The 54,044-nt window shown below is 29.0% G+C and overlaps 3 protein-coding genes across 3 annotated transcripts; 1 reads left to right on the plus strand and 2 right to left on the minus strand.

Annotated features, from left to right (window-relative positions):
* Positions 1–15,003: 15,003 nt before the first annotated feature.
* Positions 15,004–51,013, minus strand: LOC119613604 (formin-binding protein 1-like; the record flags this gene model as incomplete). Its single annotated transcript, XM_037969633.1, is given in 15 exon segments — positions 15,004–15,193; positions 15,261–15,427; positions 18,981–19,115; positions 19,182–19,531; positions 23,674–23,866; positions 23,948–24,126; positions 24,945–24,977; positions 24,980–25,005; positions 25,008–25,038; positions 25,041–25,063; positions 25,066–25,119; positions 25,122–25,236; positions 25,309–25,453; positions 30,733–30,783; positions 50,898–51,013. Coding segments are annotated over 15 exon segments (1,782 nt in total), but the record flags the coding sequence as incomplete, so codon positions are not given.
* Positions 43,177–44,114, minus strand: LOC119613605 (serine protease 1-like). The gene has a single exon (XM_037969634.1). It carries the CDS (start codon positions 44,041–44,043, stop codon positions 43,231–43,233), a length of 813 nt encoding a protein of 270 aa, XP_037825562.1. The 5' UTR covers positions 44,044–44,114; the 3' UTR covers positions 43,177–43,230.
* Positions 47,704–48,673, plus strand: LOC119613606 (serine protease 1-like). Its single transcript, XM_037969635.1, has one exon. The coding sequence runs from the start codon at positions 47,735–47,737 to the stop codon at positions 48,545–48,547; it is 813 nt and encodes a 270-aa protein (XP_037825563.1). The 5' UTR covers positions 47,704–47,734; the 3' UTR covers positions 48,548–48,673.
* Positions 51,014–54,044: the final 3,031 nt, after the last annotated feature.

Genomic DNA, 54,044 nt, shown 5'->3' on the forward strand with positions numbered 1-54,044 from the left:
GGGAATATGAGTGATCACAAAATAAGCTTATTTTTCAATTTAAACGTGTTTTAACGGAGTTATAAGGGTTTTAAGTTTCTTCAAGGTTTTCGGTAAAAATATCGATTTTTGAAGGGGAATATGAGTGATCACAAAATAAGCATATTTTTCAATTTAAACGTGCTTTAACGAAGTTATAAGGGTTTTAAGTTTCCTGAAGGTTTTCGGTCAAAATATCGAATTTGAAAAGGGATTATGGGTGATCACAAAGTGAGCTTATTTTTTAATTTAAACATGTTTTAACGGAGTTATAAGGGTTTAAAGTTTCTTCAAGGTTTTCGATCCAAATATCGATTTTTGAAGGGGAATATGAGTGATCACAAAATAAGCTTATTTTTCAATTTAAACGTGTTTTAAAGAAGTTATAAGGTTTTTAAGTTTCCTCAAGGTTTTCGGTCAAAATATCGAATTTTTAAGGGGAATATGGGTGATCACGAAATAAGATTATTTTTTAATTTAAACATGTTTTAACGGAGTTATAAGGGTTTAAAGTTTCTTCAAGGTTTTCGATCAAAATATCGATTTTTGAAGGGGAATATGAGTGATCACAAAATAAGCTTATTTTTCAATTTAAACGTGTTTTAACGAAGTTATGAGGGTTTTAAGTTTCCTCAAGGCTTTCGGTCAAAATATCGATTTTTGAAGGGGAATATGAGTGATCACAAAATAAGCTTTTTTTCAATTTAAACGTGTTTTAACGAAGTTATGAGGGTTTTAAGTTTCTTCAAGGTTTTCGGTCAAATTATCGAATTTTTAAGGAGAATATGAGTGATCACAAAATAAGCTTATTTTTCAATTTAAACGTGTTTTAACGAAGTTATAAGGGTTTTAAGTTTCTTACGATTTTCTGTTAAATTATCGATTTTTAAAGGGGAATATGAGTGATCACAAAATAAGCTTATTTTTCAATTTAAACGTGTTTTAAAGAAGGGGAATATGAGTGATCACAAAATAAGCTTATTTTTCAATTTAAACGTGTTTTAAAGAAGTTATAAGGGTTTTAAGTTTCTTCAAGATTTTCGGTCAAAATATCGATTTTTGAAGGGGAATATGAGTGATCACAAAATAAGCTTATTTTTCAATTTAAACGTGTTTTAACGAAGTTATAAGGGTTTTAAGTTTCCTCAAGGTTTTCGGTCAAAATATCGAATTTTTAAGGGGAATATGGGAATAAGATTATTTTTTTAATTGAAACATGTTTTAACGGAGTTATAAGGGTTTAAAGTTTCTTCAAGGTTTTCGATCAAAATATCGATTTTTGAAGGGGAATATGAGTGATCACAAAATAAGCTTATTTTTCAATTTAAACGTGTTTTAACGAAGCTATGAGGGTTTTATGTTTCCTCAAGGCTTTCGGTCAAAATATCGAATTTCGAAGGGGAATATGAGAGATCACAAAATAAGCTTATTTTTCAATTTAAACGTGTTTTAACGAAGTTATAAGGGTTTTAAGTTCCCTCAAGGTTTTCGGTCAAAATATCGATTTTTAAAGGGGAATACGAGTGATCACAAAATAAGCTTATTTTTCAATTTAAACGTGTTTTAACGAAGTTATAAGCGATTTAAGTTTCTTCAAGGTTTTCGGTCAAAATACCGATTTTTGAAGGGGGATATGAGTGTTTACAAAATAAGCTTATTTTTCAATTTAAATGTGTATTAACGAAGTTATACGGGTTTTAAGTTTCTTCAAGGTTTTCGGTCAAAATATAGATTTTTGAAGGGGAATATGAGTGAACACAAAATAAGCTTATTTTTCAATTTAAACGTGTTTTAACGAAGTTATGAGGGTTTTAAGTTTCTTCAAGGTTTTCGATGAAATATCGATTTTTGAAGGGGAATATGAGCGTGAAACGTGTTTTAACAAAGTTATAAGGATTTTAAGTTTCTTCAAGGTTTTCGGTCAAAACTCCTATTTTTAAGGGGGAATATGAGTGATCACAAAATAAGCTTATTTTTCAATTTAAACGTGTTTTAACGAAGTTATATGGGTTTTAAGTTTCTTCAAGGTTTTCGGCCAAAGTACCGATTTTTGAAGGGGAACATGAGTGATCACAAAATAAGCTTATTTTTTAATTTAAACGTGTTTTAACGGAGTTATAAGGGTTTTAAGTTTCTTCAAGGTTTTCGGTCAAAATATCGAATTTCGAAGGGGAATATGAGTGATCACAAAATAAGCTTATTTTTCAATTTAAACGTGTTTTAACGAAGTTATAAGGGTTTTTAGTTTCCTCAAGGTTTTCGGTCAAAATATCGATTTTTGAAGGGGAACATGAGCGTGAAACGTGTTTTAACAAAGTTATAAGGATTTTAAGTTTCTTCAAGGTTTTCGGTCAAAACTCCTATTTTTGAGTGTTTTAACGAAGTTATAAGGGTTTTAAGTTTCCTCAAGGTTTTCGGTCAAAATATCGATTTTTGAAGGGGAATATGAGTGATCACAAAATAAGCTTATTTTTCAATTTAAACGTGTTTTAACGAAGTTATAAGCGATTTAAGTTGCCTCAAAGTTTTCGATCAAAATATCGATTTTTGAAGGGGAATATGAGTGATCACAAAATAAGCTTATTTTTCAATTTAAACGTGTTTTAACGAAGTTATAAGGGTTTTTAGTTTCTTACGGTTTTCGGTTAAATTATCGATATTTGAAGGGGAATATGAGTGATCACAAAATAAGCTTATTTTTCAATTTAAACGTGTTTTAACGAAGTTATAAGTTTTTAAAGTTTCCTCAAGGTTTCGGTCAAAATATCGATTTTTGAAGGGGAATATGAGTGATCACAAAATAAGCTTATTTTTCAATTTAAACGTGTTTTAACGAGTTATAAGCGATTTAAATTTCTTCAAGGTTTTCGATCAAAATATCGATTTTTGAAGGGGAATATGAGTGATCACAAAGGGGAATATGAGCGATCACAAAATAAACTTATTTTTCAATTTAAACGTGTTTTAACGAAGTTATAAGGGTTTAAAGTTTCTTCAAGGTTTTCGATCAAAATATCGATTTTTGAAGGGGAATATGAGTGATCACAAAATAAGCTTACTTTTCAATTTAAACGAGTTTTAACGAAGTTATAAGCGATTTAAGTTTCTTCAAGGTTTTCGATCAAAATATCGATTTTTGAAGGGGAATATGAGTGATCACAAAATAAGCTTATTTTTCAATTTAAACGTGTTTTAACGAAGTTATAAGCGATTTTAGTTTCTTCAAGGTTTTCGGTCAAAATACCGATTTTGTAGGGGAATATGAGTGATCACAAAATAAGCTCATTTTTCAATTTAAACGTGTTTTAACGATGTTATAAGCGATTTTTACTATTACCATCTATATTGTTGTGTGTAAGGTTTTTGAACCCGCTAAAGGAGGAAAGACAATTGTAGAGTGTTTTATTGTAGTTTGTTTAACCGAATGATGTAAACAATGCGGACATGAAATTTCTGAAGATTTGATGAAAACAATGTGGACATGAAATTTCAAATTATTTGCAGTTAGTACTAGAACCACTGTTTCCATTACATTCTATGTCCATAATTTCAACAAACAGATAACTAGTGTGTAAAATATCTAGTAAGTATTTTTACCTATGAGGTAAATTGACATGTTTTTCAAATCAGTATGGATTAAATTTACCAAATATTTTTACTTTAAGATTAACTATGAACTTATAAAAGTACTTCAATCTTGGTGTTGCCATATATGTTTTTGTATAAATAATGCTAGGGGTGGTGGTATTGGCTAAGTCACGTAATAAGTAAATTTTAAAATCTTGGTAATCCCACAAGAACAAATGTGGCAACACACTTACTTTATGCATTTACACCACTCTAAAAGTGAACTTGTTATATGTTTCCTTCATTTATTGTTGTGTTTAAATTTAAGTTTTAAATTAAAAATATAAATTAAAAAGTATTTATAACAATTACAATTATCATATTTTTATGCAAATTTTGTTATAATTTTTTTAAAAATATTCGGAAAGGAACTTTTAAAAATATCTGGTTTGGTTGCTCTTCTCATAACCAGTGCTCTAAATAACAACTCCCGCAAAGGCATTGTGTGCTATACTCAACTGGCTTCCAGTAGATAGCAAATGGCAATAAATCTTCATTGAAGATTTTAGGACCAAAATCTATTTTAGACTCAATGATAACTTGAATGATACAAGCCGAAATATTAGCAATCATGAAGGCATCAAATTGCCTAAGGAACTATTAAAAAATATCGAACAGGGATTTCAGAATTTATAGTGATAGTCAAGTTGCTATTATATTCCTTATTGGTGTGTTTTCCACATCTAGACTTCTCCATGAATGCCGGACATTTCTCAATAAGATTGCGAGACATTCAATATATGAAACAGCTCGTAACTGATCTCTAGGATCAACCTACAACAAAAATCTGTATGACCAATCTAAAGATCAATACATATGTCTATATTCAACGACGTGTTCATCCTTTCTTCTCTATCCTTTCTTTGAAAGTAGAAAAGAGATTGAACATCTTTTCTACTATGTATTTCTATTTTTCTTACAGAATTTTTTAATCAATTAGTTAGTCAATTCTTGTTCAGTTCTAGAATAGGGAATAATTTTCTTAAAGATTTTAGTAATAAATGTTTGACTTACCGAAAAACTGCAGCTAACTGCTACACCAGACACACTCGGGTATATACATATGTATATTAAGATCATAATAAAATCAGCTTTATATTGTTCAAATTGACACTTTTTTTTAATTTTTATAAACAGGCCATATTTGCAGATTTACATTTTTTATTATATATTAATTTTATTAAAATATTAAACTTTTTTAAAACCTACTTTTTTAATAAATCTGCTCTTTTTATTGCATTTTTTTACACTCTTACTTATAACAACAAACACTCACTCACAAATAAAACCGGCTCCATTTTAAATACAAAACCTACAATGATAAAAATATAAAAGAAATTAACAAATTTGCTAAATTTCGCAAAATTCTTTTTTATATTACATATAAAATAATAATACATATAAAATAAATAATTAAGTAATTTTTTATTAATTTTTGCTACATAAATTTGCCCTTTTTCTTACTTTTACTTATTTACGACAAAAAAAAAATACTCATATTCGCTTTTCACTAAACAATAACAAAAAACTCGGGGGCTCCATTTTTACAACAACAATAATAACGGCTTGAATAAAAAAACGAAACACACGAAATTTTGTCGTTTTGCTATAAGAAATTTGCAAAATTTTACATGAATTTTTTACGCTTTATCTTCATAGATTTTTTGCAAAAAACACTCAAATTTTATTAAAAATTTATTAAATTATACAATTATCACATTTTTACCGCACTTTAATAACTATTTCTTAATATTTTTATTAATTTTATACGACACTTTCATTTAACGATCTAATTGCAAAAGCCGATCTATAACAACGAAAGGAAATGTCAAAAAGTTAAGTGAACGAGTAGTTCATAAGGAGGTGGTGAAAAAAATTTGGGTTGCCACACTTATATATAAAAATGGTAGTTGTATTTGTTGATTTATACGAGTTTTTATTAAAATTTTACATATATTTTCTTATATTTATTGTTTTATTTTAACAAATAAGGTTTTGTTTTTTAATATTTAAATAATTTCTTTTAGCAAATTTTGACACCTTTTTGCTGTTGAAAAACAATAATAAGTATGGCAACTTTATTTTTATTTTCTCACCACTTTATTTACTTATTAAAATTGCTTTGGTTTGACAGTTACTTTAGTAAACGTTAGTATAGTAGTTTGTTAAATTTTGTAAAAATATTAATAAATTTACATAAATGTTTAATTTAAATAAGATAATTGTAAAATGTATTATGTTTTTAATCATATTTGAGCTTTTTTGTTGTAAAAATATTAGGGAAAATGTTAAAAAACATGTGCCAAACATTTGATAGCTAAGGGAAAGCAGACCAAAATTGTTAAGAGTTTGTTAAATCAGTAAAAATTTTAATAAATTTGTATTAAAGTTTTAATGGAAATATGTTAATATCAAAATTTAATATGTTTTTAATAATATTTGTGTTTTTTGTTGTAGAAATTTTTGTGAAAATGTTAAAAAACAAAACGGGAGGATAGCTAAAATTGTTAATGAATTGTTTAAATAACAAAAATAAAATAAATTTTAATTAAATCTTTAGAAAACTATGATTAATACAAAATATAATATGTTTTTAATAACATTTGTGCTTTTTTGTTGTAAAAATTGTCGAGAAAATGTTTTAGGAGACTGACCACAATTGTTAATAGTTAAATCAGAAAAATATTAATAAATGTGTATTAAATTTTTATAAAAATATGATAAATGTAAAGTTTAATATGTTTTTCATGATACTTGAGCTTTTTTGTTGTAAAAATAGTTGAGAAAATGTAAAAAACTTATGGTATACATTAGACAGTGAGAGAATATATTGTTTAATTTATAAAAATATTAATAAAAAAAAATTATTGTTTACTTAGAATATGATAATTGTAAAATTTATTAAGTTTTTAATAATATTTGTAAACTTTTTTAAAAAAGACTGCTCCTTTTTATTGCATATTTAATACTTCTACTTATTAACAAAACTTACTCACTAATAAAACAGACTCCATTTTAACAATAAAACTTTAATGATAAGGAATAGAATAGACATTATCACAATTTGCTAAATTTCGTAAGAATTTTTTACACTACATATTCCCAGATGAATTTTTATTTTTATATTTTTACTTTTTTTTAAACAGGCTATATTTGCAGATTTGGATTTATATACTTTTAATACTACATATATTATTTTTTTAATAAATCTGCTCCTTTTTCTTCAATTTCATCATAAATTAACTTACTTACCACAAAAAACACTAAGCCGGACTCCATTTTAACAACAACAACAATAATCAAGAATTAAATGTAAAACACGAAATCTTGTCGTTTTGCTATTAGAAATTTCCGAAAATTTACACGAATTTTTTAAGCTTTATCTTCATGGATTTTCTTCAAAATACATTCAAATTTTATTAAAAACTTATTAAATTACACAATTATCAAACTTTTACGGCACTTTAATAACTATTTCTTAATATTTTTATTAATTTAATGCTTCGCGACTATTTAACGAACTCATTGCAAAAGCCGACATTTAACAACTAAAGGGAATGTCAAAAAAGTTTAAAGTTAACAAGGAGGTGGTGAAAAAATCAGGTTGCCACACTTATTTAATTGTTTATATATAAAAAAGTAGTTGTCTTTGTTGAGTTATAGGAATTTTTATTGAAATTTTACATATCTTTTCTTATATTTGTTGTTTTATTTTAACAAATAAGGTTTTATTTTTAAATAACATGGTTATGTTTTCTTTGCAAATTATAAAACCTTTTTAGTATTACAAACGAATAGCAAGTATGGCTACTTTAATTTTTTTCTTCACTTCATATAAATATTAAAATAGCTTTTGTTTGACAGTTACTTTAGTAAACGTTAGTAGATTGTTAAATTTTATAAAAATATTAATAAGTTTACATTAATGTTTAATTAAAATAAGGTAAACGTAAAATTTATTATGTTTTTAATCATATTTGAGCTTTTTTGTTGTAAAAATTGTTGGAAAAAATTTTAAAAAACTTGTGCCAAACATTTGACAGCTAAGGGAAGGCTGGACAAATATGTTAATAGTTTATTAAATCAGAAAAAATATTAATAAATTCGTATTAAAGTTTTTGGAAATATGTTAATGTCAAAATTTAATATGTTTTTAACAATATTTGTGTTTTTTGTTGTAGAAATTTTTGTGAAAATGTTAATAATCTTATAGCAAATATTAGACAGTTACGGGAGGATAGCCAAAATTGTTAATGAATTATTTAGTTAACAAAAATATCAATAAATTTAAATTAAATCTTTAGAAAACTATGATTAATAAAAAATATAATAAAATTATATATATAATAAAATTTGTGCTTTTTTGTTGTAAAAATTTTTGGGAAAATGTTAAAAAACTTGTGGCAAACATTTGACTGCTTTTAGGAGGCTGACCAAAATTGTTAATAGTTTGTTAAATCAGGAAAAATATTAATAAATGTTTATTAAATTTTTATAAAAATATGATAAATGTAAAGTTTAATATGTTTTTTATGATATTTAAGCTTTATTGTTGTAAAAGTAGTTGAGAAAATTTAAAAAACTTGTGGTAAACATTAGACAGTAAGATAATGCTGGCTAAAGTTGTTAATAGATTGTATAATTTATAAAAATATTCGTAAAAAAGATTATTGTATAATTAAAATGTGATAATTGTAAATTATATTATGTTTTTAATAATATTTGTGATTAAGTACTTTTTATAAACAGGTATTATTTCCTTTTTATTGTATATTTAATACTTCTACTTATTAACAAAACTTACTCACAAATAAAACAGGCTCCATTTTAACAAAAAAAAAATTAATGATAAGGAATAAAATAGACATTATCACAATTTTCTAAATTTCGTAAGAACTTTTTTACACTACATATTTCCAGATGAATTTTTTATTTTTCATATTTTTACTTAATTTTTATTTTTTATAAACAGGCCATATTTGCAGATTTCGATTTATATATTTTTAATATTATTTTATTCTTTTTTTTTTAATAAATCTGCTGCTATTACTTAAATTTTTTCATACTTTTACTTATTTACCACAAAAAACACAAATTTTCACTTCTCACTACACAATACCAAAAAGCCGGACTCCATTTTAACAACAACAAATATCACGAATTAAATGCAACACACGAAATTTGGTCGTTTAGCTTTTAGAAATTTTCCAAACTTTACACGAATTTTTTACGTTTTATCTTCATGGATTTTTTCCAAAAAACACTCAAATTTTATTAAAAACTTAAAAAATTCTACATTTATTATATTTTTAAGGCACTTTAATAACTATTTCTTAATATTTTTATTAATTTTATACGACACCTCTATTTAACGAACTAATTGCAAAAGCCGACATTTAACAACTAAAGGAATGTCAAAAAAGTTAAGTAAATGAGTAGTTAATAAGGAGGTGGTGAAAAAATCAAGTTGCCACACTTATTTAATTGTTTATATATAAAAAAGGTAGTTGTATTTGTTAAGTTATAGGTATTGTTATTGAAATTTTCAATATCTTTTCTTATATTTGTTGTTTTATTTTAACAAATAAGGTTTTATTTTTTTAAATTTAACCATTTTTCTTAGCAAATTTTAAAACCTTTTTTGGTATTGCAAAACAATAGCAAGTATGGTAACTTTATTTTTTTCTCACCACTTTATTTACTTATTAAAATTGTTTTTTTTTTTTGAGTTACTTTAGCAAAATGTTAGTAGATTGTTAAATTTTGTAAAAATATTAAAAATTTTATGTTATTGTTTAATTAAAATGTTATAATTTGAAAATTTAACATTTTTTAATCATATGTGTGCTTTTTTTACTGTACAAATTGTTGGGAAAATGTTAAAAAACTTGTGGCAAACATTTGACAGCTTATGGGAGGTTGACCAAAATTGTTAATTGTTTATTAAATTAGCAAAAATATTAATAAATGTGAATTAAAGTTTTAATAAAAATATGATAAATGTAAAATTTATTTATGTTTTTAATCATATGTGAGCATTTTTGTTGTAAAAATTGTTGGCAAAATGTTAAAAAACTTGTGGCAAACGTTTGACAGCTAAGCGAAGGCTGTTCAAAATTGTTAATTGTATATTAAATTTTATAAAATATTAATATTGTGAATTAATTTTTTAATAAAAATATGATAAATACAAAATTGAATATGTTTTCTATAATACTTGTGCTTTTTTGTCGTAAAAATTGTTGGTAAAATGAACTTGTGGCAATCGTTTGACAGCTTACGGAAATTTTATAAAATATTAATAAATTTACATAAATGTTTAATTTAACAATTGTAAAATTTAATATGTCTTTATAATATTTGTGTTGTTTTTTGTTGTAAACATTATTTGGAATATGTGGAAAAGAATGCAAATAATTGTTAGTTTACGGCAGGCTAGCCAAAATTGCTTAGATATTATTAAATGTATAAAAATATTAATAAATTTAAATGAAATAAATAAATATAAAATATAATATGTTTTTAAAAATATCTGTGCTTTTTTGCTGGAAAAATTGCTGAGAAGATAGTGAAAAACTGGTTGCAAATATGTGACAGTTTACAGGAAATTGGCCAATATGGCTTATGTTGTTAAATCTATAAAAAATATTAACAAATTTGAATTAAAATTTTATAAAAATGTTATAAATTTAAAATTTAATATGGTTTTTATTATATTTGTTTATTTTTCCAACAAATTTGTTGGAAAAATAGTGATAAACTTGTTGCAAACATTTGTCCACTTACAGTTTACGCAAGGCTGGCCAAAATTGTTAATAGATTGTTAAATTAATAGAAATAGTAACAAATTCAAATTTAAGTTTAAGAAAAATATGTCTAACGTTAAGTTAAATATGTTTTTAATTATTTTGATGTTTTTTTTATAAAATTTGTTGAGAAAATAGTAAAAAAAAACTTGTTGCAAACTTTTGACAGCTCATGGCATGCCGTCCAAATATTTAAATATATTAACTATTCTGACTTAAATTTTAATAAATATAAAATAAAGAGGTTTGAGCATTTCATTTGATCACTTTGGTACGAAATTGTCCCGCTTTACAGGATACCGGTCAAAAATTGTTATGACTTTTTAATTAATTAATTTATTAACTGAAAGTTTAGGGTTATTTTTGTTAATCCTTTATAAAATAGTAATAAAATAATAACAATTTTGTTTGTTTTTTTTTCGTTTTTAATATTTTTTATTATTTGTTTTTCTCTTTCATACACAGGGTTTTAATTTTTTTTTCATCTTATTATTGTGTAAACTTTTTCTTATTTTTCTTTTTTTTTTTTAATTTATATTTTTTAATACAATTATTATAATATTAATATATAATGTATACGTATATAATAATCAATAATAATAAGAATAATATAAAGTATTATATAATTGTTTTTATTATTATTATTATTTATTTATATTAAATGGTAAATTTAAGAATTTTGGAATTATTTTTCTTAGTTTTGAGTTGTTTTGAAAAAATGTTGTGTTTTGTTTAAATAAAAATTATATAATTTTAATTTATTTTAAGCCAAAAACTAATAAGCATTTTAATTAAAATAATAAAATTATTATAAATCATTTATTTATAACATAATAAAGGCAACGTATTGTTTTTTTTATTATAACTAATGCTAATTTATATAAAAAATTATTATTTAAAAGAAAGAAACAAAAAGAAATTATATTTTCAAGGACGTTTTAGGTTAAAATATACAAAGTATTGGTTTAAATTATAAAATTAATTATGTTTTTCTTTTTTTTTTTAAGAATTTATAAAAAAATAGTTTGTTTTGTATAGTAGATTTTCAAATAATTTAAGCATAACTACGTTTTAATTATTAAAATAATGTTGCTTTATTTTTAATAATTATTATTTTTTTTTTTTAATTTTATGTTATGTTTTTAATTATGTTGTAAATTATAAAAAAAAATTGACTTAAACCTTAAATGATAATTGCTATTTTGTATATTTTCTTTTTTTGTTATTGATTTAACTTATTTTTTTGTTATAATAAAAGAAAAAAGTTTTAGAACTATTAAGGGATTGGGAATAAATGTTTTAAAAACTGAGAGATGGAGGAGGGAGAGTCAGAGTGTAATGGGTAGATTTAATACACAAGAGTTGTAAAGAAATTAAAGCGCTTAGTAAGGATGAACCTAAACTTAAGATGGCAAAAGAAAGCTGTATCAATGTTGTTTGTGCTATGCAAGAGCAAAACATCTAAAAAAAAAATTTCTTTTGAATTCTACACAAAAATATATGAGTTTGAAGAAGTAAATCTCTTATCTAAGGGATTTTTGTTTAATTTCGCCTCTTTAAGTAAACTCTTAATGGGGACTTTTATCTTTTCATTACTTTTTTTTAATACAATAAGTTTTATTATTCATTTTATAGGTATTTTTTTTCTTAAAGGTGCAAAGTTCTTTCTTTTCTATCAGGTCAGTGAAGATATTTTTAAGTTTTCTTTATAATTTTATGTATATTTTTGGTTTGATTTCTAGATTTTTCTGTTAAGTGGGTTGAAATGTTTGTGGTTTTTTTGTTTTCTTGAGTAATTGCTAGTACAAAAAGCTTTTTTTAATAAAATATTAATACAAAAGTTTATAAATTTTTGTTTTATTAATAATAATTTTTTTAAATTTGTGTATTTTCTTAAAAAAAAGTTAAACAAATTTTTTGTTATTAAGTCCTTTAAGGCTTCTTTTTCTAGTTTTTTTTTTTCTTTGTTGTAATTATTGGCATCTTTATGTTTGTGTACAAAAAAAGTGGCAGTTTTATTTCAAAATATAAAAATTAATTTGGTTTTCTTCTTAATTTTTTTAATAAAATTTGATTCAACATAAATTTGTTTAATTATTTAGACAAATTGCCAAATGTATGCAAATTGTTTGTAATTTTCAAAATTTTTAGAAAAAATTGTTTGAGCTTTAAAATTACAAGTTTTACTACAAGAAATTGTAAGTTTTTTGTTAAATAATAAAGTTGTAACAGTGAAAGTTATAAGTTTTTTAGTATAATTATAGATTTTTATATGAAAATAAAGAGTTGATTTCTTTTGCAACTAAAGATTTGCCTTCAATATGGAAAAGTCTTCAAAACAATTGAAATAGAAATCGATTTTCACTAAGAGATATCTCTATTTGGCTTAGAAAATCTTAAGTCATAGTTTGTTTATAGTTTTAATTAGCAAACTTTTAGTTTGAATCAGTCTGGCTATAGTTTTCTTTAGAAATCATTGTTCAGAAATAGTTTGACTATAGATAACTTTTGTTCAGAATCCGTTTACAGTTTTAATTAGAAAACTTTTAGTCGAAATCAGTCTAACTAGAGATTTATTAAGAAAACTTTAATTCGAATCAGTTAGACTATAGTTTTCTTTAAAAATCTTTAGTCAGAAAGAGGTTGAATATTCCCTAGATAACTTTAGTCAGTTTGTGCACAAAAGTTTAATTACAAAATTGTTAGTCCAAATCAGTCTAACTAGAGTTTTCTTTAGAAACCTTTAATACGAATCAGTTATACTATAGTTTTCTTTAAAAAACCTTTAGTTCGAAACAGTTACACTATAGTTTTCTTTAAAAATCATTAGTCAGAAACAGTTTGACTATAGTATTCCTCAGAAAACTTTAGACAGAGTTTGTGCACAGTTTTAATTACAAAATTGTTAATCTGATTCAATACGAATATAGTTTTCTTTAGAAATCTTTAATCCGAATCAATTAGACTAGTTTTCTTAAGAAAACCTTTAGTTCGAAACAGTTAGACTATAGTTTTCTTTAAAAATCATTAGTCAGAAACAGTTTGACTACAGTATTCCTTAGAAAACTTTCGTCAGAGTTTGTGCACAGTTTTAATTACAAAATTTTTAATCTGATTCAATACGAATATAGTTTTCTTTAGAAATCTTTAATACGAATCAGTTATACTATAGAAAACTATAGGTTTCTTTAAAAATCGTTAATCAGAAATAGTTAGACTATAGTATTCCTTAGAAAACTTTCGTCAGAGTTTGTGCACAGTTTTAATTACAAAATTTTTAATCTGATTCAATATGAATATAGTTTTCAATAGAAATCTTTATTACGAATCAGTTATACTATAGTCTTCTTTAGAAAACGTTTAGTCCCTTTCAGTTTGACTATAGTTTTCTTTAAAAACCATTAATCAGAAACACTTTAACTATAGTATTCCTTCGAAATCCTTAGACAGTTTGTGCACAGTTTTAATTAAAAAATTTTTAATCTGATTCAGTGCGTCTATAGTTTTCTTTGGCAACTTTAGTCTGAATCAGTTAGACTACAGTTTTCTTTAAAAAACCATAAATCAGTAACAGTCTGGCTATAGTTTTCTAAAGAAAACTTTAGAAACTTCTTCATAATTAATCTGCCTCGAGTTTTCTTTAGTTTACTAAAGTTCTTCAAAGAAAACTTTTGTCGTAATCAGTTTTCTTTTAGAAAACTTTATTCAGAGTCTGTCTTTAGTTTCAAGAGACTACTGTATCCAAAGTCAATCTAATCAGAATCAAAAAAGTTTTCCATTCTGACAAGAGTTTTTGATAGAAAACTTTTTCTTTTGGAATTTTTATTCGAAAACTTTTCCACTGTTAAACTTAAAACTTTTCTAAAGCCAATATAATAATTTTGTTAATATTTTTTAATATTTCATAAAAATTATTACAAAATACAAAACAAATAGTATGAAATAAAATATCAGAAAAATGGATGGAAAAAAGTTTGTATGAAAGCTTCAAGTTTATTGGAAAAAAAAGACAGTCAAACTTTCGTCTACCAAAAACACATAAATTATTTAATAAATAACTTAAAAAGCGCTATCTTTTCTTTAAAAAGTTATAATTGAAAAAAAAAAACTAAAAATTACTTTATTTTAAAAATACAGAAAAAATAATACGTTTAATTTTTTTTTTAAAGGAGGGCAGGAAATAAAAGAAAATTATTTATATGTTTCATACATAAAAGAAAGAAAATCAATCAAAAAAAAAAAAGCATTTTAAAAAGTAATTTAAAAATAACTAAATATAGAAAACAATTTGTTTAAATATACAACTTAAGCGCGTAATAAAAAAAAAAAAACTTATTTATATAAAAAAATTAAATGAAAATAAAAAAAAAATTTATAGTTTTCTGTTTCAATTTGCAATATATAATAAAGAAAACTACTTTCTCTATTAATTTGTTATTTTAATTGTTGTTTTATGTTTTGTTTGTTTTAAGTGTAGTAAATTGTATTAATTAATATTTGTTTTCTGTTATATATTTTTTAAATATTTTGCGTTTTCAACCTTTTACTCAAATTGTTTCTTATTTTTTTTTGTTTGACTTAAGAATATAGTGTACAATCAATATAACTGGTGGGCACAAAACCCTCATCCCAACCATTTGTATTATTCATGCGACGCACACGCGTCCAACCATCACCTTGATCTATTTCTATAACTTGTAATTCTTCGCCCTCATTCATGGGTATGCTGCCCTCACTGGTGGCTGTGTTTCATAACAAAAAAAGATCGATTAATAAAATTTGTATCTAATTATATATTCAACAACTTACCTTCAAATGGATATAAGGCTCGACATGTACCCAGAGGTTGTAGTGGTTCTAGTTCACTTTCATAATACGTTTCTTCACCCATGGCATTTTCGTTTGCACTTCCTTGTCCCGAACCCGGCAGTGAGGTGTGTGATGTTCCTAAGCCACTTTCAGGACTAGCCGAACTGCTGAATTTAAACCGTTTAGGGGGTGGTCGTGAAAAGAATTTAAGGATATTCGTTAAAAGATTTATTTTCTTAAGTTGGATTTTTATATCTTTTATATAGAAACAAATAATTTTAATCTTTTAATTTTGTGTTTATGTGTGTTAAATGTTTAACAACTTTTGTTTAAAGTTTCAGAATTATTTAAAATCTATAACGGGTTAATATTTTATTTAGGGCCTTATGAAACGCAAACACAAAATATTTTTCAGTTCTAGTTCGATTTAAGTAAAGTTCTAGTTCAGTTCTAGTTCAGTTCTAGTTCAGTTCTAGTTCGGTTCTAGTTCGGTTCTAGTTCAGTTCTAGTTCAGTTCTAGTTCAGTTCTAGTTCAGTTCTAGTTCAGTTCTAGTTCAGTTCTAGTTCAGTTCTAGTTCAGTTCTAGTTCGGTTCTAGTTCAGTTCTAGTTCAGTTCTAGTTCAGTTCTAGTTCAGTTCTAGTTCAGTTCTAGTTCAGTTCTAGTTCAGTTCTAGTTCAGTTCTAGTTCAGTTCTAGTTCAGTTCTAGTTCAGTTCTAGTTCAATTCTAGTTCAGTTCTAGTTCAGTTCTAGTTCAGTTCTAGTTCAGTTCTAGTTCAGTTCTAGTTCAGTTCTAGTTCAGTTCTAGTTCAGTTCTAGTTCAGTTCTAGTTCAGTTCTAGTTCAGTTCTAGTTCGTTCTAGTTCAGTTCTAGTTCAGTTCTAGTTCAGTTCTAGTTCAGTTCTAGTTCAGTTCTAGTTCAGTTCTAGTTCAGTTCTAGTTCAGTTCTAGTTCAGTTCTAGTTCAGTTCTAGTTCGTTCTAGTTCAGTTTCTAGTTCAGTCTAGTTCAGTTCTAGTTCAGTTCTAGTTCAGTTCTAGTTCAGTTCTAGTTCAGTTCTAGTTCAGTTCTAGTTCAGTTCTAGTTCAGTTCTAGTTCAGTTCTAGTTCAGTTCTAGTTCAGTTCTAGTTCAGTTCTAGTTCAGTTCTAGTTCAGTCTAGTTCAGTTCTAGTTCAGTTCTAGTTCAGTTCTAGTTCAGTTCTAGTTCAGTTCTAGTTCAGTTCTAGTTCAGTTCTAGTTCAGTTCTAGTTCAGTTCTAGTTCAGTTCTAGTTCAGTTTCTAGTTCAGTTCTAGTTCAGTTCTAGTTCAGTTCTAGTTCAGTTCTAGTTCAGTTCTAGTTCAGTTCTAGTTCAGTTCTAGTTCAGTTCTAGTTCAGTTCTAGTTCAGTTCTAGTTCAGTTCTAGTTCAGTTCTAGTTCAGTTCTAGTTCAGTTCTAGTTCAGTTCTAGTTCAGTTCTAGTTCAGTTCTAGTTCAGTTTCGTTCAGTTCTAGTTCAGTTCTAGTTCAGTTCTAGTTCAGTTCTAGTTCAGTTCTAGTTCAGTTCTAGTTCAGTTCTAGTTCAGTTCTAGTTCAGTTCTAGTTCAGTTCTAGTTCAGTTCTAGTTCAGTTCTAGTTCAGTTCTAGTTCAGTTCTAGTTCAGTTCTAGTTCAGTTCTAGTTCAGTTCTAGTTCAGTTCTAGTTCAGTTCTAGTTCAGTTCTAGTTCAGTTCTAGTTCAGTTCTAGTTCAGTTCTAGTTCAGTTCTAGTTCAGTTCTAGTTCAGTTCTAGTTCAGTTCTAGTTCAGTTCTAGTTCAGTTCTAGTTCAGTTTCTAGTTCAGTTTTAGTTCAGTTCTAGTTCAGTTCTAGTTCTAGTTCAGTTCTAGTTCAGTTCTAGTTCAGTTCTAGTTCAGTTCTAGTTCAGTTCTAGTTCAGTTCTAGTTCAGTTCTAGTTCAGTTCTAGTTCAGTTCTAGTTCAGTTCTAGTTCAGTTCTAGTTCAGTTCTAGTTCAGTTCTAGTTCAGTTCTAGTTCAGTTCTAGTTCAGTTCTAGTTCAGTTCTAGTTCAGTTCTAGTTCAGTTCTAGTTCAGTTCTAGTTCAGTTCTAGTTCAGTTCTAGTTCAGTTCTAGTTCAGTTCTAGTTCAGTTCTAGTTCAGTTCTAGTTCAGTTCTAGTTCAGTTCTAGTTCAGTTCTAGTTCAGTTCTAGTTCAGTTAGTTCAGTTCTAGTTCAGTTCTAGTTCAGTTCTAGTTCAGTTCTAGTTCAGTTCTAGTTCAGTTCTAGTTCAGTTCTAGTTCAGTTCTAGTTCAGTTCTAGTTCAGTTCTAGTTCAGTTCTAGTTCAGTTCTAGTTCAGTTCTAGTTCAGTTCTAGTTCAGTTCTAGTTCAGTTCTAGTTCAGTTCTAGTTCAGTTCTAGTTCAGTTCTAGTTCAGTTCTAGTTCAGTTCTAGTTCAGTTCTAGTTCAGTTCTAGTTCAGTTCTAGTTCAGTTCTAGTTCCGTTCTAGTTCTAGTTCAGTTCTAGTTCAGTTCTAGTCATTCAGTTCTAGTTCAGTTCTAGTTCAGTTCTAGTTTCAGTTCTAGTTCAGTTCTAGTTCAGTTCTAGTTCAGTTCTAGTTCAGTTCTAGTTCAGTTCTAGATTCAGTTCTAGTCGTTCTAGTTCAGTTCTAGTTTCAGTTCTAGTTCAGTTCTAGTTCAGTTCTAGTTCAGTTCTAGTTCAGTTCTAGTTCAGTTCTAGTTCAGTCTAGTTCAGTTCTAGTTCAGTTCTAGTCAGTTCTAGTTCAGTTATAGTTCAGTTCTAGTTCAGTTCTAGTTCAGTTCTAGTTCAGTTCTGTCAGTTCAGTTCAGTTCTAGTTCAGTTCTAGTTCAGTTCTAGTCAGTTCTAGTTCAGTTCTAGTTCAGTTCTAGTTCAGTTCTAGTTCAGTTCTAGTTCAGTTCTAGTTCAGTTCTAGTTCAGTTCTAGTCAGTTCTAGTTTAGTTCTAGTTCAGTTCTAGTCAGTTCTAGTTCAGTTCTAGTTCAGTTCTAGTTCAGTTCTAGTTCGTTCTAGTTCAGTTCTAGTTCAGTTCTATTCGTTCTAGTTCAGTTCTAGTTCAGTTCTAGTTCAGTTCAGTTCTAGTTCAGTTCTAGTTCAGTTCTAGTTCAGTTCTAGTTCAGTTCTAGTTCAGTTCTAGTTCAGTTCTAGTTCAGTTCTAGTTCAGTTCTAGTTCAGTTCTAGTTCAGTTCTAGTTCAGTTCTAGTTCAGTTCTAGTTCAGTTCTAGTTCAGTTCTAGTTCAGTTCTAGTTCAGTTCTAGTTCAGTTCTAGTTCAGTTCTAGTTCAGTTCTAGTTCAGTTCTAGTTCAGTTCTAGTTCAGTTCTAGTTCAGTTCTAGTTCAGTTCTAGTTCAGTTCTAGTTCAGTTCTAGTTCAGTTCAGTTCAGTTCTAGTTCAGTTCTAGTTCAGTTCCAGTTCAGTTTTAGTTCAGTTCTAGTTCAGTTCTAGTTCAGTTTTAGTTCAGTTCTAGTTCAGTTCTAATTCAGTTCAAGTTAAGTTGTAGATCAAATGACTTGAGTTACAAAGGCACCTTAAATATCGTTGCAATGTAGTTGTGTTTGGAGTGTAACTGAGTTTTGTAGAACGAAAAAATTATCAATTTTGAAAACATGAAACGTATAAAAATGAAATGAACAAATGAAACGTATAAAGAAGAATATAAAGGAAAAAGATAACAAGAAGAAATGCATTTTTTGAAAATTTTCAAAACATAGATCTATGAGTGTACCCGTTATTGTTATTATTATGGCCATTTTGTATTTGCGCCACATTATCCTCAGAATCTGACCTGCTTAAACTGCCACCATCATCTTGTTGGAAATCGCCGTCGTAATTGTTGTCCTCAGTGCTACCATTGGAATGCCTAGAAAAAAATGGAAAGTTATAATGTTTAAAAAAGTATTTTGTTTACAAATTTCCTCAAATTTACCTCGACGATCGATGACCATTGTTCATCGTATTGCGATTTGCTTGCGGACTATTATTTGCCATGGGTATTTGATTTGCCTTCTCTAAATAGCCTTGATATTTCTTCAAGTCAATTTTCAATTTCTCCAGCTTATGTTCCGATTCATTTAATTGACCCTCCACTGTCATGGGATTGCCCAGCGATGAATTGGCCTCATAGACGACTTTCATTTTCATGAGACCATCTCGTGCGGCAGTTTCCTGTTGGATTTTCTGTTGTAATTCTGCAATTTTTGCTTGTAACTTTTTGCGTCTTTGATTTGGTGGTAAATCACTGAAATCTTCCTTTTGTCCGTCCGCAGTTAAGGAATTCTAAATGAGGGGAAATATTATGTGATATTAGTATAAGGTTTGTTCGTATTATAATTGATGTGTTTAATAAATTTATGTATATAATGGACATTGAGAGTTTAATTTGTTTACTTAATTTTATTAATATTAAAGAGAGTGAGACAGCGAGAGAGAGAGAGAGTTTAACAACAGATCATACAAAACAACATTTGCCAGGCCAATAAAAAAAAAACTTAAAATCTTTTATAAATTATAAAATTTGTTTAAAACTAATTTTTCTAACTAAAAACATTATATTCAAATTTGTTCTTAAATTTATAGTAAAAACTGTAGTGATTCTCCTAAATTAATAAAAAAAATACCGTGAATCTAGTGAGTTAGTTTTGATTCAAAAATATTTCAAAACTGTAACGATATTTGAAAAGGTGATAAAGATTTGTAGAGCTGGTAGTGAGAAAGTGATTTAAAAGTGAAAAGTGTTAGAGAGAGAGACAGAGTAACAGATTTAGACAGATTTTTCTATATATACAGAGTAGTAGTAGTGTTAATTTTTTAAGATTTACTTCCAATTTATATTTTCATATTTATACTAATACAAAATTTACTTAAATATTAAACTTAATCTTATAAATTAAATCAACATTCTTTGGTTATTTATTTAATTTACTTTAATTACTTATTTTGTTTTTAAAAACTTAATTTCATTTATTCATACCTTCATAGTGATACAGGCTTCAATAATCTTCTGTTGCTGTTACAGAGAAGAATTTTTGAAATTGTATCACATTTTTTTTTTAGAAAACAAAGTTTCAACAAAATTTTGTTTAAGAAAATTTTAAAATTAAACAAATTTTCAAAAAAATCCACCAATTTTTTTTTTTATAACATTGGAAGAGTGTAGTGTAAATTGTGTTTTTTTTGTTTAAATTTTTGTTGATGATTTTTAATGAGAAAGTTGATGAGTTGTGTAGTCGAGAGTAGAGTAGATTAGATGATTAAAAAATATTAGTTGTTATTTGTGTTTTTGTTTTAATGAAAAAATGAAAATGTAATGTATAAAAAGCAGTTTGAAATACTAAAGAAAATGTTTGTGTTTAAATAAAATAAGAAATAAGTAATAAATGTAATTTTTTACAATAAAACTGATAAAATAAGATAAAAAGCTTAAAATTAAAAAGAAAAAATAATTTAGACTGCAAAAAAACTTTAAATTAAGATAGTTTATAAAGAGAAAGATACAATTTTATTTCAAACCATTTCAATCTAATTATCTCTTTGTTGAAATATTTTGCTCAGTTCTGGTTCAATCAGTTCTAGTTCAGTTCGATTTCAGTGCTAGTTCACTGCTAGTTCTAGTTGAGTTCAGTTCCAGTTCAGTTCTAGTTCAGTTCAGTTCAGTTCTAGTTCAGTTCTAGTTCAGTTCTAGTTCAGTTCTAGTTCAGTTCTAGTTCAGTTCTAGTTCAGTTCTAGTTCAGTTCTAGTTAAGTTCTAGTTCAGTTCTAGTTCAGGTCTAGTTCAGTTCTAGTTCAGTTCTAGTTCAGTTCTAGTTCAGTTCTGGTTCAGTTCTAGTTCAGTTCTAGTTCAGTTCTAGTTCAGTTCTAGTTCAGTTCTAGTTCAGTTCTGGTTCAGTTCTAGTTCAGTTCTAGTTCAGTTCTAGTTCAGTTCTAGTTCAGTTCTAGTTCAGTTCTAGTTCAGTTCTAGTTCAGTTCTAGTTCAGTTCTAGTTCAGTTCTAGTTCAGTTCTAGTTCAGTTCTAGTTCAGTTCTAGTTCAGTTCTAGTTCAGTTCTAGTTCAGTTCTAGTTCAGTTCTAGTTCAGTTCTAGTTCAGTTCTAGTTCAGTTCTAGTTCAGTTCTAGTTCAGTTCTAGTTCAGTTCTAGTTCAGTTCTAGTTCAGTTCTAGTTCAGTTCTAGTTCAGTTCTAGTTCAGTTCTAGTTCAGTTCTAGTTCAGTTCTAGTTCAGTTCTAGTTCAGTTCTAGTTCAGTTCTAGTTCAGTTCTAGTTCAGTTCTAGTTCAGTTCTAGTTCAGTTCTAGTTCAGTTCAGTTCGTGTTCTAGTTCAGTTCTAGTTCAGTTCTAGTTCAGTTCTAGTTCAGTTCTAGTTCAGTTCTAGTTCAGTTCTAGTTCAGTTCTAGTTCAGTTCTAGTTCAGTTTAGTTCAGTTCTAGTTCAGTTCTAGTTCAGTTCTAGTTCAGTTCTAGTTCAGTTCTAGTTCAGTTCTAGTTCAGTTCTAGTTCAGTTCTAGTTCAGTTCTAGTTCAGTTCTAGTTCAGTTCTAGTTCAGTTCTAGTTCAGTTCTAGTTCAGTTCTAGTTCAGTTCTAGTTCAGTTCTAGTTCAGTTTCTAGTTCAGTTCTAGTTCAGTTCTAGTTCAGTTCTAGTTCAGTTCTAGTTCAGTTCTAGTTCAGTTCTAGTTCAGTTCTAGTTCAGTTCTAGTTCAGTTCAGTTCTAGTTCAGTTCAGTAAGTTCTAGTTCAGTTCTAGTTCAGTTCTAGTTCAGTTCTAGTTGCAGTTCTAGTTCAGTTCTAGTTCAGTTCTAGTTCAGTTCTAGTTCAGTTCTAGTTCAGTTCTAGTTCAGTTCTAGTTCAGTTCTAGTTCAGTTCTGTCAGTTTAGTCAGCTCTAGTTGAGTTCTAGTTGAGTTCCAGTTCAAGTTCTAGTTATAGTTTAGTTTTAGTTCAATTCTAGTGCTCCTGTGCTTACTAATTATGAGCCAATTATAGTTTTTAATCATTGTTTGAACTAATTTAACTGACCTATTAACCTAACCATCAATATACCTAAATATTTCTCAATAAATCAAATACATTTTGTAAAATGAATCCAAAAATAAATAGTAATGACACACAAAAATTGTTTGCACTATATTAAAATCAAATAATAGTAAAATAAAGCCATAATTTAAATATCGAATGACACATTTAAAGTAAAAAGAGACTGGCAAATTTGTTTTAAAGATTCATAAAAAAACACACAAAAGATTATAAACATAAAGTAGGGAAATTCAAGACATTTAGTTTTCAGTTCCTTCATGACAATTCCTTCCAGATTAAAAATAAGTCAATGAAAAGTTGTGATTAGTTTTGTATTTGAATTTTTTTGCACTTCCATACGTCCAGAGGGAACTGTCAGTGAATAATTAGGTTTATATGTAAATGATTTGCGAAAACAAATAATGATGCAAATTAATTTCTATTGGATGAGACATGTTTTTCTTGTTTATGTGAAAATTTGTTTTAAAGAAAACAAAGACAATTTGTCTAAAAAACAAAATGAAAATTAATGAGAGTAAATGATGATGATGAAAGGAGCCAAATAAGTATTCTGTTTTCTTTTTTAGTAAAATGACAAACACAGTAAAAACAATCAATAGTTATAAACAATATAAACAAATATTACCAACAAACACAAGAAAGGAAATGAAAATGAAAGCCGATTTGAGAAATATTCGAATTATGGCCAAGTTTTTAAAAAAGGATGAGAAGAGGAGTATTAAAGAGAGACAGGAGGAGGAGGAGGAACGGTACGAAAAAATGTGAGACAATAACATAATACCACACACAGGGGTCTTACTAAGGAGGACATTTTGTACTTACATTAATTATAAAGCAGTAGAAGTAGAAGATAATTTAAAACAATAGTTCAAATCATCCGCAAATAAATACATTTGTTTATTATTGGTTCATGTGGTTGTTTTTGGTTTTAAAACAAATATGTAGAGAGAGAGAGTATGTGACACAAAATCGAGAGAGCAACAATAATGTATGTATTTTTCGAGAAAAATCATCGATTTTCAATGATAATTATACAAAATAATGTTTGATAATAAAAATGGTTTTTAGAGTAAAAAAAAGAAAAGAGACAAATAAAGAAAAAAAAGAAGACTTGATGAGTATTTTGAGAATGCAGTAGAAATCTTTCAAAGCAGACTTATTTCTAACAAAACTAAAATAAATTCACAAACATTTGGAATTGAAAATTAAAAAAATAATAATAAAAATAAAATAATAAAACAAACACATTTAACTAACTACTAGAAAACATTTAAATCATTTCAAAAAACTTTAAAACGGTTACTTAAATGAAATAAAAAGATCATAATAAAATCTTTAATTCCTTTTAGTTTTCCTTTTTAAAGCCAATTATTGATCATTTAATTGTTAAACGAATCTTACCTTATTACTGCCAAATATATTGAAAATTCCCACACGTTTCTTTAGTTTATTGGCACTTAGTGTACCCTTAACGGTTAAATGACTCGACTGTATTGGATGATTATAGTGGGAATCTTGTGATGAATCAAGGGTATCTTGTTTGGATAAATCTTCGAAAGGTATATCTTGTGGTGGGGTAAAACCAGATTGATATCTATTAAAAAAAAAAACAAATTTTAATTATCATTTAGCTTATTGTTCCTTTTTTCTTGTAAAACTATGATTCTTTTCTTACCTTTCTATAACTTTATAAGAATCTTCTCTTTCATTTATCGCTTCTCCCGCTTTTACAATACCCTCTAAACATCTGCCTATAATGGGTGCAACATTAGACTCTACATTTGCAGATTCTATGATGAATTCTCGTATGCCACGTGTACGTTTTTCGTCCAATTCTTGTAGGCGATTGAAGACCTGTAGAAAATAGAAACATTTTACGAATTTGTAAAAATTACTAAAGTAGAACTGAACAAGAACTGAATTAGAACTGAACTAGAACTGAACTAGAACTGAACTAGAACAGAACTAGAACTGAACTAGAACTGAACTAGAACTGAACTAGAACTGAACTAGAACTGAACTAGAACTGAACTAGAACTGAACTAGAACTGAACTAGAACTGAACTAGAACTGAACTAGAACTGAACTAGAACTGAACTAGAACTGAACTAGAACTGAACTAGAACTGAACTAGAAACTGAACTAGAACTGAACTAGAACTGAACTAGAACTGAACTAGAACTGAACTAGAACTGAACTAGAACTGAACTAGAAACTGAACTAGAAACTGAACTAGAACTGAACTAGAACTGAACTAGAACTGAACTAGAACTGAACTAGAACTGAACTAGAACTGAACTAGAACTGAACTAGAACTGAACTAGAACTGAACTAGAACTGAACTAGAAACTGAACTAGAACTGAACTAGAACTGAACTAGAACTGAACTAGAACTGAACTAGAACTGAACTAGAACTGAACTAGAACTGAACTAGAACTGAACTAGAACTGAACTAGAACTGAACTAGAACTGAACTAGAACTGAACTAGAACTGAACTAGAACTGAACTAGAACTGAACTAAGAACTGAACTAGAACTGAACTGAAACTGAACTAGAACTGAACTAGAACTGAACTAGAACTGACTGAACTGAACTAGAACTGAACTAGAACTGAACTTGACTAGAACTGAACTAGAACTTAACTGAATCAAAAAATGTCTGTCCCCTTACCTCTGGCAATAGTTCATTGTAATGCTGTTGCTGTGTAAATTATTCGTTTTTTGCAATTGATGGCATATTCATTTTTCGCATCATCCGATTGTTGATGATTTTTGCTGTCATTATATTTTATAACGCTCGACTTCAGCTCGACTTAGATTTAAATCCATATCGGCTTTTTTATAATTTCCACCGCTTTTTCGGAGTCACGATAGGCTTTCTCATAGTTACGTTTGGCCGCTCCACTGAGGCCAATTGTGTGGTGAGGTTTTGTTTGTAAATATGTGCCATTTGAAAGACATTTCTAAAAGGAAACAAACAGAAAACAGTTAAATGAGATTTTGGACTGTTTACTTATACCAATGAGAAAACTTACTTTTCTTTCTTCTCTTAGGGTTTTGGAGAGCAGTGAAATGCCTTGTAAAATTTGTAATTGCAGGGATTCCGCTACCACTTCCCGTTGTCCTGCCAAATCACTGATTTCATTGAGTACTTTACGGAAAGCTTGCCATGATGTAAATCTATTGAGAAACAAATCAAATAGGTTTTAGATAAAGAATTGTTGATACTTTTTCTAAAAATTATACTAAAAGGTATCTAAAAAGTACTTTTTTTCTTAAGTTTATCCCCATATTCCCTTATAACTTGTATTATAACATTTCAGTACGCTTTTTACTATAAAAGGACTTGTAAATAAAGTTAAATAAGTTCTTAACATAATTCATAAACAAGAATAAACATAATCATTTAAGTCTTCAGACAGTCACATACTGCTTTAGCGCCGCCATGTACGCCAACTTTTAATTTCTTGACCATTTTACCATTAAAAATATAGAAATCGAAAAAGTACTTATGAATTCATAATTGTTAACAATTGGCGTCATAGGTGACATCATGTCTCTTCTACAGACATAAATATTTCGTTTAAATTACTTTAATACGCATTCACTCACTCACTTCAAATAGTAGTAATCGACCATAATCGGCCATAAACGTTCTACTTCAGACAATACAAAATCCAAAAAAAAAAAAAAAACTAAAATGTTTTCTTTACACTTGAAAGTACATAAAATGATAAATAATAAAAAATATTTGCACTACGCATTTTCTGATATCAAGTGGAATTTAGGGTGACCAGAGGCATAATTCGTTTGTATCCTCACATACTGTAGTTAGAGCTACAGATCATTCTACAGTTTGGTTTTAATATTATACTATAACATAATAATGTGAACTACAGAAGATCAGTCTATAGTCTGAAATATCGATCAGTCTAGAGTCTGTATTATAGATCATTTTATAGTTCGGACTATAGATCAGGCTATAGTCAGGACTATAGATCAATCAATAGTTAGGCATATAGATCAGTCTATAGTCAGGACTATAGATCAGCCTATAGTCTGAGCTATAGACCAGCCTAAAGTTATGACTATAGATCAGCCTAAAGTTTGGACTATAGATCAGCCTATAGTCTGGACTATAGATCAGCCTATAGTCTGGACTATAGATCAGTCTATAGTCTGGACTATAGATCAGTCTATAGTCAGGACTATAGGCCAGTCTATTGTCAGGACTATAGATCAGTCTATAGTCAGGACTATAGATCAGTCTATAGTCAGGACTATAGATCAGTCTATAGTCAGGACTATAGATCAGTCTATAGTCAGGACTATAGATCAGTCTATAGTCAGGACTATAGATCAGTCTATAGTCAGGACTATAGATCAGTCTATAGTCAGGACTATAGATCAGTCTATAGTCAGGACTATAGATCAGTCTATAGTCAGGACTATAGATCAGTCTATAGTCAGGACTATAGATCAGTCTATAGTCAGGACTATAGATCAGTCTATAGTCAGGAATATAGATCAGTCTATAGTCAGACCTATAGATCAGTCTATAGTCAGGACAATACATCAGTCAATAGTCAGGACAATAGATCAGTCTATAGTCAGGACTATAGATCAGTCTATAGTCAGGACTATAGATCAGTCTAAAGTCAGGACTATAAAGCAGTCTATAGTCAAGACTATAGATCCGTATATAATCAGGACTATAGATCCGTCTATAATCAGGACTATGGATCAGTCTATAGTCAGAACTATAGATTAGTCTATAGCCAGAACTATAGATCAGTCTATAGCCAGAACTATAGATCAGTCTATAGTTTGGACTATAGATCAGTCTATAGTCTGGAGTATAGATCAGTCTATAGTCTGGACTATAGATCAGTCTGTAGTCTGGACTATAGGCCAGTCTATAGTCTGGACTATAGACCAGTCTATAGTTTCGACTATAGATCAGTCAATAGTCTAGACTATAGCGCCGTCAATAGTCAGGACTATAGCTCAGTCAATAGTCTGGATTATAGATCAATCTATAGTCAGGACTATAGATCAATTTATAGTCAGGACTATAGAACAGTCTATAGTCTGGCCTATAGAACAGACTATAGTCTGGGCTATAGAACAATCCATAGTCTGAGCTACATATAAGTCTATAGTTTAAGCTAAATATAAGTTTATAGTCTGAACTATATATTAGTCTATAGTCTCAACTATAGATCAGTCGATTATAGATCAGCTTATAGTCTCGACTATAGATCGGTCTATAGGCTAGTCTATAGATCAGTTTTGGACAGCAGTTGAAACTCTAAACTATAGATCAAACTTTTGATGCCCATTAAAATTAGTTATCAAATTACTTCTTCGAAAAAAAACTTGTTTACCTCCAAATTTGTTTATAATTTAATTTTATTTCTTTTATTTTTTAAAAAAAACACATTTTGACGTAAGTTAATCTACCATAAAAAGTCTCTCTTTCTAAACATATTTGGTGTGTCGTAGTTATAATAATAAAATAGCTAAAACATTTACTCATAATTAATTGTCAACTAAACTGCCGCAGAGCCAGCCAGCCAACCAAACATCCATCCATCTATTCCAAACTAAGCTGTCACTCAAGTCATTCAACTTGTTGGAGTTGTGTGTGCGATTTTTTTCTGTGGACTTTTCTTTATATGTTTTTTTTTTAATTTATATTTAACGTGGGCTTTTAATAAAAGTGATTACGTGCTGACACGTGAAAACGTAAGGTTTTAATGTGTAGATAATTTGTATTAGTTTTTGTTATATATTTTAGTTGTTAAATTGACATAATAAAAGTAGGTGTCTAAATTATACTATCACTAAAATAAAGATGCTTTAAACAGTTTTATAATTGGTCATTTGCGGAAAATAGAAGGAGATTAATTTTGATATTAAATTTACGTTTAAAAAATCTTAGAAGCTTTTATTTTGATCTGCAATCCAGATTATAGTTCGATCTAAAGTCTGGACCTAATTTTTATGTACACTTTAGTCTAAAATTCCTATAGTCTATATATGTAGTGTTCTATAGTTTGATCTATAGTATAAACTGATATATAGTTCAGATTATAGACTGAGCCTTATTGCAGACTATAAACTGATCTATAGTCCAGACGATGGACTTATCTGGAGTCCAGTCTAATCTAGAGTCCAGACTGATCTATTGTCCAGACTATAAACTGATCTGTAGTCCAGACTATAGACAGATCAATAGGCCAGACTATAGACAGATCTGTAGTCCAGACTATAGAATGATCTATAGTCCAGACTATAGACTGATCTATAGTCCAGACTATAGACTGATCTATAGTCCAGACTATAGACTGATCTATAGTCCAGACTATAGACTGATCTATAGTCCAGACTATAGACTGATCTATAGTCCAGACTATAGACTGATCTATAGTCCAGACTATAGACTGATCTATAGTCCAGACTATAGACTGATCTATAGTCCAGACTATAGACTGCTCAATAGTTCAGACTATAGACTGATCTATAGTCCAGACTATAGACTGATCTATATTCCAGACTATAGACTGATCTATAGTCCAGACTATAGACTGATCTATAGTCCAGGCTATAGACTGATCTATAGTCCAGATTATAGACTGATCTATAGTCCAGACTATAGACTGATCTATAGTCCAGACTATAGACTGATCTATAGTCCAGACTAGAGACTGATCTATAGTCCAGACTATAGACTGATCTATAGTCCAGACTATAGACTGATCTATAGTCCAGACTATAGACTGATCTATAGTCCAGACTAGAGGACTGATCTATAGTCCAGACTATAGACTGATCTATAGTCCAGACTATAGACTGATCTATAGTCCAGACTATAGACTGATCTATAGTCCAGACTATAGACTGATCTATAGTCCAGACTATAGACTGATCTATAGTCCAGACTATAGACTGATCTATAGTCCAGACTATAGACTGATCTATAGTCCAGACTATAGACTGATCTATAGTCCAGACTATAGACTGATCTATAGTCCAGACTATAGACTGATCTATAGTCCAGACTATAGACTGATCTATAGTCCAGACTATAGACTGATCTATATTGCAGAAGAAAAAACGAAACGAAAGAAACGAACGAACGAAGAAACGAAAAAACGAAAGAAAGAAACGAACGAAAACGAAAAAACGACGAACGAACGAACGAACGAAAACGAACGAAAACGAAGAACGAAACGAACGAACGAAAGAACGAACGAAAACGAACGAAACAAACGAAACGAACGAAGAACGAACGAACGAACGAAACGAAAAAACGAAACAAAGAAACGAACGAAACGAAAAACAAAGAACAAGAAAGAAACGAAAACGAACGAACGAAAGACAAACAAGAACGAACGAACAAAACGAACGAACGAAGAACGAAAAAAACGAACTAAAACGAACGAACTAAACTAACTAACAACTAACAAACTACTAACTAACTAACTAAACAAACGAACTAACGAACAACGAAACTAACTAACTAACGTAACTAATAACTAAACTAACTAACGAACTAAACTAACTAACAATAACTAACTAACTAACTAACTACTAGTTAACTAACTACTAACTAACTAATTAACTAACTAACTAAGCAAATAAATAACTAGTGCAATTATTAGTTTGATCTGCAGTCCAGACTGTAGTTTGATCTATAAGCAAGTCCACAGTTTGATCTCTAATTACGATAAAAGGTTGATGATAGTTTGCAGATGATAGTTTGATCTTCTGTTCATCACTAGCACATATTTTAGTTTAATCTCTAGTGTATGCTATAGATTGATCTCCATATAGTGCTACAGTGTGATCTCTAGTCCAGACTATAGATTGTTCGATTGTTTGATCTGATGATCAGATTATATTATGATCTATAGCTCTATCCATTTTCTCTTCCATTGATAGTTGTTCTATATAATGGAAACTAAATTAATCTATATTAGTCCAAAGCCTAAAGAGGATCTTAAAAACGAAAAACCCCTTTTATAAGTACATATTAATAAGCTAATATCAAAGTAATTTTTTCGACTTTTTTTCTATTTGCATGGCCATTATTTTCATTTTCTTTGCCATACAATTTTGGCAAAGTTTCAAGAGGAAAAAAAAGAAAGAAAAAAATCGATTTTATTTATTCACATGGTTTATATCAAATAATAAATATTATACCAGTAAATTAAAGAATAAATAGAAAAATAAATAAAATGAAAGAAATATAACATAATAATACTAATATTTAAATGTAAACAAAAAAAAAAATGAAAAGCAAAATAACAAATTAAAAAGAAACTACGTAAGTTTGCAAAACTAAATTTATATAAATAATTTAATAATATACTTTCCTTTAATTAAATAAATAAAGTGATTAAAACTAAAACTAAAAAAAAATATATATATAAAGTTTAAAAAAAATCACTTACTCATTATCTTCTTCTTCTTTCTTTTTGGGCTGATAATTTTTCACTAATCGCCTGTAAAAATAGAAAAAAAAAGAAAAAGATTGAAAAAAGAGAAATTATTATAAAGATTTAATTTAATCAATGATTAATTGGGTTAGTAATTGTTTTATGATTTGTTTCTTTTTATTATTTTTTTATATATTTAGACATGATAGAAATTGTAACAACAAAGAGAAAGAATTATGCATATTATAATATTAATAAAACATGCTTATTATCTTCATTATTATAAACAAATTAACAATTAACATCATCATCATTATTATTAGTATTATTGTTGTTATTTAGTTGGTTACTACTACCTCAACGTGTGGCATGTAACTAACCACTTTTAAGAGTTTTGTTTTTAATTTAATCTGATTTTTGTTAGAGGCTTAAATAAACGTTGCAACGTTTTTTTTAACATGCAACATTATTTGTTGTTTTTTTTTTGCTTATTTTTGTATTTGGTTTTCTTTTTTTTATTTATTTTTTTTTTTTTTTTGTTAAGCGGTGAAAATTAAAATTGATTTAACAAATATGAAGAGGAAAATTGGTGAAAAATATCCAATATATTGAAGCGGATAAATATGGGCTTTTAAACTTCAGTTAATTAATTTGTATTTAACTGTAACACCTTTAACTTTATCCTTGTGTAGAGAGAGCTTTCGGGAGAGTGGAAGAGAGATTGTGATGCTTTTATGAGAGATCAACAGATTAGTGTTTCAATAAAAGTACTTAATGTATAAAGTTGTTTGTGCTTTTGTCGAGGCAAAAGATTGATCTATAGTCCAGACTATAGTTTTATCTAAAATCTAGACTTTAGTATAGATTTAGTTTAATTTAGTCCGGACTATAGTTTCGTCTATAGTCCAGACTATAATTTGATCTATAATCTAGACTACAGTTTGATCTATAGTCCAGACTATAATTTGATCTATAATCTAGTCTATAGTTTGATCTTTAGTCCAGTTTGGACTATAGTAGGATCTATAGTCCGTCTGGACTGTACATTGATCTAGAGTATTGACTTTAGTTTGATTTATAGCTCATACTTGATTCATTTTCTAAACTATATTTTGCTTTATAGTCTGGACTAATTTGATGTATAGACAAGACTATAGTTTGATCTATTGACAAGACTATAGTTTCATCTATAGTCACGACTATAGTTTGATATATAGTCTAGAGTCTAGACTACAGTTTGATCTATAGTCTAGACTATTGTTTTGATCTATAGTCTAGACTACAGTTTGATCTATAGTCAAGACTATAGTTTGATCTTTTGTCTAGACTATAGTTTGATCTATAGTCTAGGCTATAGTTTGATCTATAGTCTAGGCTATAGTTTGATCTATAGTCTAGACTATAGTTTGGTTTATAGTCTACACTATAGTTTGATCTATGTCTAAACTATAATTTGATCTATAGTCTATACTACAGTTTGATCTATACTCTAGACTATAGTTTGATCTATAGTCTAGGCTATAGTTTGATCTATAGTCTAGGCTATAGTTTGATATATAGTCTAGACTATAGTTTGGTTTATAGTCTACACTATAGTTTGATCTATGTCTAAACTATAATTTGATCTATAGTCTAGACTATAGTTTGATCTATAGACTATACTAGTGTGATCTATAGTCTATATTTTGATCTATAGTCTAGACTATAGTTTGATCTATAGTCCAGACTATAGTTTGATCTAAGGTCTAGACTATATTTTAATCAATAGTCTAGACTATAGTTTGATCTATACTCTAGACTATAATTTGATCTATACCCTAGACTTTGATCTATAGTCTAGTCCACATTTTAATCTATAGTTTAGCCAATAGTTTGATCTAGACTGTAGACGATATTTTGATCTAGATCAAACTATAGTTTGATCAAACTATAATTTGATCTGTGGTCTAGACTATAGTTTAATCTATAGTCTAGACTATAGTTTGATCTATACTCTGGACTATGGTTTGATCTAAATTCTAGATTATAGTGTTTGATCTTTATTCCAGACTATAGTTTGATCTATACTCTAGACTATAGTTTGATATATAGTCTAGACTATGACTTGATATATAGTCTAGACTATAGCTTGATCTATAGTCTAGACTAAAGTTTGATCTATAGTCTATACTACAATTTAATCTATAGTCCATATAGTTTGATCTGTTTTCTAGGCTATAGTTTAATCTATAGTCTAGACTATAGCTTGATATATAGTCTAGACTATAGCTTGATCTATAGTATAGATTAAAGTTTGATCTATAGTCTAGACTATAGTTTGTTCTGTAGTCTAAAATATAGTTCGATCTATAGATCGATGTAGTTTAATCTATACTTCAGACTATAGTTTGATCTATAGTATAGTTCCAGATGTAGTTTGATATATAGGTTTTATATTTTAGACTGTAGTTTGATCTAAAGTCTGTAGTTTAGACTATAGTTTGATCTATAGTCAATACTATAGTTCGATATATTGTGCATAATACTGTTTGATCTAGAGCCCAGACTATCGTTCGATCTTTAGTCCAAATTATAGTCTAGTCTATACATTGATCTATAGTCTCTTGTACAGACTATAGTTTGATCTTTAGTCTATAGCTCAGACTATAGTTTAATCGATAATTCAGATTATATGTGGATTGATTTGTTGTTCTACTATATTTTGATCAGTGGCCCAGACTAAAATTTGATCTATAGATTTTAGTTTAAACAATAGTTGCAGTTCAGTTCGATTGTCAAAACTACAGTTTGATCATTAACCGAAAATATATTTTGATCTTTACTTTCGACACAATTACTTTTTTTATCAAGAATTCCTAATTAAATCATTTACAATTGATGTACAAATTTCATTGACCCAGATTGATGTAAAAATTTCATTAACCCAGATTGATGTAAAAATTGTTTAAACTTAATAAATTTATAAATAAACCAATTTTAAAAGAATTTCTAAAATTTGTACTGACACACTTATCTGGTCCTGGAAAAACAATAACAAAAGAAAACAAAGTATTCTAATAATGAAAAGTAAACGTCAAGTACTGACTTGCTAAAATATAGTTAAATTTACTATGATATCTGCTGCTTCGGCACACGTCACGATCTCAATGTTTATATTTGATTCGATATCGAGCTAGATTATAAATATTTGAAGATTGATATGATAACTGTAGTTTTTATAGCATATTTATTTAAAGTGTTTAATTTATCAAAGTAAAATTTAAAAAATCACGCAAAAAGTGCCTTACAAATGTTTGAAAATTTTAACGTTTGTCGGTGATAGTTTATAATCTCTTACGGAAAGTGGGTTTAGGGAACTATAGTCAGACATTATCAAAATATTATCTAATAATATGACTAATCATTTTGGAATATTTCATTCAACTTTATATTAATATGCTTAAAATTACTGTTAGTTATTAGTTTTCGCTTCCCTTAACTTAATTTTGAGAAACTTAATAAATCAAATTATCATCTTCTCTATATTACCGGCTCAAGGGCTTTAGGGAAAAAATAGATTGCTGTTAAAAATATATTGATTGCATTTTCCTAATACAATTAGTTTGTCATCAGCTTGTCATGTTTACTCCAAAAACAACTAAGTATAGACATTAATAATCTCCAGATAATTTCATAATCAAGATTATAATCATTATCATCTTATCCCATAGACATAAACATAAATTTTTCCTTAATTTAATAAAAAAAGAAGATGAATTTTGTTGATTTTTAATGATATAATAACGAGCTGCAAGATAAAAAGAAAATAAAACCCACAAACAATTTCCAACTTAGACTATATCGAAGCTAAAGGACGGACAAATACAGCAAAGTCAACAATTTTAAGTCGTGTTGGTTTTTTCACTATAATTCTCTTGTTAAAATAGTTGTTGCTGTTGCAAGTTTTTGTTGCTGGCAGCCAATAGGTGCAGAAATATGTCTTGCTGCTAAATTTGTCAAATCCAAAGAAAATTATTACAAAATAAAGTGAAGAAATTAAATTGTCCCCTTAGTCAACTGTTCAAGAAAACCCTTTAATTTCAGTTAAAAACAATTTTCTTATATTCACATTTATAAAACAATTACTATATTAGTTTTGTCACAATATACTTCTCACTAGAGAATACACTAGCCACTAAAAGTCTGTGAAGTAACTAATGAAAGGAATTACGTAACTTCAAACAAACAGATTAATACTTTTTGAAAGTTATTTTTTTTCTTCTTTAACAATTCTCTCAGACTTTAACTACTATTCTTCAATTTCAACAGCCAATAACTTGCTAAAAACCAACTCATCCCCTTATTACATTTCTCTAATACCATGCTATAGTTTAGTGTTAACGAAATAAATGTCTTTTTCTTTTCACATTTTCTTTTAGCCATATCTGTCTTGACTTCTTTAAACGTACCATAAATATTTTTCCCATGATTAACCTATTTAAAGTGCAAAGAAATATAAATTTGTATATTTTATCATTTCGTTATGGCAAATAATAATGCAATACATAATAATTTTTGTTTTGTCTAAACCATGCGAAACCGTTTTTACTTGCAATTTAATGACTGTCACTATCATGGAGTGTAAAGTAATAAAATTTAATAGCGACATTTGTAACAAAAATTTAAATATTTTTTTTTTTTTTGAAAGATAATTGTGGAAATGTTTAAACAAAATATTATTAGGAAATTTTCGTTGGCAGCAAATTGTTAAACTGTAAGACAACGGTTGTTGTACAAATAGTTTAGAGATAATTCATTTAATTGATGAAAGAATTGCTTAACTAATTAAATGATTTCTGGTGCATGTAAAATTTGTTTAAATAAAAGAGAATTGAAGTAATTGTACGGTTGATGTAATATTTGTTTAATGATATTTTACTTATTGATGAAAGAATTATTCAATTAAGAGATCTAACTAACTAACTACTACTAACTAACTAACTAACTAACTACTAACTAACTAACTAACTAACTAACTACTAACTAACTAACTAACTAACTAACTACAACTAACTACTAACTAACTAACTACTAACTAACTACTAACTAACTAACTAACTAACTAACTAACTAACTAACTAACTAACTAACTACTAACTAACTAACTAACTAACTACTAACTAACTAACTAACTAACTAACTAACTAACTAACTAACTAACTAACTAACTAACTAACTAACTAACTAACTAACTAACTAACTAACTAACTAACTAACTAACTACTAACTAACTAACCTAAACTAACTAACTAACTAACTAACTAACTAACTAACCTAAACTAACTAACTAACTAACTAACTAACTAACTAACTAACTAACTAACTAACTAACTAACTAACTAACTAACTAACTAACTAACTAACTACAACTAACTAACTAACTAACTACTAACTAACAAACTAACTAACTAACTAACTAACTAACTAACTAACTACAACTAACTAACTACTACTAACTAACTAACTAACTAACTACTAACTAACTAACTAACTACTACCTAACTAGACTAACTAACTACTAACTAACTAACATAACTAACGAACTAGCTAACTAACTAACTAACTAACTAACTAACTAACTAACTAACTAACTAACTAACTAACTAACTAACTTAACTAACGAACTAACCTATAACTAACTACCTAACTCTACTAACTAACTAACCCTAACTAACGAACACTAACTAACTAACTAACTAACTAACTACCTAACGAACTAACTAACTAGCTAACCTAACTACCCTAAAACTAACTAACTAACTACTAACTCTACTAACTAACTAAACTAACTACTACTACTAACATAATAGCTGTAACTAACTAACTAACTAACTAATAGATCTACAATAGAACGTAACATCGAATTACAATAGATGCCACGATCATACAAAATTGATCCACAATTGATCTAGAATAGATCCACAACCAACTCCACAATTGAGTCTACAAAACATCCACAATATTTACAAAATGGTTCAACTACATGTTCATAGATTTATGGAAAAATTGTTAACTAAAACAGAAATGTATTGGAAAGCTTGTTTAGAATATAAGAAACACACTTATCCCGAAAAGTTTCATGGATAGACGCCCTTCGGTTGGGCTCAGGGGCTTTAAACTCTGGGGTATTTGAAATACCGGTTTCGCTAAATTAAGCATTTTTTTGACAAATGGACTCTTTGAAATCCATGTGGACTTTATGTCGCATTGCTCAGGGACATTGTGACACTTTCGAAATTGTCATAACATCCATGGACATTATTACTCAATTTAGTGTATCATAATGTCTATGGACATTATGACACGTTACCCCCATTAATTATTTAAATAAAGGTTCTCCAATTAATGAAAATAATTCGTAACTAATGAACATACTATTGACGTAAAAATTATTTAACTAAAGGACCCACACTTGATGTAAATTCGATATATAATAACAATCCTAGACTGATGTAAAAATAGTTCAATTACAGGACGAACATGTTATGTATAATGTTTTGGAATAGAATCACGATTGATGTAATAATTGTTAGAAAAATACCAACGTTTGATGTAACAATTGTTCAACTAAACGATCCCTGATTAATGTAAAAATTGTTCAATTTAATGACTTAAGATTAATGTAAAAAATGTTTAAGTCAATCTTCTATTTTATCTAAAAATTGATTTAAAAAATTCTTCAACTTAAGAACTCACAATTGATGTAAAATTGTTCAACTTAACTATCCACGATTGATGTAAAAGTTGTTTAAATTTGATGTAAAATTTCTAAAATAAGTAGGTATATGATTCATATGAAAATTCTTCCATAAATAGACACATAATAGATATAAAAAGTGTTGATCTAATAGACCAAGTATTGATATAAAAACAAGTAGGAATGGCCGACTATATAATACCCTACACCATGAGTATATTTAAAAAATTTTTATTTTTCACAAAGAAACTTTTATGTTGAATTTTACGTTAATTCCAAAGTATTTAAGCAATTTATTGATAAAAAACAAATTTTCTAAATGAGGCTTTATATAGGAGTATAGGTCAAACATGGGCCGATCCTCATTAAATTTGGGAAAAGGATATATTTTTAAATAACAGTTAATTATGTTGAGTTTCATTGCGATACAAATGGTTACAAGTCAATTTTAGACGTTTAAAGACATTTTTTGAAGGGGGGTTTGTATGGGGGCTAGGGTCAAATAAGGGTCGATCATTACGAAAATCTGCAGTGTCATTTATACTTATATGAAACTTATTTGTACCAATTTTTAGAGAGATAATAGTATATTTGACGTAATTATGGCATAAAAAGCCCAAATCGGGAGGTACGGTTGTATGGGGTGAAATAATGGACCGATTTCAACCATTTTCAATAGGCTTCGTCCTTGTGCCAAAAAAAAACATGCTTGGTCCAAATTTCATCAAATTATCTCGAAAATTGCGGCCTGTACCTTGCGCACAAGGTTTACATGGACAGCCAGCCAGCCGGACAGACGGACGGACGGACATGTCTTAATCGACTCAAAATGTGATTCTGAGTCGATCGGTATACTTGTGTGTTACAAACATCAGCACAAACGTATAATACCCTCCCCACTATAGTGCTGTAGGGTATAACAAGCCACAATTGATGTACAAATTATTAACAAATGAAACTACAAGTGATGTAAAATTTATTCAACAATTAATGTAAAATTTTTTCAACTAAATAAACTAAAATTTTTCAAAAAAAGAAGCCGATATTTAAGTAAAAAGTGTTGACGATTTAGGTATAGAAACTAATAAAATATGAACTCTATTTAAAACCCTAGTTCTTAGAATAAAATTCATTTAAAATCTAAAAACCAGAATTATTTTTTTAGTTATATTCCCCAGCATTTGTCAGGTGCATAAATGACGTTAACACATTTCAAAAATACAAAAAAAAAAACTTTAATTTCATTTTTATACAAAGTAATGTCATTAAAATAATAATAACAAAAAAAAACTAAATACAACAATTTAATGCCTTAAACCAAAATATAAAAATTAAAAAAAAAAAAACTATAAAAAAACAACAATTGCAACATTTTATAAGAAGTACATGGTCTTTATTTAGTAACAAAATAATACAAAAACAAATAAAAATGTAAACATACTTGAAACTGTCAGTTAAAGTGTCAATATTAGAGTGTTGTGCTTTGTTGTGTCCGTATGATTTTTTTTTCGTATGATGCCAAAAAAGGTCAAAATTACAGAGATTTTTAAGCTGCTTTAAACCACAACACTTGCACTGGTAATATAATTCATACTTTATAGACAATTTTAAAAGCTTCAAGGTTGATCTACAAACTTTAAGAGCAACAAGCCACTAACCACCACCAATCAACTAGCATATGGTGGTTGATTGCATTTTAGTGGCATAAAGAAATAAAGGGTGATTTTTTTGTAATGTATCACATTGATGTAATTAGTATTCAAAGATTAATGTAAGATTTGTTCAATTATAAGATTGATGTAAAAGTTGTTCAACTAAGAGACCTAAGGATGTTGTAAAAATTATTCAAAAATTTAAAAAAAAATGCAACCAATTTTATTAAAGCTTTCATAATTGATGTAAAATTTGTTCAAAAGTTTGACATAAAATTGATGTAAAAATTGGTCAATACAACAAGGATCTACGATTGGTCAGAAAAGGACCGTCTGTTTTGCTTGATCTTGAAAAGCTGTTCAAAATATTAACCTAAAATGAGAGATAAAAGGTATAAGATCATCGGAGAGTCAAATTTCAAATACTGCTAGAGGAGACACCCTTTACAAGTTCAAACAATTGAAATGAAAAACTGCACTTTTTTGTATTATTCTATCAATTGAATTGTACAGAAATTGTTGCAGAAAATCAATAACAACGTGAATAACCGTATCAATTGGCATGAATCAAGATTTTGGCTTGCAAACACTGACAGACATGATACACTAATTAAGAATCAAAATCATTATATTAAAATCTAGCATTTAAGCTAGCTTAACTTTACGAAAAGCTTAAAGTTTCGCTTCAAGAAGAAATCAGTGGTTAGTATAAGCTCTTTTTAATATGAAATTATGAAGTTAATTTAACTTCGATCTAACCAATTATTAATCTAAGCTTTCTAAGCTTAATTGAAGCAAGTTTGTCTGAAAGCTTTTTTAATAAGGAGATGTTCACTGAAGCTAATCTGAAGCTCTCCCTCGTAAGAAAATTTTAAGTTAACTTAAGCATTGCTTAACCGCAGCTTTATTGGTATGAATCTTTAATCGAAGCTTTCCATTTATAAGCTTTTAGTTAGTTAGTTAGTTAGTTAGTTAGTTAGTTAATTAGTTAGTTAGTTAGTTAGTCAGTTAGTTAGTTAGTTTTAGTTAGTTTTAGTTTAGTTAGTTAGTTAGTTAGTTAGTTAGTTAGTTAGTTAGTTAGTTAGTTTCGTTAGTTAGTTAGTTAGTTAGTTAGTTAGTTAGTTAGTTGTTAGTTAGTTAGTTAGTTAGTTAGTTAGTTAGTTAGTTAGTTAGTTAGTTAGTTTCGTTCGTTCGTTCGTTCGTTCGTTCGTTAGTTCGTTCGTTCGTTAGTTCGTTCGTTCGTTCGTTCGTTCGTTCGTTCGTTCGTTCGTTCGTTCGTTCGTTGTTCTTCGTTCGTTCGTTAGTTCGTTCGTTCGTTTTTTCGTTCGTTCGTTTGTTCGTTCGTTCGTTTCGTTCGTTCGTTCGTTTTCGTTCGTTTCGTTTCGTTCGTTCGTTCGTTCGTTTCGTTCGTTCGTTCGTTCGTTCGTTCGTTCGTTCGTTCGTTGTTCGTTCGTTCGTTTCGTTCGTTCGTTCGTTCGTTCGTTCGTTTGTTCGTTCGTTCGTTCGTTCGTTCGTTCGTTCGTTCGTTCGTTCGTTCGTTCGTTCGTTTCGTTCGTTTCTTCGTTCGTTCGTTCGTTCGTTCGTTCGTTCGTTCGTTCGTTCGTTCGTTTTTCGTTCGTTCGTTCGTTCGTTTCGTTCGTTCGTTCGTTCGTTCGTTCGTTCGTTCGTTCGTTCGTTCGTTCGTTCGTTTCGTTTCGTTCGTTCTTCGTTCGTTCGTTCGTTGTTCGTTCGTCGTTCTCTCGTTCGTTCGTTCGTTCGTTCGTTCGTTTCGTTCGTTCGTTCGTTCGTCGTTCGTTCGTTCGTTCGTTCTTCGTTCGTTCGTTCGTTGTTGTTCGTTCGTTCGTTTCGTTCGTTCGTTCGTTCGTTCGTTCGTTCGTTCGTTCGTTCGTTCTTTTCGTTCGTTCGTTGTTCGTTTTGTTCGTTCGTTCGTCTTTCCTCCCCTCTTTCCTCCCCGCTCTTCTTTCCGGCCTCTTTTTTTCCCTCTCAGCCCGCTTTTGTGTCCTCTACCGCTCGTTTCGGAAATCTCACACGCTCCACTTTTTCTTAACAAAATCTATCGTTCAGCTTTTCTTCAGATATCTATCGCTATTGTTTAGCTCTAATTTTCCTTAACTGAATTCTATCGCCTAAGTAATATCAAATCGATATCTAATGCGATCGTTACCAAAAGCTTTCCTAAACGTAAACTTAACGTTTTCCTTAACGGAAATCTATTGCTCTCGTTAGCTCAACATGTTCGCCTATTTTAGCATTTGTTTTTTAAAACATTAATTATTTGGTTTGGTCAAACACATTCAGCTTTCAAAAAACATTCTTAAGAATTATTTTAGTTTTTTTTCTTTTTGTTATTAACAATTTATTACATTAAAACTTGTACTCAAAGTCACTCCTTATTTTGAAATAATTTAATACACTTTACATGGTACTTGTAAACGCCAAAAATAAACAACAACAAAATGTTTAAAAGTGAGTTTTAATATTTTATTACAAACAAAAATATTTCAAGTTATTTTTAACAATTAAAAACACACCTTTTAATGAAATTGTGGCCTCAATTACAATTTCTGGCCAATAAATAAAATTTGAAAAAAGAAAGAAAAAAATTTGACAAATGTTCTGCCACAAATTGTCCACTTTCACACGTCATTGTTTGTTTGTAAAGGTGGGGATATAATATTTCAAATTAAGGGGCGCCTGGTATAGTGTTACTCTAGTTGTAGGTAATTTGTGTATTTCCCCCATATTTTTTTTAATGAGTGTTGCATTTTAGAGTGTTGAGGGTCTCCCCTTTTATTTGGCCAATTGTTTAATGCATTACATACTTAAAGCTATTTGTTGTAATTTAGTTTTGATTGCATTAGATGGGGGTGTCAAATTTCTATTATTGGGGTACTTTGGCCTCCGAACAGTTTATAGAAAGAGCAATTTAAATTTTAAGTGTTTGCTAGATTGTGGGGAAAAGTCGCCAATAAAAATTAAGTGTTTGTTATAGATACTTGTGTAATGATAAGTACAATTTATAAGTTTTTTATGAGTAGAGCAGTTATCATTGAACTCCCCTAAACCAGGAGAATGGTTATCACAAAGTTATCTCAAGCTGTACCGATACCAAGCTTTCCTTAACAAAAATCTTTCGCTACCGTTTAGCTCAAGCTTTCCTTAACAGAAATCTATCATTAACGTTTAGCTCAAGTTTTTCCTTAACAGATCTTTCGATTATGCGTAAGCTCAAGCTTTCCTTAACAGAGATCTATCGCTAACGTTTAGCTCAAGTTTTCCTTAACATAAATCTATCGATTATGGTTAAGCTTAAGCTTTTCTTAACAGAGATCTATCGCTAACGTTTAACTCAAGCTTTCCTTAACAGAAATCTATCACTACCGTTTAGCTCAAGCCTTCCTTAAGAGAAATATATCGGTAACGGTTAGTTCAAGCTTTTCTTAACAGAAATCTATCGCTAAAATTTAGTTGGAACTGCGATTATGGAAACTCCAAAAGATATCAGTTTAGCTCAAGCTTTCCTTAACATAAATCTATCGCTTATGGTTAAGCTCAAGCTTTCCTTAACACAAATCTATCTCTAACGTTTAGCTCAAGCTTTCCTTAACATAAATCTATCGCTAACGTTTAGCTCAAGCTTTCCTTAACAGAAATCTATCACTACCGTTTAGCTCAAGCCTTCCTTAAGAGAAATATATCGGTAACGTTTAGTTCAAGCTTTCCTTAACAGGTATCTATCACTAACGAGTAAGCTCAAGCTTTCCTTAACAGATATCTATCGCTAACTTTCAGCTGAAGCTAATGTTTAAGCTCAAGCTTTCCTTAACATAAATCTATCGCTAACGTTTAGCTCAAGCTTAACTTAACAGAAATATATCGTTAACAGCTAGCTTAAGCTTTCCTTAATAGAAAGCTCAAGCTTTCTCAATCTATCACTAAAGTAAGTTCAAGAGTTGCTTATCGAAAAGCTTTCCTATATTATTATTAGCTTAAGAAATATATCGCTAATACTTTTCTCAACGAAAAATATTACTATCGCTATGGCTATAGCTAAGCTCAACAAAAACACTATATTTTTAATCAAACATTTATTTCATTAAAACCGGAAAATTTTCGCAAAATCGTCTAATAGGCAATGCCAGTATTGGACTTGATCCAATCCAAGTAGCTGGTCAAACGGGTGAAGGCAGCAGGGTAACCCTTAGCACAACCAGCAGCAGCACCGAAAGAGGTCAAACCAACTTGAACCTTGTTGGATTCCAAAACCAAAGGACCGCCAGAATCACCATTGCAGGTAGAGACACCACCAGGGGTAGAAACACAAATGTTGGAGGAGGTAACAATAGAGCTGCCATAAGTTTGGGCACACACAGAGTTGGTAATGACTTGCATACGAGCCCATTGCAAGTTGTTGGTAACACCAGAGGCAGAATCCGAGATACGACCCCAACCGGAAGCGATAACATAATCACCAGCATAAGTAGAGTAAGAGTTGGCAATGGCGGGTAATTTAACAGCTTGGATTCTGGAGGTATAGCTGACAGAAGGAATGCGAATCAAGGAGATATCATTCTTTAAGGTATTGCTATTCCAGCCAGAGTGAATGATAATGTTATCCTTGGCAACGGAGTAGGTGACTTCAGCAGAGGTGCGTACGGTGGCACCCAAATAGACGGTAACCGATTGAATGCCATCGGTACAGTGAGCAGCAGTTAAAACCCATTGATTGCCGATCAAAGAACCACCACACCAGGCAGAGGAGAGAGCGTTAAGTCTTAAGGAAAGACCCACCTGATAGGGGAATTGACCTACAGAAGCAGTATTGCCATTGGTAATACGTCCCTCGCTTTCCAATACAGGCATAACTATATCACGGGGTTCAATAACACCAGCCGAAGCGGTGGCCAAGGCCAAAGCGAATATAATTAAAACTTTCATTGTTGTTCCAAATTGCTAACAAAAAACAACTGATGACTTTTGGGCTCTCGAACCTTAGTATTTATAGTCCAAAAATTTTTTTAGAGGCGCAAGCCTTATCAGGCAATTTATAAAAGAAATCATACTCAAGACGTGAGTCGTTTCCTTATCGTGTTGCATTTATTGTAGAGGAAACTTAGTATTTTGAAGTTATTAGTTTGATTTATTGCCCTATATATTCCAATGATTTTGTGGTATCTCAGATTGGCATTTACTGTTAAGTAGCTTTGCATTACTGCAAACTCATTTTGCTTTTCTTTTGGAAAGTTTGATAAGGTGGTTCTGATAGTGAATGGTCTTAAGAGGCAGTACTTTCCATTGCAGTTTTTGTTAAATTAGATAATGTTAAAAATTATACTCTTGAGAATATTTCCAGGAATAGAGACATTATTTCAAATAGTTTTAGAAGAAAGTCATCAGTTAAATTCCCATTTTCGGCTTTTAAGTTTCAAACGACGAAACTGTGGTAATTTGTCCTATTTTTAACAAAAATTGATCCCGAATCTTTTCCGGAGCCGCAGAGATTATCCTGGTTTCACAACTTTCAGAGATGGTAGTATCGATTCGTTACAAATTGATGCCTTTTCCGTTGAATGAGAACAGCTCGTTTTAGTGATCATGGCAATGAATATTTTTTAAATCGATTGTACGTATAACTCTAAAACGGATTAGTCTAAACTAGTTGAGCCACTCAGCTAACAACCATAGCTTGGGTATCGATCGATGTGTGAATAATGTCCCGATCTAATAACACACATTAGTTAAAACTGCTTTAAAACTGGGAAACGTTGAAGAACATATAGTTATTGACAGTGGAAAATCTTCTAGATCTGATCGAGTGAGATTCAGTTGATGCTGCAGTGACTGTGATTTTAGCCTCATTTTAATAATCTTTCAAAAAACAGATATCCTAGTTTAAATTTTCGGCCCATTGAGCAGACAATCTCTAGTCAATCGAGTTTGATTCGGTTCATTCTTTACTGTAGGAAAACCTTTCCTAACTAGTTAAAACGTTGGACCATTAAACAACTTTTTGAGGAATTATTTTGATCTGTAGAAAAACCTTTTTGCTTCAGATCAAGTGGGTGTCAGTTTTTTTCCTTTTGTTTGTGATCGAGTGGAACTAAGTGTTCTCCAAAGTCAAGAAATATCCAATTGTTCTTTATTGGAGGATAACCTAGTTTAAAAACTTTGGCTCATTGCGCCGACAATATCTGGTCAATCGAATTTGACTCGGTTCATTCTTTTCTGTAGGAAAACCTTTCAATTATGTTCGAATAGAACTCCGAGCTCAAACTAGTTAAAACGTTGGGCCATTAAACTGACAACTTTATGAGGAGTTAAACTCTCTTTGTTTCAAATTGAAGATCCTTCGATTCTGATCTGTTGAGAAACCTTTTGCTTCATATCAAGTGGGTGCCAGTTCTTCTCCAAAGTTAAGAAATACCCAATTGTTCTTTAGTAAAGGAATCAGCAATGTCCGAATCCAAACTAGTTAAAACGTTGGGCCACTAAACTAACAACTTTTTAAGCAGTTAAACTCACTTCGTTCCAAATTGAAGATCCATCTGTTCTAATCTGTAGATCAAGTAGGTGTTAGTTTTTTCCTTTTGACTGTAATCGAGTGGGGCCCTGTTTACTGTTTAAGTTAAGTAACATCCAATAGTTCTTAAGAGGAAGAATAAAGGATCCGTTAAATTCGAGAGTGGTCGATTTTAGTCAAAACTTGTTAAACGAGTTATAATCGGTTCATTTCAAATGAAAGATTCTACTGTTCTTTTTTGTAAAAAAAAACTTATATTTCTGATCGAGTGGTAGTTAGTTTTTTTCCTTGGGTTGTAATCCAAATCGGTACTCAGTTATCTGCAAAGTTATGAAATATCAAATTGTTCTTCAGTCGACAGTGGTCGAGTTTAGCCAAAAATAGTTTAAAACTTTCGGCCGCTGAATTGGTAACATTTTAAAACCGTCAAACTTAATCTGTTCCAAATTGAAGATTCTTCACTTCTGTAAGAAACCCTTTTGGTTGTGATTAAATGAAATCCAGTTTTTATCCAAATTGAAGATCTAATTCTTCTTTGGTGAAGAATAAACGCTCGTTTAATGCAGTCCGAGTTTGGTCGAATGGAAAAACATCTTGTAAAAAAATCAAGACTGTCTTCCAGCGAGTTAGTGATCACATCCCCGCTCGTTGGATTTGACTCCTCCGGGTAACCTGAAGTGGCTGCTAATGCAGTATGTACCTTTGATGGCACTTCGGTGTCCTTATCAGGCATAGCTAGAGCGGTATTTTTAATCGACACTTTCCCAATTTTGGACAGCACTGCTGTTCTGTCTTCTGGCGAGTGTGTGATTTCCTCCTCGCTTTTAGGATTTGACTCCTCAAAATTACCAGTACTTGCTAATGATGCTTTGGGTACCGTCTTTGGTGTTTTAGTGCCCTTATCGGGGCCGATTTTGATATCCCTTTCAATTGGCGCCTCCCCAATTTTGGAAAGGGCAGCTGCACCTTCTTTTGGCGAGTTAGTGGTAGCTTCTTCGCTTTTAGGATTTGACTCCTTAACGTTATCAGTAGTTGGTATTTTAGTGTCCTTTTCGAGGCTTGTTGTTGGTGCTCTTCACTTGTAAAGTGAACCGATCTAATAACAAGGATTAATCTAGTTTGAAACCTTGAACTGCTGAACTTGGAACCTGTGAACCAAAATAAAGATTATATGTTCCTTTCTGTTATGGAACAAATGTTCCATAACAATCGAGAAGAGAATATCAAATTGTTCTTTAGAAGAGAAACAACTAGTGGTTGATTCAGTATTGGCAAAGTTTAAACCGCTCTTTAAGCTAGTCTAAAACCTTGCGCTGCTGATCATCACAATTTTTAACCAAGTTCGAGACGTTCCTTTCTGTAAGAAAATCATCTGCTTGTGCGCGAAAGGGAGAAAAAAACTTCCTTTAGCCAAGATCGACACGTTCCTTTCTGTAAGAAAATTCTCTGGCTGCGAGCGAGAGGGTTTCTCCCTCCCATCCGGTTGATTCAAGTGTTTTAATTATCGTCGGATCTTAGGTGCCCATCGCATTTACATATATAGTTATGAGTGGGACTCAGTCAAATGGGAATTAGTTGAGTCAAAACATGCTTCAGCGCTGAACAAAAGCTTTCGATTAATCAAACAGAATCGTCGAACAGTGATCGTTGAGTTTTGCCAAATAGGAACTAGCTTAACTAGTTAAATCCGCCAAGAAAGTTTGAAGTGTTTGAAATTATCTATAATGAAATTTTTGAAACAAACCACCTCTAAAAATGACGTCAAAACTTACTATAAATAAAGGCTACTGAATAAAATTCCAAATATATATGATAAGATACTTAAAGTCAAAGCAAATAGTTTTAACTTTATCACAAAAAAAAGTTGTATTTAAAAAAGTAATCAATAGAAAACGCGTAAAAACTTAATGAAAAAAAATTACTTAAATCTAAGGGTTTTCCCAACTAGACACTCGTACAAAAGATTTCCTTTAGTAAAGAATTAAAATAATAAATAATAAATCTTATCTCCACAGCTAGGAAAACCAAAGACTATGGAGAAAATTTCACTATAAAACCTTTGAAGAAAAAGCTTCTAACTTTAGTAGTTTTGCAAAGTAGTTGAACAACATGAAATTCTTAATCATATTTGCTTTGGCTTTGGCCAGTGCCTCCGCTGAATTGCAGCAACGCAATGTTGTAGTGCCCGTCGTTGAAACTGAGGGTCGTATTACCAATGGCAATAATGCTGCTGTGGGTCAATTTCCCTATCAAGTTGGTTTATCGTTGAAAGTTAATTTTCTTTCCTCCTCCTGGTGTGGTGGTTCTTTGATTGGCAACCAATGGGTTTTGACTGCTGCCCACTGTACCGATGGCATTAACACCATTACCGTATACTTGGGTGCTACCGTGCGTACCGCTGCTGAAGTTAGCTATACTGTTACCAAGGATAATGTCTTGATTCATGCTGGCTGGAATAGCAAAACCTTGAAGAATGACATCTCTTTGATTAAGATCCCTGCTGTTGCTTATTCGGCCAAGATCCAACCGGTTAAATTGCCTGCCATTGCCAATTCTTATTCGACTTATACTGGTGATTATGTCATTGCTTCCGGTTGGGGTCGTATCTCCGATGAGACCAGTGGTGTTACTAATCATTTGCAATGGGCTCGCATGCAAGTTATCAGCAATGCTGTTTGTGCTCAAACTTATGGTTCTTCCATTGTTACTACTGCCTCCAATATTTGCATTTCTACTGCTAATGCTGTTTCCACCTGCAATGGCGATTCTGGCGGTCCTTTGGTTTTGGAATCCACCAAGGTTCAAGTTGGTTTGACTTCGTTCGGTGCTAAAGCTGGTTGTGAAAAGGGCTATCCTGCCGCCTTTACCCGTTTGACCAGCTATTTGACCTGGATCCAGGCCAATACTGGCATTGCTTACTAAGTGTTTTGAAGTAGTAGTTGTTAGTAGTCGAATAAAATTGTTTGAATTTATAAACTAATATTTCTGGTTCATTAATTTAAACTATTTTAAAGAATTATTAATCATTAAACAAACCTCCGAAAAGTATGCCAAGTTTTTAAATTAAAACGCTTTTAAATGGATTTTAATAAAGCGCCTAGGGCTATACTTTACTTAGAATAATAAAGGGTAGTTATAATTGTTGTAATAAAATGCAACATCCTAAAAGTATGCCAACGTTTGTTATTTAAAAAGCTTTTAATAAAGCGCCTAGGGTTATACTATTATGTATTTGTAATTCTAAGCTGAAAATTTCTATTAGAATTGTGGTGAAATAGTGAATAATAAGAGGAAATAAAGGGCCTTGAACTGAAGAGAACTAAAGCAAAAAGAAAGAGTTTGATAACCATCAGAGGTGCCCGATAGAGGCATATGTAGATTATTGTTATATTTTGAATGGATAACCGTTTATTAGAACGATTGCTTTAAAACGTAATCGATTACTTTTGTTTTTGTAATAAATAGAATGATTACCTTCAAAAGTAATCGATTACTTTTTGGGAATATTATGTTTTTAAAAGATTTTTTGCTTTAAAAACGTCTTTTTTAATGAAAATATTAACAAAAACATTATTTATTTTATTTTTCGTGTGGTTACATTAAAAAGTAATCGATTACTTTTTGTAATTTTAAGGGTTTTTTTAATTTTTTTTTTCAATTGAAATGAATAGTCTTAATATTAAAATATTAAGGCAAACATTTTTAATGTAAAATTCCACGATTACTTTTAAAAGTATTCGGTTACTTTTAGCAAATAAAGGTTAAAACTGATAAAAATTGTGGTAATAAAACACACACACAGTTATTTATATTATAATTTTAAGAAAATCATTGTTTTTTTAATAAATAAAATGGTTACTTTCAAAAGTAATCGATTACTTTTTGAATTTTTTCATATTTATACGATTTTTTTTAATTTTTTAATTAAAATACATAGTTTTAATGCAAAAACATTTAAGACAATCACTTTTAGTTAAAAAGTCATGATTACTTTTAACAGTAATCGGTTACTTTTGGCAAATAATATTTAAAACAGTAAAAATTGTATTAACTTTACTTTTAGTTATGTTATTTTAATAAAACGTTTATGTACAACTTTGTTTTATTAACAAATAAAATGGTTACTTTCAATAATAATCGGTTACTTTTTAGGAAATGTAGGTTTTTATACAATTTTTTTAAATTAAAGTGAATAATTTTAATAAAAAATTGTTAAGACAATCACTTTAGTTCAAATTTTCATGATTACTTATAAAAGTAATCGGTTACTTTGGCAAATATTGCTTGAAACAGTAAAAATTTTATTAACTTTACTTTTAATTATGTTATTTTAATAAAACGTTCATGTACAACTTTGTTTTAGTAACAAATAAAATGGTTATTTTCTATAAAAATCGGTTACTTTTTAGGAAATGTAGGTTTTTAGAGGATTTTTTTAATGAAATTGAATAATTTTAATACAAAAATATTAAGACAGTCATTTTTAGTTCAAAACTTCACGATTACTTTCAAAAGTAATCGGTTACTTTTGGCAAATATAGCTTGAAACAGTAAAAATTGTATTAACTTCACTTTCAAATCGTGATTTTTCAATAAAACGTTTATGTAAAACTTTGTTTTAGTAATAAATAATATGGTTACTTTCAAAATTAACCGATTACTTTTTGAATTTTTTCTTTTTATATTATTTTATTTGAATTTTTTAATTAAAATTAGTACTTTTAATACAAAAGTATTAAGACAACAATTTTTAGTGTAAAAATTTCATGATTACTTTTAAAAGTATTCGATTATTTTTGGAAAATATTGCTTGAAACAGTAAAAAATAATACAAAGCATTTAATTATGTTATTACAATTTATACAATGTTTTAATTATATTATTTTATTAAAGAGTTTATGAAAAACGTTGTTAATGTAATAAATAAAATGGTTACTTTTAAAAGTAATCGATTACTTTTTAGCAAATTTAGGTTTTTATAATAGTTTTTTAATTAAAATATATAATTTTATTACAAAATATTAAGACCAATAAGTTTTAGTGTAAAATTTCATGATTACTTTTAAAAGTAATCGGTTACTTTTGGGCAAATAATGATTAAATCGTTAAAAATTTTGATAATTAAGCTTTAAATCAACTTATTTTACATAAAATTTAAAAAATTAACTTAGTTTTTTTTAGGTTACTTTCATCAGTAATTGACTACTTTTAGGGATTTTTTTCTTTCTCTTTCCTTTAGAAATAGTTTAATATGAAAATTCCTTAAACTTACCTTAATTTAGCGGCATATTCTGTTTCTATCGCTAAGCGATCTCTTATAAAATTTGCATATTTATCCAAAAATTCAATGCCTTTATTTGTGTGTATCGCTAAATTATCGTACTGATCCTGTAAAGAGATTAAAAAACAAAATAAAAATAAATAAATATTTCAAACTAAAAACTATAAATTATTTTATTATACATAAATTTAATTTATAGTTTTTCAATATAAAATCAAAAGGTCAACATTTTTTGATCAATTCAAAACAAAAAAATAAATTAATTAAATATTTGGCCATATAATTTTTTTAATTTAAAATTCTATTTTCAAAAGCTTTAGCCTAAAATCTTGTGGAAGTTTTCTACATTTTTTTGCAACAATTTCTATTATTTATATATTTTTCATTAAAATGAATTTGAGAGTAAATTGTAGTATATTTAGCTTGTTTAATTAAAATTTTATTTTTAATTGATTACGTCCATCATTAGGTTTGCTGTGTGCTGCTGGAAACAGATATTTTGCAAAAGAAATAAAATAAGAATTGCTAAAATTATTTTTAAAGATTTTGGGCAAGAAAATGTCTATTATTAAAATGTTGAGTTGTTCAATTGACGTAGTACGCAGCCAAAAATGGTGTGTTTAACCCTTTGGGAAATTCACAGTATAGGTAAGATTTTAAAAATATAATTTAAAATTATTAATTAGGTTAAGAAAAATATTTTCTTAAAATTAGAATTCTTTATAAAAATGAAATTAAAACTAAAATTAACCCTTTTTATGACTTAAAGACTAAAATGACCCCATATTAGTTTAACGAATACCATGATCCTTAAATGGTTATTTTTCAACATTTGTTTATAACATTGCATTATGCTTTTAAAAGTTAACTAAAGCCTAAATTAACCCTTTAATTTAAAATTATTAATTAGGTTAAGAAAAAAATTAACCCTTTTTATCACTTAAGCACCAAAATGACCCCGTATTATTTTAACAAATTTTAGACCATGATTCTTAAATGGTTAATTTTCCACATTTGATTATAAACATTTCATTGCTTTAAAAAGTTAAACAATGTGTAAGTTAACCCTTTTTATGCCTTAAGGGCCAAAGTGACCCAACATTATACTTGACCTACTAGGGACCTATGACCCCAAAATGCTTAATTATTAATATAGTTCTTTATAAAAATGCTAATACATAATGAAAACTATTTCAATATTTTGAAAACGATATATACGAAAAATTAACCCTTTTATAATCCAAAAAACCCGAATGACCCCATATTTTTTTAAAATATCAACTTTATATCTTATTAAATAATAAATTTCCATTATCTTTTTAAAAGTACATTATAAAATATTATAATCTAAATTTTCAAAGATTTAAATCCAAGATTTTATTTTAGCATTTTTTAAAATGGGTCTTTATTTGGACCCCAAGTACAGCAAAGGGTTTATTTGCTTAGAAATAAAAATTTCAGGCCTCAAGGAAGAAATCTTTCTTTATTTAAGAACTCCCTTTAAAAATGTTATATATTTGATTACATTTTCTAAAAAAAAAACTAAATATTAAAATAATTCAACTTTGACCTTTCTTGGCAATAGATTAGGTGTTGTCCGATTTGGTTAAAATAATCGGCAAATGTTTTACTTGATCTAGACTTTTATATTCTAAAACTAGTTTATTCAAATTTAAACACTATAAGAATTATACGACCTTTTGCTAACTAATTGCCTAAAATTATATATTTCTCCAAATACTAAGTTCAAAGGTCAGTTACAGCTAAACTACGTAAGATATTGACCTTAAAATTATTCACTGATATATTCTTAATAAAATCCCTCAAAGAAAATCTTAATTATTTAGAATTTCTTTGAAATTTTGTTAACTTCTTATGGAAAAATTTAATATATTGAAAATTTTGAACTTTGACCTTGTAAAACAATAGCTTAGACTTATCCCTTTTGGTTAATATAATCTTTAAATCTTTAAAATAATCTAATTGGGTGTTAGTTTATTAAAATGGAGTCCAAAATAGTAGTTTTTGAGCAAATCTGTAATTTATGTCACAGAATCCTAATGGTTCAAAGGTCAGTCAAGACAAAACTATGAAATTCATTAAATAAAACGTTATTTTTTTCAATTTGTGTAACTTTTTCTGAAAATTTCAAATATTTAAATATGTGAACTTTGACCTTGTAAAAGAATAGCTTATACTTGTTCGATTTTGCAGCAAAATTAGAACCAATGCATCTCGGCTTAATATAATCCGATTTGATTAGAATTTTCAAAGCTCAACAATGACTTAGAGTTTTTAGGGGTCACGTGATTTTCGTCAAATATTTGTTAGGTGTGAACTTTAGCAGAAAGAAAATTTAAAACTAATTTAAGGCGATTTTATTTCAAATATATCGTTTCTGATATTTTGAAGCGATTTAGAACTAATGCATCTCGGCTTAATATAATCCGATTTGATTAAAATTTTCAAAGCTCAACAATGACTTATAGAGTTTTTAGGGGTCACGTGATTTTCGTCAAATATTTGATAGGTATGAACTTTAGAAAAAAGAAAATGTAAATTAATTTAAGGCGATTTTATTTCAAATATATCGTTTTCTGATATTTTGAAGCGATTTTTTTACTCTAAGTAATTGTAATATTTTATTTTCTAAGAAATTAAAAAAAAATTAATTCATATTTAATGGGTTAATGTGTTTCGGAGAGTAAACCAAAAAACCACATAAAAACATTTTATATACTAAATGATTCAATTTATGCGGTTAAATATCTCATATTATGGATATATTTAGTTTTTGTTTTACTTATGTTATAATTTCAGAAAGCTATGAGTCAAAAAATGTGTATTTTTAATTAATAATAATATTATATTGATTGTTTTAATTTATAGGCAATTATTTTAGTAATTTCTTTAAACAAATCTTTAAAAGAATGGATAGAATTTAAATTTAAACCTAACGAAAGTAAGATAAAGTTAATGGGGACTTTCCAATAGTAAAATCTTAAGATTATACGTGGCTATTTTTAAGTTAAAGTTTTAAGTCCCTGAAACTTTACTTGGGGAAAAAGAAAGTAAAATTTCGGTTTAAATATGACGGTAACAATTTCAGGGTTATACCAGCTAAATCGTGAAAAAAAA

Source organism: Lucilia sericata, unplaced genomic scaffold (assembly GCF_015586225.1).
Source record: "Lucilia sericata isolate MDLA Ls3-8-SP2 unplaced genomic scaffold, ASM1558622v1 Contig002209F_arrow, whole genome shotgun sequence".
NCBI lineage: Eukaryota > Metazoa > Arthropoda > Insecta > Diptera > Calliphoridae > Lucilia > Lucilia sericata.

Coding starts and splice junctions, on each gene's coding strand:
- LOC119613605 (XM_037969634.1), bottom strand. CDS start 44,043: ATGAAAGTTTTAATTATATTCGCTTTGGCCTTGGCCACCGCTTCGGCT.
- LOC119613606 (XM_037969635.1), top strand. CDS start 47,735: ATGAAATTCTTAATCATATTTGCTTTGGCTTTGGCCAGTGCCTCCGCT.